This window comes from Pituophis catenifer, unplaced genomic scaffold, assembly GCF_029215685.1.
Source record: "Pituophis catenifer annectens isolate HBS135680 unplaced genomic scaffold, rPitCat1.0.hap2 SCAF_17, whole genome shotgun sequence".
Classification (NCBI taxonomy): Eukaryota; Metazoa; Chordata; class Lepidosauria; order Squamata; family Colubridae; genus Pituophis; species Pituophis catenifer.
Window position 1 is genome coordinate 3,063,788 of NW_027256897.1, and position 70,693 is coordinate 3,134,480.

The 70,693-nt window shown below is 46.7% G+C and overlaps 2 protein-coding genes across 4 annotated transcripts in view; both read right to left on the minus strand.

The window, feature by feature from the left end:
- Window positions 1–15,094: 15,094 nt before the first annotated feature.
- Window positions 15,095–45,801, minus strand: NSMF (NMDA receptor synaptonuclear signaling and neuronal migration factor). The gene is made up of 14 exons (XM_070955533.1): window positions 45,642–45,801; window positions 38,499–38,560; window positions 36,559–37,146; window positions 34,021–34,096; window positions 23,932–23,984; window positions 22,882–22,971; window positions 22,277–22,398; window positions 22,018–22,101; window positions 20,992–21,025; window positions 19,441–19,511; window positions 18,582–18,661; window positions 18,386–18,488; window positions 17,236–17,311; window positions 15,095–16,118 (listed from the first exon to the last, which is right to left on the minus strand). Exons 1-14 carry the CDS (start codon window positions 45,710–45,712, stop codon window positions 16,021–16,023), a joined length of 1,608 nt encoding a protein of 535 aa, XP_070811634.1. The 5' UTR covers window positions 45,713–45,801; the 3' UTR covers window positions 15,095–16,020.
- A 7,622-nt stretch (window positions 45,802–53,423) lies between these two features.
- PNPLA7 (patatin like phospholipase domain containing 7) overlaps window positions 53,424–70,693 on the minus strand; it is a 69,621-nt gene continuing 52,351 nt past the window's right edge. For 2 of the 3 annotated variants that reach the window (XM_070955467.1, XM_070955469.1), the window contains exons 27-35: window positions 70,136–70,252; window positions 67,548–67,617; window positions 65,051–65,167; window positions 61,588–61,736; window positions 60,712–60,864; window positions 59,204–59,314; window positions 57,196–57,280; window positions 55,660–55,763; window positions 53,424–54,318 (exon numbers count right to left, since the gene is read on the minus strand). In XM_070955467.1, coding sequence (XP_070811568.1) covers window positions 54,250–54,318; window positions 55,660–55,763; window positions 57,196–57,280; window positions 59,204–59,314; window positions 60,712–60,864; window positions 61,588–61,736; window positions 65,051–65,167; window positions 67,548–67,617; window positions 70,136–70,252 — 975 coding nt within the window. In that variant the 3' untranslated portion in view covers window positions 53,424–54,249. The remainder of the gene's footprint in view (window positions 54,319–55,659; window positions 55,764–57,195; window positions 57,281–59,203; window positions 59,315–60,711; window positions 60,865–61,587; window positions 61,737–65,050; window positions 65,168–67,547; window positions 67,618–70,135; window positions 70,253–70,693) is intronic. The other variant, XM_070955468.1, reaches the window with a different exon arrangement.

The window sequence follows — 70,693 nt, forward strand, 5'->3', positions numbered from 1 at the left end:
TTCGTCCTCGTCCTCACTTTCGTCGCTAGCGTCAGCATCCGCGGCTTGCGAAGACGGAACATCGGGTTGAGAAGAATCAGTGGAATCTTGATCATCAATCTGCGTAGCATCAGCAGTATCATCTCTAGGAAAATAAACTCCAGGATCATTGGAATGAATCCTGGACCAGTCAATATCTTCTTCAAAATTAGCAGATTGGGAAATCACAATTACATGTTTAGAGTCAATAAATTTGCTCCACTTTGAGTTATCATCAATACCCATAAATCTCAGTCTCTTTGCTGCTGGACCTCCTTTTCTTCTTTGAGCTAAGGGAATGTTCACCATAGCATATGAACCAAAAATATGAATGTTTTTAAGATTGGGCTTGTAGCCATACAACATGAAGAAAGGAGTCTGATTTGTTACACTGCTCCAAGTACGGTTGACAATATAATTTGCATACTTGATAGCTTCACCCCAGTATATCATATCAAGGTTGGCATCTTCTAGGAGACAACGCATCATGGTTTGCAGTACCTCTCCGTTGTGAACCGGTGTGTCAGGGGGTGAAGTCTGATGAATAATTCCATTCTTACGCATCCAGTCCTGGAAACGCTGAGACATGAACTCGGCACCACGATCACTCTGGATTCTGGCGATGCGAACTTGGTGTTGGGTAGAAACAAGGGTTGCAAAGTCTTTAAAGATCTGAAAGGTCTCTGATTTTTCTTTCATAGGATATACATATCCATATCTAGAGTAATTATCAACAATTGTTAGAAAATATTTTCTACCACCAAATGATGGCGGGAATGGACCAACTATGTCAATGTGAACCAAATCAAAAATGCGTGTTGACAGGCGTGTAGCATGTTTGGGAATGGCTGCTGCTTTGGATTTGGCTTTTTTGCATACAGCACAATCCAAAAACACCTTACACCCCTTTAGATCCAAACCTTTTGCGAACTCCGGCATCTTCCTAAGAACACGGAAACTGGCATGCCCCAATCTTCTGTGCCATTTGTGGATACACCTGGAATGCAAAGGTTTACCTGTTAGTGAATTCTCAACATTAACATTTTTATGCGGAACCTCAGGCTTGCTCTGAGCAACCTGTTTACCAATTCTATTTTTGTTGGCTTTAGGAGCCTTAGGGGTAGCAACAGGATCTCTCACTGGAGCATCTCTCTCTGGGCCTGTGCTCTGCCTTTTTGGAGTTTGCATACTTGCCTGTGTTTGTGGTTTAGGCTTTGGCTTTAAGTAATAAACACCACCAATTAATATGGTTTCAGCAACAATATCTCCATCTTTAACTATGTAACTTGCTTTTTCAAGGTGGTGAACCTGGAACTTTAACATTCTAGACAAGTGACACTGACTAAGCAAATTACTGGTTGCTGTTGGTATGTAATAAACATCAGGAATGAATGCATCGAGCTCTTCAACATAAACAGTTCCTTTTCCTTTGACCTGACAAGGATGATTTGAAAAAGAATAAAGTTCACATAGCTCTGGTTCAGGCTCGTGCATCTCTGTGAAAAGTTCCTTTCTGTAGGTAACATGCAATGCTGCACCACTGTCCAAAGTCCACAGGAGTCGTCTGTCGTACTCTGGTTGAGGTTGTGGATCATTGGTTAAAGCTAGTGTGGCGAGTGGAGTTTGTGGATCACGCCAGGGACCATGACGACCTTGTCTACCGCCTCTGCCTCTGCCTCTGGAGTCTGTTCCTCTGGGCTGGTATGTGACAGGAGCTGGAACTCGTTGGGGACAATCCCGGGTGGCATGTCCCACACGATCGCAGGTGTTGCATCTTGGCATCCTTGGAACGTAGGTCCTTCCTCGGAAGGGGCGCCTAGCTGGAGCTTTTGATGCAGGTGGTCCTCTCAAATGTGGCGTGGCCAACATGAATGCCTCTTCTTCAATTAAAAGTCTACAGACATTGTCCACTGTGCGTTGAGCAATAGGGACTTGGTTAATTTTTGTAACAGCATCTTTCCATTCATAATTCAAAGAGTTAATAATGATGCTGATCATTTGAATATCTTCAATGTTGTGGCCTCTTTCTCTCAATTCTGTTCTCAGACCTTTCAGTTTGGTCAAATGTCCTCCAATTTGTTCACCAGGTTTCAATCTCGAACCGTGGAGTTCAGACATGAGTAAACATGAAGATTCAATTGAGATAGGCCTGTAGCAATTTTCCAATTCAGCCCAAATTTGTCGGGCTGTTGTATTTGGTGGAAAAGTGACCTGCAATTCAGTATCCATGGACATCAATAATGTTGTGCGGGCCCTTATCTCTAAATCTCTTATTGCAAAGTCCCATGGTTGAGCAGGTGGGTTAAATACCATACAATGACTGCCTTCTCTAAGAAGCAATAGTGTAATCTCACTGACCCAGGCTTTGTAATTGTGTCCTGACATTTTTAGTTTTGACTCACCAGTTAGTGGAGAGACAGAAAATGCCTGGTGAGGAGCCTGCACTTGGTATGCTGGCTGTGCTGGCAGGAATGCCTGTGGTATTTGCTGTGCCTGTTGTGGACCTAAAAATGGTCTTGGTTGTGCCATTGGAGGTGGGCCAGGAGGTGGCCCTATTTGCACTTGTGGCTGGGGCACATATGCAGGCATTTGTAGCTGCTGTGGCTGATGCACTGGAATCTGCTGTATTCCAGTTGCCATTTGTGCTTGAGCTGCAATATTGGCATGACCTGCTGGAGATGCAGTCATTTGCCTTTGCTTCATTAAGTTTAATTGTGTTCCATCTAAAAAGACACAACACCACCAGGGGGTGTTTGAGTTTGGGCCTGTGGAAACACTTGTGGCATTTCAGCTTCTTGTAGTAAATTACTTTTGCCAGCAGATGGTGCTGCACCTTTGGGCAGCTTTGCATACGTGGCATTGTATGCTTTAGAGTAGGAGTGGTTATGTAAGACATGTGTAACTTGATCAGGGAGACTTTCATGTGACGTATGCAGTGCTCTTTGCCTTAATTGGCCTGACACAGAATCCACCAGGGGGAGTGTCTTTGGCTCTGAGCAAGAAGACAATATGGCGCTTTTTGAAAAATTTAAGTTATCTCCCATATCTTGCTCAAGCATAGATATAGCCATTTTTGCCTGGGATAGCTGCTATTCATAGAGTTTTATACGGTCACGATAGGCTTTCATAGCTATCTCACGCTGGGTGAGCTCAGGGCTTTGAGAAGAGTAATGAATTGTTTCTCTCTCTGCGTGGGAGTAATTTTGCTCAGCAGTGCTTGCACCGAGCGTTACAAATTCAGAAGGTTCTGGGGAGACTTTTTCAGAGCTTGGAAGATCAGAAGAAAATGTTACTGACCTCAGTCGTAAATCATCACCTTCAAAAACAGCTTCTGTCTTATCTGTCTCCATTTCTGTTCCCACGGCTTCTTCTCGTTCCAGGCGTGTGGCTGTAGTAAGGGGCTGGAAATCTGGAAACCTCCTGTCTGCCACCTCTTCGTTGGAAAGATCAATCAAATCATTTACGAAGAGTGGTCTTGGTTTCACTTTGCCTTTTTTTCTTCTGTTTCGGCATCTCAGCAATATAATTAGCGTACCTCAGTAGCTAAAAACTAATTGCCTATGCGCTCTTATCAGAAGTAACAAAAACAAGGAAAAAGCCATAAATCAGACCATCCTCTGCTACCAGAATGTCAGGGCATTTATTAATCCCATGTTTGGCTCTGGGACTAATTACCCTGGTTTAGAGTAGATGAATCGAGGCTTATTCCTTGTTGTAATATTTTGAAAAGAAACGCGAAGGAAGGCTTCTAATAAAACTCATTTATTTGTTATAAAGAAAATAAAACATCTCACTAACTAAGAAAAGTTAATTGTTACATTTTTGAAGGTAATTCGGGCCGGCTATCTTTCAGCCGGACCTTGCTGGAAAGAGAACAAAGGAAGAGTGTGTGAAGCAAGGAATGTGGGTGGATACGGAAACACGTAGCTTACTGATAAGAAGTTGGCAAAGCTACGGAGAGTCTGACAGTCCAGAAATAATGAGCTCAGCTGGTAAATAAAATAACGCAGTGACATTAAAAAGTTGTAGCAACACCATTTTTAGACATGGAATTTCATCAGGAAACTCATCCTGGTGTCCGTTTTTGCATTTGGTTTCAAAAAAAAAAATTGGCTTCAAAAAACATTTTGGTTCCTGGGCAGGATTTTTCCTGACCGTGGAGTAAAGCCTTTTCTTCTCCTGGCACCAAAAAGGCTTGATTTTTAAAAAGTTGAAGCAACACCATTTTTAGACATGGAATTTCATCCTGAAACTCATCCTGGTGTCCGTTTTTGAGCCTGGTGAGATTCGAACCTGCAGTAATTGCAAGCAGCAGATGTTAATAACAGTGTGCTTTAGTCCACTGTACTACCAAGGCTCCTTGCTTCGTCAAACAATAAAATTAGGGACGGTTCTTACAAACCTTTCTTGGAGCTTTGGAAGGATGTTCTCACCTGACAGGTACCTGAATTATCTAGATGGAAATGATAAAGTCTGTCTGAGGGTTTGAAAACATCATTCCTTTCCTGGTAAAATCTGTTTGGATGGCGATTTAATCCAATTCTCAGAGGTGCCTTTGATGATAAATCATAATCATCATAAGTTTATTTGTCAAGCATATATAAGATAACAGGTAAAAGTATAAACATAATTTGAAGACGTGAAAAGAGTAAGTAAAAAGGAATATTAGGACAGGGACGGTAGGCACGCTGGTGTACTTATGCACGCTCCTTACGGACCTCTTAGTAATGGGGTGAGGTCAACAGTAGAGAGTTTAAGGTTAAAATTTTGGGGGTTTGGGGAATGAAACCACAGAGTCAGGTAATGCATTCCAGGCATTGACCACTCTGTTACTGAAGTCGTATTTTCTGCAATCGAGTTTGGAGCGGTTTACCTTGAGTTTGTATCTTATTATTTGCTCGTGTATTGTTGTGGTTGAAGCTGAAGTAGTCGTTGACAGGAAGGACATTGTGGCTAGAGATAATTGGTCCCCTCAATCGTTCAACCTAAGCTGTTGAATTTGGCCAAGGAAAGAGAATAAACCAGAAAAGTTAATGAACTGTGAGTGTGCTTGATTACACAAAGCAGATGGGGGGGAATCAATGGAAGTTCTGTTCTGAACCTGTTAAGCAGGTGCTGCATCTCTCATATGTGTGGGGTCGGTGGTCTCTGAGATTGTTGGTTTTTTTTTTACAGACGTTTCTTCACCCAGCTAGGTTACATCATTAGTGCTAGAAGGGAGTGGGGTTTGTGGAATGGAGGAGAAAGAGAAGAGCAAGAGGAGGAGGGAGAGGAGGAGAGGAGGAGGAGGAAGAAAAGGCGAGAAGGAGGACAATGACTGTGGGGTTCCTGGTAGTCTCTGAGCTTGATGCTTTTCTTACAAACATTTCTTCACCCAACTAGATAGCATCATCAGTGCTAGAAGGGAGTGGAATTTCTGGAGAGGAGGAGGAAGAAGAGAAGGAGGAGGACTGCGGGGTCCTTAGTGCTTTCTGAGCTTGGTTGTTTTCTGGCAGACGTTTCATTATCCAACTAGGTAACATCATCAGCGTTAGTGAGTGTGGGAATTGCTTACTGTTTAGATAAGCGGGGATTTGCACCAGGCAAAGCATCAAGGAGAAAACAACACCCTAATCAAACAACTGCAAAGTGGGGGGCGGGAGGAAACCACACTCCAATCACCCAAACAAGAAGCAAACCCCACTCCCGCTAACACTGATGATGTTCCCTAGCTGGGGAATGAAACGTCTGCGGGGGGAAAAATTACGCACCCTTTGAACTTCCCCTGGGTGGGTGGGCGGGTGTAATAATTCCAGGATGCGTTTTATTTCTTGCCTTGATGGACAACCATCTCGAAGCGTCCATCTCACCCATTCCCACGGGCACCCCGATCACGTGGCACGCAAGGAATGTTGGCTTGGTAGGGACACACACACACACACACACACACAAAAAGGCATTTTCCAAAACTCCAGCTTCGTCGGACAGGTTGCCTTTATGCCACGTCATCCTGCCAACGACATTTGCGGGATTCTTTTTTTTTTTTTGAAACTTGGCACCCGGGGAACTCCTGTCGCTTCAGTGAATTCAAATAAAAGGTGTCGAGAGTTGCCCGATAAGAGGACGGAGAAGAAAATGACTTCTGTCTGACTTTTCCTGATAGCCCGATAAGAGGGTGGAGGTGGAATTAAAAAGAAAGCCATGTCTGATTCTTCCTGATAGCCAAAGAAGCTGGAGAACGAAACTGCTGGTGTCCTTCCCTGATAGTCTCTGTTCACTTGCTTGCGTTTGTATTTTTTATTATTATTTTTTTTGCAAGCTTCCTCGTTGTCGTTTCAGAAAGCATGCCTGACTCTCTCAGGAAACGGAATCTTGTACAGGTAGTCCCTCGGCTGACAATGCGACACTGAGTGACCGTTCGAAAGTGACAACGGCACTGGGAAAAAAAGGGGGACGGAGAACAGTTTTCACACTTAATGACCGTCGCAAGAGCCCTGGTTGGTTACGGGCCAATGTTCAGACACTTGGGGAAATGGTTCATATTTATGACGGTTGCAGTAATCATGCGATTTCCCCCTTTTGCGACGTTCTGACGACGAGGAAGCCCGGATTGGCTTCACAACCTTGCGACTGACTTAACAACTGCAGTGGTTCACTTAACAACAGTGGCAAGAAAGGTCGTAACAGGAGCCCAAACTCACTTAACAAATGTCTTGCTTAACAATATAAATATACTGTATGTTGGAGGTGCAAGAAAGGTCGGAACATATAAACACATGTGGTGGGATTGTGATAGTGCACGAAAGATATGGGACATGGGGTTTAGAGAAATTAAAGCACTTTTAGAATAGAATAGAATAACAGAGTTGGAAGGGACCTTGGAGGTCTTCTAGTCCAACCCCCTGCCCAGGCAGGAAACCCTACACCACTTCAGACAAATGGTTATCCAACATCTTCTTAAAAATTTCCTGTGTTGGAGCATCCACAACTTCTGCAGGCAAGTTGTTCCACTTATTAATTGTTCTAACTGTCAGGAAATTTCTCCTTAGTTCTAAATTGCTTCTGTCCTTGATGAGTTTCCACCCATTGCTTCTTGTTCTACCCTCAGGTGCTTTGAAGAATAGTTTGACTCCCTCTTCTTTGGGGCAACCCCTGAGATATTGGAAGACTGCTATCATGTCTCCCCTAGTCCTTCTTTTCATTAAACTAGACATACCCAGTTCCTGCAACCGTTCTTCATATGTTTTACCCTCCAGTCCCCTAAACTGGAGCTTAAAGATGACTCCGGAGTTGACATTCAGTTCTTCAATTCTTGGATGAGAAGCGAAACGTTTTCAAAGAAAAGAAAAGTTGCCTTTTGGAAATTTACCTTGGAGACATTTCATGTCACATTCTAGCTGTCCCACTTGCCCATCCTTAACATTCCCTGAGAAAAACCACCATATGGTAAAGTTTCCGGGGGGTGAGTGGGTGGAAAATATCAGGATAGGAGATAAGGAAGGAATTCAAAGAGAAGATAAAAACACCATGTGGTAAAGCTTCCAGGGGAATAGACAGATTAGATAGATAGATAGATAGATAGATAGATAGATAGATAGATGGATGGATGGATGGATGGATGGATGGATGGATGGATGGATGGACGGACAGACAGACAGATAGAAGATAGATAGATAGATAGATAGATAGATAGATAGATAGATAGACAGACAGACAGACAGATAGATAGGAGACAAGGAAGGAGTTCAGAGAGAGAAAAAGGACAAGGCTATCGTCATCATCAAGGTTTCTTTTTATTAAATCACATCTTAAAAGGCTAGAAACTTCCAACTTGGTTCTTAGGAAACCACCTTAAGAGAGAAGCAACCTAGCTTGAACAGGGCAGGCCCAAAAATGTTTGCCTGGCCACGAACCCGAGAGAGAGAGAGAGAGAGAGAGTGTGTGTGTGTGAGAGAGAGAGAGAGAGAGGTCACTCTTCATTAAGGACACTAAAGGACGAAGGTTGAGCAAGTTTAAGAACTATGATGCTGGACCTCACCAAGGATGGAGACATCGAGAGGGCTCCTTAGAACAAGACCTACGAGAAGTCACGAGACGCGACGCACGGATCCGGTGGCCCCTTGGTTGTTATTCAGCAAAATATTTCTTCAGTTCGTAGACTTCCTGCCGTATCCAAGGTCAGTGGTGGCTCTTTGAAGAAGAGGATTGAGTGGGGGAATCACACCTCTGGCTGGGTTTGTACCGGGGAAGAGGCGAGCCTCTTCTCCAGCGGACAGCTGGTCTCTTCGGAAGCCTAAATGGCATTTTTTCAAGCAGGTGGAATTTCCAGGGCATGCGAGAATTGGTTCCTTTGCATGTCCATCTTTGCTGGGACACGTTTCCCACCATAAGTGTCTTCCGAACACGCCAGGATGTGGTTATCCGAGCCCCCGGTCCATGCCGTTCCGAAAACTTCTCAAAACTGACCAGGATGGATACGAGAAAGTCTTTCTTTTTTTTTTTGAAAAAAAAAATCTGTACAGTCTTTTATTTCCCCAAATCAAATGACAGTTTAGTTCTTCTCCTTCCGTCCCGAAGGCAAAGAACTCGCGGCTCTTTCCATACTCTGCGCCCTTTCATCCTCACAACAACCCTGTGAGGTAGGTAGATAGGTAGGTAGGTAGGTAGGCTGAGGGAGAGTGACTAACCTAAGGTCACCCCGTGATTTTCATGGCTGTGTGAGGATTCAAACCTGGGTTTTTCTGTGAACATACAAGCACCCTGTTCATTACCACCACACACGTATTCTCTAGAAGTGGAAAGGATAGTCCTCTTAGGGCATTATTAACCCAAACATGGCTAGGAAATGCTTGTTTTCCACCCCAATGTATTCCTTGAACCCATGTCCTTCATTGTGATTCAACCCTGATCATACGGAGTTAATCCAGCCTTTCCATTATCCAGACATCTGGATTATCCAGACATATATATATATATACATCAGCCTTCTCCACCTGGCACCATCTTGGTGGATTGTGACTACAAATCCCAGATTCATTCCTTTGGGCTGGGAATCATGGGTCCTAACACCTCTAGGTAGACTGGGAAAATGTTACTTTATTTAACTTTATTTACCTATAATGGAGTAAGTCCTGGGGCTTACTCCATTATCCATATGGATAAAATGCTAAGATAGCAACCATCTAATTCAATCTTCTACCGTTTTATTGAAAGGGTAAGACAGATTAGGGTGCCAAAGTTAACCTTGTTTCTGCCCTGACTTCAAATTTATGCCCAAACCGCACATTATAATGGCGCCCGGTCTATATGTAGTCCGTATCTCAGAAAGGGCTGCCTCAGAATCAGAACTGCAAGACGCCAAACTCTTTGTTACAAAACGAACTTGGCCCCCGGGGACCAAATGACTATGGAGAAACAGATCATTGACTTCATAAATTCCCCAATGTTTATTGCTATAGACTAGGATTCGTAAGCTCCTGTGATGCCTTCTTCATACAAGATCGCAATATTAGCAGTCCGCCGTGAGAAGATTTGGTGTACGTCTCGCCTCTTCCTATCCTCCGTGGTTTACACATAATAGAGTGACCCTACACACCGTTGGAAGGTTCAACACTCAACGTACAGCAAGGGTCTGGATGGGAGGGATTTAACAAGGGGTCTCTCCCACCAGCGTTAAGAGCCGGATGGCGCCTGCAAATTCCAGATGGTACCATACATTTAGTGCATTAATTTATGCCGCAATTGTACGTTGCAAAGTAATAGTGCAAGGAAGGACCGCAATCCTGATGTATCAAGGCTGCCTTTTGAATCCCTGGTCTCTAATAACATGACGATCACCTTTCCTTGTGGGAGAACTAGGGAAGCCGAACTAGGGAGAGGGAGTTAAGTGTGTCAGCAGTTTAGAGTCATTATGTTCATCTAGCACCAATTTAGTGCTTGACTGGATTCATGTCAGGAACCCAAGAATCAAGAATCCTCCGCTAGGTTGCAGCATAGAAGATTTATTCAAGCCTACACACAAGAATCTAGTCAAGCGAAGTTCAACGCTAAATCGGCGCCAGATGAGGCTCAACGGAATTCAAGAGGGGTTGGACTGCTTGTTGCAATGTTAACGACTCTCAGCTGATGACATGCTTGACTCTGCCCTCCTAGCTTTGCCTGCTGAACTCTGACAGCCCAGGATTTCTTACGGAGCTCATGAAATTCTGCACCAAAAAAGGCCAGTGGTCTAACTGAGTTGAAGAAGCTTTTTTACTAGAAGATCTTTGCTCAGGACCAGAAGTGGAGAACGGTGGCTTCGTTCCCACCTCAGCTAGTGGGTTGCTTCTAAAGGCAACTATGTCAGATTTAAAAAAAAAAACTGACTGTCCATGCCATGGAAGAGGCTGGACCAAGTAGCTGAAGTTCTCCCTGAAAATCAGACTTTTGCTCATGGAGAGGGTGAACTCCACAGGAGTTTGCTGGCTGCGCCAAGTTCACACCATAGCTTTAACGGAGCAACCAGGTTTACAGGGGTTCTTGGGACCCGCTGGGAAGAGGTGTCCTCGCTCCCTTGACCTACAACCTTGAAACTTCTCATCCAAGTAGGACCAAGAGCTGAGATCGAGCATGTCTGGCTAGGTGCTACCACTTGGAAGATGGTGCTGGGGTGAAGAGACCCAAATACATCTCTGCTCAGGATTAAGTCTTCTGGGCTGTCAGATCCTGGACAACATGTTGATGATGTCGTCACGCACCAGGAGATAAAGCATGCCCTTAAACAACCCTACTTAGAAGACGACACATTTGAAAACACTCCTGCCCGCTCCTGTAGCTTTCTCTAGCTGAAAATAAGAGAATGTAAGCGAAGATTTGATTATCCAGAAGGGATTCTAATTCACACGGGATAGACTTTTGTTTCCGTCGCACACTTAGGAGCTCCTAAAATCTTGTTCCGGACATATATGAAGGATTTGTTTCCCTTTTATCAAGTTGGAAACCTCATACACACAGTTGCTTTCTAGAAAAGCCCTTAGATTTCACCATCAGGCCATGCCTGAATTAAAAAAATAAATAAAATAAAATTAAGGATCAGTTCAAACATACCAGAAAGGTTTTACACATCAGGCAGAGGGAAAGACTTAAAAAGAGAGAAACTGTTCTGTTGTAGCTTTTCCTCAGCCCACACAGTTAATGGCCTTGGAACTAAGGAAATAAAAATATATATTCTGCCCAGACACAAAACAATGAACGGATCACATCTTTTTTCCGTTGACTGATTAGTTTCACATCCGGGTGGTTAGCCCACGTTAGACAGAAGGGATCAAAAGAAGGATGCCACACCTTTTGCATAAATCAGCTACGCTCTCAATTTTTTTCCAGTGTCACTAAACCACCCCTCCTAGTTCGAACCGGCCGAACTAATGGTTCGGCCGGTTCGCCCGAACCATTAGTAAAAAATGCTACCAGTTCGCCTGAACTGGTAGTAAAAAAAAAAATGCTTTAAAAATGTTCTTAAAAGGTTCCGGTGATCGCACAACACAACTGATTGTAACAGCTGATCAACAAAAGCTTGTTTTAAAGAACTTTTTTAAAGCAATTTTACTACCTATTCGCCCGAACCGGTAGTAAAAAAAATGCTTTTAAAAAGTTTTTTTTTAAAAAGTTGGCCACGCTCACCCAATCACATGAACCCCCCCCCACCAAGCCATGCCCACAAAACCAGTAGGGGAAATTTTTGAATTTTTGAATGAAGCTGGAACGAAGGAGAATTTTTCTGATAATGAGGATAATTAATCAACGGGAATAGCTGTTGTGGGTGCTCGGTTGTCGGAGGTCTGCAAAAACAGGATGAAAAGCCATTTGACTGAGATGGGGACAAATCTCCTGCCTTGAACAGGGGGGGTGGACTAGAAGACCTCCAAAGTCCCTGACAGCGATTGATTTTATCTTCTTTTAAGCCATATAGACCAAACTCTTCTCTTTCAAATGAGGACAAAAAAAGGGGGGGAATTAAAATATGTTTTTGAGGGGTAGACGTGCACACCGGTGTAAACGATTATTTGATATAAATCTGAATTACTCATTCCTGCCAAACTTCCACCAAAAGACAGAAGAGGACCGCAAAGGAGAATCTAAGGGAGAGAAACTTTCTCCCTCTCAATCTTTTTATGCCCCTTGGGAAGACAGAGGAACATTAAAAAAATAAATCTCCGCAGAGGGGCTCATACCCCCCCACCCGCAAAGACACGCCTCAGCGGCTCCGAATTACTTTTGGCTCAAAAGGTAAGGAAAATCTTGCTAGCAGCAGCTTCTAAGCGGAATAAGGGGGAAGAAAATCAATCCGCTTTTTTTTTTCTTTTTTACTTTTCTCAAGGCTGATGATTTAAGGTGGGGGGGAAAAGTGGCAATTATGTTTTATTTCTTTTCTCTGGTTTAAGCTCCCGGGGAGAATCGATGATGTGTCGCCATGTCAGAAGAGGTTGCAAAAAAGCTCTGTAAATAATAAGATTTTAAAATTTGGGGAGAAAGTGGCCGGGTGGGGAAGATATTGATAGACTTGGGGCCTGGGTGAAGAAATATGGATTGATGGTTCCTGGGGGGGGGGGGAAGCGGGGGGGATATCGATAATCCTGGGGTGGGGGGGCAGGTAAGAGATTGATAAATTTAGTGTCGGAGGGATGGGATTGTCAGTGGCTGGGATGGAGAAAAATGTAGGTAGTCCTCGACTTACAACAGCTCGTTTAGTGACCCTCCAAAGTTACAACAGCACTGAAAAACAAGTGTCTTGCAACCATTTTTCACACTTGCGGTTGTCAAAATTCAGACACTTGGTAACTGGTTCCTATTTACGACGGTCACAGTTTCCCAAGGTTGTGCCATTCCCCTTTTGCAACTTTTTTGGCAAGCGGAGTTCATGGGGAAGCCAGATTCACTTAACCACCGGGTTACCAACTGAACCACTGCAGAGTGATTCACTTAATGACCAGGACAAGGAAGCTCATAAAATAGGGGTGGGGGAGGGAGAAATTCACTTAACAACTTGTCTCGCTTAGCCACAGACATTTTAGCTTCAATTGCGGTCGTACGCTGAGGACTCCCTGAAATGGATAGACTTTGGTGCCTGGAATGGAGCCTCCTTGTTCAAGAGCAGTTTAGGGGAGACATCCTCACAGAATGTAAGGAATGGCTGCATCAACAGATCTTTTGGGTGAGCTGCTGTGATGATTTCGGACACGCGTTAAGGATGGCACTTTGGTTTATTCTGCCCTAGATACGTAGATCGGACTGCCATCCTGCATATTGGCTGACTAATCTACCAAAATCATAGCTTGGCCCAAAGGTCCATCATACTGCCCATTGGAGCAGGTGTATACATATCGTATTTCCCCGAAAATAAGACCTAGCTGGAAAATAAACCCTAGCATGATTTTTCAGGATGCTCGTAATATAAGCCCTACCCCAAAAATAAGCCCCAGTTAAGATTGTCAGCCAGATGGATGCATTTAGTACCGTATTTGCCCCCCAAATAAGACCTAACCAGAAAATAAGCCCTAATACGTCTTTTGGAGCAAAAATTAATCTAAAACCCGGTCTTATTTTCGGGGAAACACGGTCTATATGGAGCAGGTGCGTACATAATAAAAAAACCGCAGCATGCAAAACAAAAAATATAAATAAATAAAAATAAGGTAGGACGTGATTCGTCACGGATAAATTGCTGCAGCGCTTTTGAACCGTGGGGGGGGGAAAAGTGTGATAGGCACACAAAGAGAGAGGCACACCTGTGGACAAACAAAACACAACCCCATAACACAAAAAGAAGGTCAAGAAATCACATTGTACGCATTTTTTCCCTCTCCTGATTTCACAATTAGCAAAAACCAAGGAAGCGAGAGCAAGGAATAATTGTTAAATTGTCCAACGGAGAAACAGTTGGTTCTGTTAAAAGGTTGCCTTGTTCATTTTATTTCCGGGTGGCACCAATTCCATATTTAGATCGATCCATCAGGAATGAGGAATTATTGCTCGTTTCTCTGCATCTGGGGCACGTCTTTCCGAATTAAAAACCGGAAAACTCAGAATTTAAAAGGAAGGGGGGGGAAGGCTGGGGTTGAATTTTAACCCTGTTTTCTTGCAACGTCACCTGTGCTGTCTAATTAAATCGCTTTTTAACTGTTGTTGGAGAATGGTGATGTAGATCTCAATGCCAGCCACCAAAACAGGATAAATAGAGGGGGGAAATAGCGTTGAATGCTTTGTCTATGAAGATCCTCAGTCCTCAGGAGGTGCTTTTCCAAGAGGCAACTGGAGTTTGAAGACGTTTCCCTTCTTCATTATCCGAGAAGCTTCTTCGGTTGCGACTTCTTCGGTCAGAACTGAAGAAGCTTCTCGGATGAAGAAGCGAAACGTCTTCAAGAAAGAAAGAAAGAAAAAAAAGAAACCAAGTCCAGTTGTCTCTTAAAAAAAAAGAGCATCTTCAATGAATGCTTTCGTTCAACGAGCCAAAAAGATCATTTAGAAAATACTCTTGCATTCCTTTTCTTCGGAGCTCCAGACGAATGGAGACGATTCAACAATTAATCCCTGCTGGAGACCCCAAAATACAACTCTGGGGTGAGAGGAGAAAATCACCGCCTCTCCACCCCATTTCTTAACTCCTCAAATGCCCCCCCACTCTTGCTCTGTCCCATGTAATAAAGCCAAATCGTTCCTTTCTCAGCCATTCCCAAACGTTTCTTCCCAAAGCGAAATCTGGATTATTTAAATGTACGGTCACTCACACAGAACGAAGAAAAACTACGATGAAGTTTTGGCCCAGGTTTTTTTTTTCCCTTTGGGACAAAGCAGAGTAGATCCCTGGGCTTTGAAAGATTCAATGCTACAGAAAAACCGAGTTAGTCTATCGTTCTCCATCCTCTGAAATCAAACTTGCTACACCAGCTCATCATGACAGCCCACGGGTCCAAAAAAACTAACCGACCCCCCCAAAAAAATGAACCGCAGTGAGCAAAATCTTTTAAACATGGCTATTGGTTTCTAATCTGCAAACGATTTATATTTATATCTATTTATATATCTATATATATAAACTAGCCGAGGTCCCACACCCCAGCCCTATCAGCAGATAACAGCTGGCAAAACTCTGCTTTTTGCCAAACTATATTAAGGAAGCTGCTCCTTAAATTGAAAAAAAAAAAATAAAAAATAAAAAACGAGGTTTGTCCTGAAGGGACTTTCTACAGTTGAAGTGTCGCTCGAGAATTTTGCTGGAATCCCAAGTCAAGGATTTTGCAGATTTGCAGCAGAAAGAATCTCTGGATGGTGGTTATCTCTAGCGACCCATAGATATAAATATAGATATGGAGAGACAGATATATATAGATATATATATATCTCAAGATATGTTACGATGTCAAATATATTCTCAAGCAGACTCAAAAAAAATATCTCATCTACCAGATATCGGTGTGCGTGGTACGGCAACAGCTGATTAAATATTTCCTCTTTTTTTTTTTTTGTAAGAAAAAGAAAGAAAGAAAGAAAATTGCACTTCTGTAGATGTGTATGGGTGTACAAGTGTGTGCGTGTGAGAGAATTCACACGTGTTCTTAAAATGGATGAGATTTTTTTTTCTTTTAAAGGCCTGACTTTCTTCAAACTCATCAAAGGGTTTGATCGATCCTCTCCAAGCGAGAAGGCCTCGGCCCTTCATGACAGCGAAGTAGAGATAAACAAGATGATTGGTTGAGTCTCTGTAGGAAACCTGAGCTTCAAATGTCTTCTGAGAAGAACCTGTCATGGCGTTGGGCGTCTTGCCGTCTAAAAACCATCTCGGGTCCCTGAAGACCTGCCCCCCTCGTCCGCAGTGCTCCATCCATCTTGTGCCTCAAGTTGCCGGGCGGACTTCTTGAAGGCCGTTAAGGGCTTCTTTGGCGCCTTCTCTGGGCCTCCTCGCAACCGTTGAAAAAGATCTCCCGCTCTGCGACGCCCGCCTGCTCAGGATACCCGTGGAAATTCCTCCTGGCCCCGTCCTGACGGCGCTCATAAAATGTCGTCGTAATCGAGCAGCTTGGAATGCTGGCGGGTTTTCCAGACTCGGTAGAGACGGAAGTCAAAATAAGTCTCAATCATTTCCTTTCCTGCAAGGGGAAAGTAGGGGAAGTCAAGTCAGAGGTCTGGAATTTAGACCTAGAACCTTGTTAGAAGAAGACACCAGCATTGTCTTCCTGGGATGGGCCACCTGAAGATCCCTGAATGTCTGTCTCCCATCCATCCATCCATCCATCCATCTACCTACCTACCTACCTACCTACCTACCCACCTACCATCTATCCATCCATCCATCTCTATCTCTATCATTATCTATCTATCTATCTATCTATCTATCTATCTATCTATCTATCTATCTATCCATCCATCCATCCATTCATCATCTCTATATCATCTATCTATCATCTATCTATCTATCTATCTATCTATCTATCTATCTATCTATCTATCTATCTATCTACCTACCTACCTACCTATCTACTCATCCATCCATCCATCCATCCATCCATCCATCATCTCTATATCATCCATCTATTTATCTACCTACCTACCTACTTACATCTATCTATCTATCTATCTATCTATCTATCTATCTATCTATCTATCTATCCATCCTCCAAAGTCCCTTCTAACTCTGTTATTCTGTTCCTATGTATCTGTCTGTCTGTCTGTCTATCATATATCTATCTACCATATCTATCTATCTATCTATCTATCTATCTATCTATCTATCTATCTACCTATCTATCTACCCATCCATCCATCCATCATCTCTATATCATCCATCTACCTACCTACCTACCTACCTACCTCTATCTATCTATCTATCTATCTATCTATCTATCTATCTATCTATCTATCTATCATGGGATCAAAATTTGATCCTTGGCAACCATGTGTTGATGATGATGGCAACGTCATGGGCTTACGTGATTGCCATTTGCAACCTTTTCAACTGGCTTTTGATGAGCAAAGTCAACGTGTGGAGCCCGATTCGCTTAACGACGGTGGCGAAAACCCCAAAAGGCTGTAAATCAGGTGTGATTTCCTTAACAACCCTAAGCAAGCCCACCTTGCTTAGCAATAAAAATTCTGGTTTTGATGGGGCTTATAAATTGAGGGCTACCTGTGCTTATTCTACCTGTGCCAATCAACAGTGGTGTATTTTCAAGGGCTTAGGAGAGGTGGATTAGTTGTCGCATTTACCTTGAGCTGAAAGTTCAAGAGGCGATTCAAAAGTCACACAACAAGGGCTCATAAGATTCTTTAGGTTTTGGAACAGCTGGAAAGCAAAGAAGTCCAAGGTGATTTGAAATGCCTCCTTAGATGTGCGACAAACGATTGGTTCCCTTTTTCCACATCCTACAGAACAGGGGTCTCCAACCTTGGCAACTTTAAGACTTGTGGACTTCAACTCCCAGAGTTCCTCAGCCAGCAAAGAACGCAGCACACACAAAATCTGTACAAACCTTCGTTTATTAAATTAAATCAGTCTTTTTCAAACAAAGGCTGTTAATTAACTTTCTTAACAGCCTACAAAGACTCCAAAGAATAAATAATCGTAATCTTACTATGGTTGGCAGAAAGCCCAGAAGCAATTTGCAGAGAACTAAGATCAAGACGCGAAGGAGAGTGGACGAAGTTGTTCCCTGCAAATTGCCTCAGTCGTCGTCCTTCCTTAAATAGGCTAAGGGAGTGGCCAATTAGCCCCAAGCCTTACTCTCGAGGAGACCTCCTCCTGAGGAGCCACTCCTGCCTTTTGGCAGCTCTGCGCGCCCGTGCATCGAGAAGAGACTCCTCCTCTTCTTCCTCTTCACTTATGGGAGCTTCTGGAGGTTCTGAAGGCCTCTGGCACCACATCTTCTCCAGCCTCCTCATTGTCTGACTCGAGTGCCAGCTGCACAGGCTGCTAGCGCAGCAGCACACCAGCCTCCTCGCTGTCGGAATCAGCTACTAGCTGCACAGGCCGCTGACGGGCCACAACAAGGTTGGAGACCCCTGCTATAGAAGACTACAGGGCTTGGCAGTTAATTGCAACATCATTATTGAGGCAACTTAACCATAAACTCTTAAACCTGTTGAGTATGAACCTACTCCACTTAACTTCCATTAAACAAGACATACCCAATTTCTGCAACCATAGGACTAGGGGTGACTGGATAGCACTGTTGCAATATTTTAGGGGCTGCCACAAAGAAGAGGGGGAGGGGTCAATTTATTCTACAAAGGACTAGAAGACCTCCAAGATCCCTTCCAACTTGGTTATTCTGTTAACATAGCCACAAAAGAGGTTTTCTTTGGTCATCCCCTCTCAAGGTTTTCTTCTACCCACTCACAAACTACTCACAGGACTTACCTTCTCACCATTGTGGTTCCCCAAGACGTAACATCCCATGATGTGGATGAGATTTGGAACTGGGTTCAGCTTGCTCATCAGATGGCCCAACCGCTTCCAGAAGCTGCAGAACGAGATGGAAGAACGTTTGAGAGAGATGGAAGCATTTTCCCCAAAGATCTCCAACTGCAAATCCCTCATGAGGTTCTCCACTCACTAGATCATGTCTTCCTCCTTCTCCACTTTGGCAAAAGTGGCGACTTTATTCTTCAAGAGGTATAAATAGCCCGGACCTCCCTGCAAGAAGAAAAGAGAAAAGGTCTTCCAGAATCAGCCTGGAGAACGTCAACAGTTCTTCTCAAATTGCCAGGGTGAAGAGAAGAGCTTCAGGAATATCTAGAGAGACATTGATTCGGGATAGGACACGCCAGTGGTGAAATCCAAATTTTTTTTACTACTGGTTCTGTGGGCATGGCTTGGTGGGCATGGCAGGGGAAGGATACTGCAAAATCCCCAGGGGAGGATGAGGACCAGGGGAGACATGATAGCCATTTTCCAATATTTGAGGGGCTCCCGTAGAGAAGAGGAAGCTATTTTCCAATGCACCCGAAGGCCAGACAAGGAACAATGGATGGAAACTGACCAAGGAGAGATTCAACCTGGAAATAAGGAGGAATTTCCTGACAGTGAGAACAATCAACCCATGGAGCAGAAGTTGCCTTCGGAAGTTGTGGGAGCTTCATCTCTGGAGGCTTCCAAGAAGAGACTGGACTGCCATCTGTCAGAATTGGTGTAGGGTCTCTTGGGAGTTGGATTAGATGACCTACAAGATCCTTTCCAACTCTGTTAATCTGTAAAGCTGGGATTCGGGGGCCGGCGGTTGCCAAGGAGATCACACACATTTTGGGGAGAGGGTGCGATGCAATTGTGTTGGAAGTAGATTCCTTGAATGAGTAGATTCCTTGAATGTCAATCCACAGTCCCTCGGGGAAGGTGGGTTTTTCGAAGTCAACCCTTGCCAGAGCTCGGGAACGTGGCAGTGGACACTTGGGAGGTTCAGGACGCCCTCAACTCACCTGGCAAAAAATCATCATTTTCCAAATTTTGCAGCCCTTCCGGTAGATGTTCAGTTTTTTTTCAATTTCCTCTGCGGACAAAAGGAAGGAATGAAGGATGATCAGGCGGGACGCTGAAGCGAGGAGGAGAGGGTGGCTTGAGGGGCACAACAAGGGATAGACAGGTAGTCCTCGTCTTACAACGGGTTTGTTTAGTGGCCGTTCGAAGGTCGAACGGCCATTGAAATAGGGACTTATTATGACCGTGTTTTCACACTTGCGGAAGATCAGGAGAAAGGTTGAGAAGATAGCCTCCAATTCTGGCCAGCCCCACCGAGAGGATGAGTGAATTTGTTATCGTTATTTGGAGACCCAGGAGCAGGGAATAGGCCCTGTGGAATCTTCCCTCTCAAGCTATGTTTCCCAACCGTGGCAACTCTTAAGATGCTCAGACTTCAACTCCCAGAATTCCCCCCGTCAGCCGTGCTCCATCCATCAACTCCATCAGTTATGGGAGAAGTTGGAAAGTGGAGGTACCCAATCTACTTATTTTCTGCACCAGGCACCCTCCTGGCTACTAAAGGTTTGCTCATCTTAGGGGGAGGTTGAAGGAGGTTACTAAAGGTTAGCTCATCTTGCTCCTCCTGTCTACTAAAGGTTTGCCCACATTGGGGGAGGTTGAAGGAGGTTACTAAAGGTTAGCTCATCCTCCTGGCTGCTAAATGTTTGCTCATCTTAGGGGTGGGGGGTTGAAGGAGGTTACTAAACGTTAGCTCATCTTGCTCCTCCTGGGTACTAAAGGTTTGCTCATCTTAGGGGGAGGTTGAAGGAGGTTACTAAACGTTAGCTCATCTTGCTCCTCCTGTCTACTAAAGGTTTGCTCACATTGGGGGAGGTTGAAGGAGGTTACTAAACGTTAGCTCATTCTCCTGGCTGCTAAAGGTTTGCTCATCTTAGGGGGGGGGTTGAAGGAGGTTACTAAACGTTAGCTCATCTTGCTCCTCCTGGGTACTAAAGGTTTGCTCACATTGGGGGAGGTTGAAGGAGGTTACTAAACGTTAGCTCATTCTCCTGGCTGCTAAAGGTTTGCTCATCTTAGGGGGGGTTGAAGGAGGTTACTAAACATTAGCTCATCTTGCTCCTCCTGGGTACTAAAGGTTTGCTCACCTTAGGGGAGGTTGAAGGAGGTTACTAAACGTTAGCTCATCCTCCTGACTACTAAAGGTTTGCTGATCTCATCATGAGCTCATCTTGCTCTTCCTGGCTACTAAAGGTTTGCTCACCTTGGGGGAGGTTGAAGGAAACCCTTCGGGGGAGGAAAAATGAAGGAGGGACAGAGATTCCCTCAACTTTAAGAGTGCAAAAAGTATATGGCACCCCTGTATCTGTTGGAGTGGACATTGGACTTTCTGCATCCTGAAGGATCTACTAACTAGAATCTCCCTTTCCATATATCCAGATTTCCACCCTATAACACTGGCCAGCAGGATCTTTGGCCAAGATACCAGACACACGTATAACACAACGTTCCTACCATAACTTCATTTGATTTGTGACCCAAAGTTGACGTACCCAGAATGTCATCAAATGTGGCATGTTCATGATCCTGAAAACAAACAAAAGAGGCAAAGATGAAAGGACATGGCCGCGGGGGTCCAGGGAGACCAACGGAGACGAGACAAATGGGGCAGAGAGAACAGTGGTGGGATTCAAAGGATGATCTGTAGTTCGAGGGGAGAGAGAAGGTCTGAAAAGGTAGGAAGGCAGAAATGATAGGAGAGAGGTAGGAGCAAAATGGAGAGAAGGCCTGAGAGAGCAGGAGAGAAAGCTGAGTAGGAAGTTGGATGAAGATAGATGATCGATCGATTAAGAGAGAGAGAGATCTGAATATTGATGGACAGACAGAGACAGAGAGATTAGACGGATGAGAGAGAGAGAGAAGATAGATAGATAGATAGATAGATAGATAGATAGATAGATAGATAGATAGATAGAGTAGATAGATAGACAGACAGACAGACAGACAGACATTGGGGAGAGAGAGGATAGATAGATAGATAGATAGATAGATAGATAGATAGATAGATAGATATAGATAGACAGACAGACAGACAGACAGACAGACAGACAGACAGACAGATAAGACAGATACTGTAGAGAAGGAGAGAGAGAAGATAGAGATAGAAGAGTGAGAGGATAGATAGACAGACAGACATATACTGGGGAGAGAGAGAGAGAGAAGATAGATAGATAGATAGATAGATAGATAGATAGATAGATAGATAAATAGATAGAGATAGATAGATAGATAGATAGATAGATAGATAGATAGACAGATAGAAAGAATTGGATGGATGGATGGATGGATAGGAAGTAGGGGATGAAAGGAAGAGTGGGTGATGGAGAGAGAGGGAGGGAGGGAGGGAGAGATGGACAGAAATGGGAAATGGAAGGATGGAAAGATGGAGAGAGCAAGAGATGAGAGTGGGGGATGTGTGGCTGGACAGGAGGCAGGGGATAAATGGGTGGGTGGACAAGGAGGAAGAGGTGTAGGAGGAGAGACGCAGGCAGGCAGAACAGCTCCCGTCCAAGACTTACGTAGAGAATGGGGATGATCGATGGGTCATCGCGACGGATAATTGTTGGAACATACTCAGCTTTGGGCACTTTGGAGGAAATGAGCTGGAATGAGAGAGAAGCAGGAGGAAGGGGGTGAAAAAAAAGACGACCAAAGAGAGAAGTGTAAGTGGCAGGAGTTTTCCTTCCAAAACTACGAAAGCTGGAGGGCAGGACAAGGACCGATTTTCCCCATCCCAGTAGGCCCCCAAATTGCTTGAGGTCCTCAACGATTGCCTACCATGATTTTGGGGGGAACGAAGTCCTCCCCACTGCAGGCGGCCGCTTCCAGTTCTTTCTCCGCCTCCCAGTTCAAGTCAATCCCTTTGTCAATGGCACAGCAGGAATCCTGAAATTCATGGCCTGCGGGAGAAAGAAAGCAAGAGCTCGGAGGTCCATCTCGGCCGATGCAGAAAGTCCCATGTGCTCCCAAGGATGACGGAGCCTACGTGGACCATGTCCTCCTTTCAAAACGGGTCCAAGGTGAAGCATAAGGAGATCCTGCCATGGCATGTCCAAAAATCCCTGCATTGCAGAGTCTGTCTGAATCCTTCCCGCAAGACTCTTGAGTAGCTCCTGTCTAGGAACAAGGCTGGAGTGGAAGGATCTGAAGCACTCCAGCAATTGTTCAACCATGACTACACACAGCTGGTGATGAGGAGGTTGGAAAAGTCAGTTGGGAGGTTTCCAAGGACCCCAAGATTTTATCTACCAGGTCAAGACAATCTTTGCTGTCTTTGCCCTCGGTGCACAAGCTTGCTTAGATTGGGATTTTGATGTCTTCTCCTCCCACCCTCCCTTGACCTATTTCCCGTCGAACGGGATGTTCAGGAAAGAGGAACGTACTTTCTCGGGAATCACTGAGGTTTTCAGGCTTAATGGGAGTTGGATCGCTCCAGGACCGGCTGAAACTTCTCTCACGCCGCTCGGCAAAAGCTGGAAGGAACAGAGGAAGAGGAGGAGGAGGAAAAAGAGGAGGAGGAGGAGGAGGAGGAGGAGGAGAACATAGACAATGAGGAAAAGAGAAGAAGAAAAAGGAGAAGGAGAAAATAGACCATAAGGAGGAGGAGGAGAAAGGAGAAGAAGATAGACAATTAGGAAAAGGAGAAGGAGAAAATATGCAATAAGGAGGAGGAGAAAGGAGAAAGGAGAAGAAGACAGACAATTAGGAAAAGGAGAAGGAGGAGGAGAAAATAGACAATAAGGAGGAGGAGGTGAAAGGAGAAGAAGATAGACAATTAGGAAAAGGAGAAGGAGAAAGAGAAGGAGAAAATAGAAAATGAGGAGGAGGAGAAAGGAGAAAGGAGAAGAAGATAGACAATTAGGAAAAGAGAAGAAGGAAAAGGAGGAGAAGATAGACAATGAGGAGGAAGAGGGAGAGGAAGAGGAAGAGGAGAAGGAGAAATAGAAAATAGATAATAAGGAGGAGGAGAAAGGAGAAAGGAGAAGAAGATAGACAATTAGGAAAAGAGAAGAAGGAAAAGGAGGAGAAGATAGACAATGAGGAGGAAGAGGGAGAGGGAGAGGAGGAGGAGGAGGAGGAGGAGGAGGAGGAGGAGGAGGAGGTGGAGAAGGAATCTAATTATGACAAAATATTGCTAAAATCACACCCATCCCTGGCTCGCCATCTTTGCTATAAGTGCAGTGGATGCCACAAAAACATTTCCTTTTTTCCCTCCCTTCCTCCACAAAAAAAATTCCTTTCCCCAACCAGGATCATTCCTAATTTTTTGCACAAACACCCCATCATTTGGGGAAGCTTTAAGATAGCTTGTCTGAGACCACTGGGAGTCAGAAGGTCCAACCCTGGTTGTGGGAAGGAGAGATCTTGGGAGTCAGGAGAACGTGGCCCGGTGTAGAAGTCCCTCTCAATCCCGCTCAATCTTGCTCACTTACTTTGCGCCTTCATGCGGCGGCTCCCTACCATACGGAGGTGTTTCCGGAAGTTTCTGAAAGAAGAAGAAAAAAAAAACATGGAGGCCATCAGTCGTTGAGGGCCAAGAGGAAGAACACCATTTCTCCAGGGTGATCTGGCAAACCTCCTGGAGCTGCAGATAAAAAAAAACCAGACAAAGCCCATGGCAGGAGATCTTCGTCTTTACTTCCAAACCCCCGTCAGATACTTTCTCAACTACCTCAGAAAACCAACGCCGGAAATGTTCGCGAGAACGTTCATGCCGATGGAAGACGCATAATACAACCTCAAGACGCCTTGGAGAAATGTGGAGAAAGGGGTATGGAGAAAAACACACAGAAAGTACAAATTTTGGCTTAGGAGAGCAAAAATGCACAAGGCAAGTCAACGCAAGAAGGAACATCCTCAGGTTTGGGTAGAGAGCGTCATTGATCTGGAGGAAGCAGAACCTGATTTTTGAGTTGGAAGGCTCCCATCTTAACTCTTCCAACCCTCTCTCTCTCTCTCTGTGAAAGGACCCCATTTTTTTTTTGAGTTCCCCCTTTCCGTGGGACAAAACCAGCTGGTGAGTCACAGAATTCTAATGTTATTTCCACCAGGCACCACTAGGGGGCGCCAGTTCTCCATCTCTGGTTGGACTCTGGTTTAGAAAAGAGGGCCCTGTCAACTCAAGTTTTACTTTAAATCATTCATGGGTTTGTTTGTTTTTTTTGAACAAGTCTGAGATGAAGGTAATTATGGATGTTCTCCACCCACATGAGTTGGTCGGTAGATGTTTTTCAGCTTCCCAAGATAGGACGGCAGGTCCTAAGATATCTAGCTGACTTCCTTGCCCAACGAAAAACCAGAACTTGGATTTTTAGACTCCTTGTCCAGCATCTCTCAGTAGTTCACAATTTAAGGTCATTTTTCATTTCATCAAAGCATTTCTAAAGTCTTCAACAGAGTTAGAGTTATCTATCTACAGTATCTATCTATCTATCCATCCATCCATCCATCCATCCATCCATCCATCCATCTCATCTATCCATCCATCCATCCATCCATCCATCCATCCATCCATCTCTATATCATCTATCATCTGTCTCTCCCACTCTCATCTATCCATCTATCTATCATCTATCTATCTATCTATCTATCTATCTATCTATCTATCTATCTATCTTCTATCTATCATCTATCTATATTATCTATCATCTCTCTCTCCCTCTCTCTCATCTATCTATGTATCTATCTATGTATCTATGTATCTATGTATCTATCTATCTATCTATCTATCTATCTATCTATCTATCTATCTATCATCTCTCTCTCATCTATCTATCTATCTATCATCTATCTATATTATCTATCATCTCTCTCTCCCTCTCTCTCATCTATCTATCTATGTATCTGTCTGTCTATCTATCTATCTATCTATCTATCTATCTATCTATCTATCTATCTATCTATCTCTATATTATCTATCATCTCTCTCTCATCTATCTATCTATCTATCTATCTATCTATCTATCATCTATCTATATTATCTATCATCTCTCTCTCCCTCTCTCTCATCTATCTATCTATGTATCTGTCTGTCTGTCTGTCTGTCTGTCTATCTATCTATCTATCTATCTATCTATCTATCTATCTATCTATCATCTATCTATCTATCTATCTATCTATCTATCTATCTATCTATCATCTATCTACAGTATCTATGCATCCATCCATCCATGTATCTCTCTCTCTCTCTCTCTCTCTCTCTCTCTCTATCTATCTATCTATCTATCTTTTTTTTTTTTTTTTAATTTGATTTATATGCCGCCCTTCTCCGGAGACTCAGGGCGGCTTACAATGTGCTCAGCAATAGCCTTCATACTTTTGTATATTTTATACAAAGTCAGCTTATTGCCCCCACAAACTGGGTCCTCATTTAACCTACCTTAGAAAGGATGGAAGGCTGAGTCAACCTTGAGCCTTGGAGAGATTCGAACCAGCAGTAAATTGCAGGCAGCTGTGTTAATAACAGGGTGCTTTAAACCACTGTAGTACCAAGGCTCTTTTCATCTTATCTATCTATCTATCTATCTATCTATCTATCTATCTATCTATCTATCTATCTATCTATCTCATCTATCATCTCTCTCCCTCCCTCCCTCCCTCTCTCTATATATCTATATCATCTATCCTCTCTCCCTCTCTCTCTCTCTCTCTCAGATATATTCACCTGATAGTTGTCTTCCAATATTTGAGGGGCAGTCACAGAGATGAGTGGTTTGACTTATTCTCCAAAGCACCTGAGTTGTCAGGTGCAAACAACCAGGAGCAATTTGTTGAGTTTAAACCCTGAATTGTTCATTATCGCTACCTATACACAAGAATACGGCTGATTAATGGTCAAAGCTAAACTGGTGCTAGATAAGAGTCACCTTAATTCACGGGGCCTGGACTTAGGTGTCACAAAGGTGCTTTGAAGACGTTCAAATCACAGCCGGTGAAAAACACCGGATCAGCCATCTCTCAAAACCGTCTTCACGCTGTTTGCACACGAGGGCGATCAGCTTTTTCAAAGCCTCGCGGCCCACGATTTGCAAATCCCTCACTTCCAACCCTGAAATGAAAGGTGTGAGGTTTTTTGGGGGGGGGGTTTCTTCCGGCAAAAGGCATTTCCAATTTTTTTTACGGCAACTTGATGCTTGAATGCATGAGACCTCGTCAATGAGGTGCTACGGTTTAGGAGCCGGCAAAGATCGATAGAACTTGAGGAGAAAAATTCAGAAAGCGAAATGAAAGAAAGAGTTTTAAGAGTCTAAAGGACTCACGTAGCTATCAGGGCTGCATAATTTGTACCAAAAGTCTGCAATCTTTAAAAAAAAAACTTGCATTTCGACTCCCGGCTAAAATCTTACGGGGAAATTGAAGAAGAGATCAAAAAGATGGCAGCATGGAAGCTTCCAAAGCTGACAAGAAAGGAACATCAGCTGGCGTTTTAATTCACCTTATGTTTGCTGAAAGCAATTGGTCAGGTTTTACCAACCTGTTTTTCCAAGACCTACAAGCCGTCCTCAATTTATGGCCAATATTGGGGCCAGAATTTCTGTTGCTAAGCGTGTCAGCTGCCAATTTAATGACCTTTTTTGGGTTTTTTGGAGCCAGGGTTGTTAAGCGAATCACTGCAGTTGTTGGGAATCATGTGGTCGTTAAATGAATCTGGACTTAACCTGGAATTAAGGAGAAACTTCCTGACAGTGAGTACAATGAATCAGTGGAATAACTTGCCTGCAGAAGTTGCGAATGCTCCAACACTGGAAGTTTTTAAGAAGAGGTTGGATAACCATTTGTCTGAAGTGGTGTAGGGTTTCCTGCCTAAGCAGGGGGTTGGACTAGAAGACCTCCAAGGTCCCTTCCAACTCTGTTAGTCTGTAATTCCCATGGCCACAAATACCCAATTAATCCGAATTATGAGTCACCCGTTCAATTGTTAATCTTGGATCCGGAGCGACCGTGAACAAAATTATGCCATAACTGAAAAAGCCCGATGCTAGCAGATCTTCCTGTCTTATTTTGCAAGGACAGATTCGTTTGGAAATCTCTTTCCAGGAACGTCAGAAATATTCTGATATTTGGGGATACTCTCGAGTGTGTCAGGCATTTTACACCTTGCATCCTTTACAGAGAATTATTTCGCCTTTTCCTCAAACCCAAAGTTGTGTGTTGTTGTTTTTTTTAACGTGACTCAAAACGACGAAGTCGAAGGCTGAAACAAAATACCCCGTTTCCCCGAAAATAAGACATCCCCTGATAATAAGCCCAATCGGGCTTTTGAAAGCATGCGCTAAAAAGAAGCCCACCCCCCTGAAAATAAGCCCTCCCCGAAAATATTTAAACGCATGTGCAGCCAGTCCCCGCCATTTCCTCTGGTTACTCCACGTGCCCCCAAATAATAAGACCTCCCCGAAAATAAGGCCAAGCACTTATTTTGGGGTTCAAAAAAAATATATAAGACAGGGTCTTATTTTCGGGGAAACACGGTATATATGTTAAAGGCCACTGGCTTTGCTTCCCATCGGATGAATTCTCCTTCATGGAGGGGCTCGGATTGCATCGGAATAGTGCCCTCTTGAGGACTAGCGACACGAGCGGCTTTTGGAATTCCTTCAAGAAAAAGCTACAAGCTACTCCGGCACCCTCAAGTAAACAGCCTTGTCATCTATCGAAGCCCAAGCCTTATATAGGAAATAATCGACCACCACCTATACATTTTATACCAAATAATCTCCCACCACTCAATTCCATAAAATTAGTAGGATGCTTGGGAAAGCAAAGCCTCTTTAGAGAAGAGGAGAAGGCAGGCTGGGTTAGTTTTTCCCTCCAGCGGCTCTTGTTCTTTTCAAACATGCGAGTTGGATTCTGAGCCGGGAAAGTAAGCAGAGGCGCGAGAGGCAAGATGAGGAATGCAGGTAGTCCTTGACTTACGACTGCCCCACTTTTCCGCTGCCGAACAAAACACTTGCTGAGGGAATTTTGCCCTGTTTTACGACCCTTCTTTGCCACCGTGCTTACCGTATTTTTTTGGACTATTTGATGAGAAAAAGAAGAAACAGAAATCTGCCTCTGCCTCCCAGCAATTTTGCCTCCTTGCAGCAAACAGCAAATAGCCTGCTTTACTTTCATTTTCGTTTTCAGCAGAGCTTGATTAGCCCAAGAAAGAAAAAAAAAATCTGCCTCCCAGCAATTTACCTCCTTGCAGCAAGCAGCAGAGGCCCACGCACAGCAATAGGCAACGGCCATCCCTGCAGCCTGAAGCAGCTGAGCGTCGGGAGGCCGATCCAACCGACAATCAGCTGCTTGTGCTAATCAGGCTGTGCTGAAACTAAAATGGGCTGTTTCTTCTTGCTGCAAGGTGGTAAATTGCTGGGAGGCAGAGGTCAAAGGGTGAGGGCCAGTGGGTGGGCAGGGCTACATTCAGTGTATAAGATGCACCCAAATTTTCACCCCCTTTTAGGGGGGGAAAATGTGCATCTTATACTCCGAAAAATACGGTAAGTTAGTCGCACGGTTCTTAAAGCGAATCCAGCTTCCCCGTGGACTTGGCTCATACCAGAAGGTCGCAAAAAGGGGATTGTGTGACCCCGGGACGCTGCAAATCGTCATAAGTACGAATCGTCGGAAGTTTGATCGACAGACTGTGGGGTTGCAGCAACAGTTGGAAGCAGTGAAAAGCTTTCCTAGGTCACGTTTTCCAGTGCCGTTGTTGAAACTTTGACCGGTCACTAAATGAACTGTTGTAAGTCGAGGACTACCTGTGTAAGGTAGCACGGCAGTGCAGATTCTTGCCAAGGAGGAAGCAGAAACCGCCAATCTATTTGTAGCACCAAGGAGCCCCTCGTTTCAACCCCGGGCTACAAATTTTCTCCTTTAGTGGAAGAGACACATGGTCTTCGTTGCCCCCTTTTGCGGTTTGGCACATGGGTTTTGTGACGAGATCCTGCTGCACCCCTTGTAAACCATCTGGCCTGAAGCTCTTGCCGAGTTTGATTTTTGGAAAAAAAGACGGTTCCCATTATAAAGGAAACAAACCATTCCTTTGCTCAATGAGCCACGGTGGCGCAGTGGTCAGAGTGCAGTACTGCAGGCTACCTCTGCCGACTGCAATTTGGCAGTTCGATTCTCACCAGGCTCAAGGTTTCGAGTCAGGCTTCTATCCTTCTGAGGGGGGGTCAAATGAGGACCCAGATTGTTGGGGGCGATAGGCTGACTCTGTTAAACCGCTTAGAGAGGGCTGTCAAAGCACCGTGAAGCGGTATATAAGTCTAAAGGCTATTGCGAATTGCTTTCTCTGCAAATCAGCCCAGCAAACAGAGCGGTGGGGATCTTGCAACTATTTCGTTCCTTTCATCCAGGAAAAAAAAAAGAAAAAGAAAAGAAAAAAAAACAAGGAATCTCAGCCCCCCGTTTGCAGCCGGCGCAACACAACCAGGCAAAAATTTGAACCTGTGCAAGGGAAATATCCCCGTCCATACCTCTGGATCAAAACCGCCGAATCGTTCTCCCGTTTTCGACGTTTCCTCTCGGCGTAGCCCCTGAACGCCCTGGAGAACCAGGTTTAAGGCATTAAAAGCGAGCCAACAGAAGCTTCGAAACGGAGCGATGGCATGGAAAGAACGGGGTGGGGTGGGGTGGGAGGACAAGGAGGAGATGAGACGGACACGGGGTACCAAATCTTGGAATCGGGGAGGAGGAGGAGGAGGAGAAGACGCAAGGGACGAAAACAAGGAATCACGTCACAAGACGGCAAGGAAACCAGGCCAGGCCGGTGCCCGATGCACGGGCATAAAGAATCTGGGCGAGGAGACAGCTTGTGGGAGAAAGGAAATCTCTACCACCCCCACCCCCAAATGATGCCCAACATGTTGAGTCAACCCTACACTGCAACATTTTTGGAAGTTGTTGTGTCCTTGCCTCCTCCTCCTCAGGGCTGGGAACTGACCCAAAGTCACCCAGAAGGCTTCGTGTCTAAGGTAGGACTAGAACTCAGGGTCTCCAACCTCTAAGCCCATGCCTTTAACCCCTGCACCAAACTGGTCCTGCCAGATCCGTCTTCCTACGACAGAGGGAGAGAAAAAAGAGGGACTGGCCCAAAAGTCATCCGGATGGCTTTATGCCTAAGGCAGAACTAGAACTCGGGACCTCCAGCTTCTAATCCCATGTCCTTAATCCTTACAACCACACTCTTCCTCTAGTGGACTTCCAGTTCCTAGGGGGATAGAGATAGAGATGATAGAGATAGAGATAGAGATAGAGATAGAGATAGAGATAGAGATAGAGATAGAGATAGAGATAGAGATAGAGGCGGGGTGGATGTTTGGGTGGGGGGTGGGAGGTAGATGGATAGCGAGAGACAGACAGACATAGACACAGAGAGACAGACAGACAGACAGACAGACAGACAGAGACAGAGAGAGATGGGTGGATGTTTGGGTGAGGGTGGGTGGGAGGTGGATGAATAGAGAGAGAGAGACAGACAGACAGACAGAGAGAGAGAGAGACAGAGGGAGAGAGAGACAGAGAGAGAGAGAGAGATGGATGGGTAAATGGGTGGATGTTTGGGTGGGGGGTGGACGGATAGAGAGAGAGAGAGAGACAGAGAAAGAGAGATTAGAGAGAGAGAGACAGCGAAAAAAACACACACACATAGACAGAGACAGACAGAGAGGGAGAGAGAGAGATGCTAGAGACAGATAGAGATAGAGATAGAGATAGAGATAGAGATAGAGATAGAGATAGAGATAGAGATAGAGATAGAGATAGAGATAGAGATAGAGATAGAGATAGAGATAGAGATGAGTGGGCGGATGGGTGGATGTTTGGATGGGAGGCGGATGGAGAGAGACAGAGAGATTAGAGATAGACAGAGACAGAGACAGAGAGACAGAGATGCCCAAAGTCACACAGCCGGCTCCTTGCCTAAGGCAGGACTAGAACTCACAACCTCCTGGTTCCTAACTCAGCACTTCCAGCACCAGACCAACCTGTCAGAATCTGCAGTGTAAAACAGTGGCTTCTTGCCATTTCGTAAGAAGGAAGGCACACAGAGACGATCAAATGAAACCAACCCCCGTTTGTTCTGAAGGTTAAGAGGAGCTTCTTCTAAAATGGAAACACTTTCCAGCAAGAGGGTGCAAAACCAGCCAGGCAGGGCAACATATTGGGACCAAAAGAGAGATCTCCCAAAAGGCAGCCTTATAAAACTTGCTACCACCAATTGACTAGCCTGACTAGGTACTGCAAAATCCTCATTCCCTTCCCACTCCTGGGGGTCGGATATTGCAAAATATCCATTCCCACCCCACTCTGGGGCCAGCCAGAGGTGGTATTTGCTGGTTCTCCGAACTACTCAAAATTTCTGCTACCAGTTCTCCGAACTACTCAAAATTTCCGCTGCCGGTTCTCCGAACTGCTCAAAATTTCCGCTGTAGGTTCGTCAGAACCTGTCAGAACCTGCTGGATTTCACCCGTGTCCTTAAGGCAGATGTCAAATTCTGTTTTTCGCTTTAAGTGTGGGTGGCTACTCCCCCAATTATTCCAAACGCCATTGTTTCAGGGCACCAGAATTCAAACTTGCTCAACATTTCCACAAGGACAAAATACTGTCATACACCCACCTCCACGATTGCACAATTCCTTTCAGCCATCCGGGTGTTTACCTTCCACATCTTACATCCCCTCTAAGGATCTCCTCGTACGAAAAGACATTACGGATGGACAAAGGGCCACATGAGGCAACCGGGGAAGGATTTTACACAATGACCAACACCAAAGGGTTTACGGAGAGGTTTTTTTCTTCAAACGCTTGGAATTCCGGCCGCCCAACTCGGCCAGAAAGCAAAAGATGGAAGTTGCAAAGCAGCAGACGGGAAAATGGAAGTATGGACCACAACATCTTCACGCTTCCAAACGAAAATGATGGCAGAAGAAAGGATGGCTCAACTCTAGGTCTTTTTTTGGGGGGTGGGTGGGGAAATATCGACACGGGCACAACATACCGAAAGAAATGTAGAAGTTTTTGACCTAAGGATGCCCATACAAGCAAACGATAAAAGAATAGACAAGATTTATGGAGGAGGCGCGGTGGCAATTATACTTACGAAATGCTGGCGACCCCAAAAAGAATCCAGAAGCAGAAAGAGGAAAAACAGCAAGAAGAGACGTTAGCAGCAAACCCCTTTTTAATTGTTAACTATCCTTTGTTGTGCGAACGGTTCACAGATACAGACAGTCCTCAGCGGGTGACCGCAACGGAGCCCAATTTTTCTGTTGCTAAGCGAAGACCGTTGCTAAGGGAGTGTTGCCCCATTTTAACGACCTTTCTTGACACCGTCATTAAGTGAATTCCCACAGTTTTTAAATTAGTAATGCGTTGGTTCTGCGAATCTGGCTTTTGTTGTGGTCCGCCGGCAGCCTACCGCGTTGGCGGCAGAGTCAGACAGTGAGGAGGCTGGGGAGAAACATGGGCCAGTCCTGGAGTCTGGGGAAGGCTCGGACGAGGGCTCTGCATCAGAGGCAGAGATGGGGCCAGGGCCATCGGGGAGTTATGTGCTGACTCCGGAGCCTCCAGAGTCAAACATCAGCGAGTCAGAGGAACAGGGAGAGTCTGTTCCCAGTGTGTGAATGCGCAGAGCTGCCTGAAGGCAAGAACAGTTAAGACAAAAGGGGCGACTCAGGAGTAAGGCTTGGAGATGATTGGCCCCTTCCATAAGACCTAAAGGAGGAGCAAAGGCACATGAGCCTTTGCAGGAAGCAACTTTGTTTGTTCTGGTCGGTTTAAATTCTGAAGCTCCGTTCTGACTCTGTGCTCCGTGTGACCTTGCAAAGCTAATTGCCAATTAGGTCTTTGGCAGCGTGCCAAGGGAGATAAAGGTGGGTGCTTATCAGCCTTATCTGTGGCAGACCTCTGTCGGGCTCTTTACAAACTATCTGTGACTCATCACGGGCTGGGAATGAACAGAATTCAACAGCCATTGAAATAAAAAGAGCGTTTTGGGGACTAATCGTGTGCTTTTTACTGTCTCAGGAAGCCTAGGTCAGAACAGCTTCCCCTCGGGCTGGGCTTGTCAGAAGGTTGCAAAAGGGGATTGCATGAAACTCCAGACAGTGCGACTGTCGTAACTACGATCCAGTTGCCAAGCGTCACCTGAATTTTGAGGGAGGGAGGTTTGGCCCGAGATGGGCAGCAAAAAAAGAAATGTAATGACCAGAATAAAAAGCGCAAGGCGGTTGCCGAAGATCCAGATTGTGACTGCGGGGTCCCTTACGACAATCGCAACCTTAAGGAGATCGTGAAGTCCCTTTTCCAGATGCTTCCAAACAGGCCCTTAAACAAACGGTCGTAAACCGAGGACCTCCTGCTCGATCACATGAAGTTTGCGTTAAATAAAAGAGAAGGGCAGGGGAGTTTCTGGCGGTCGGATTGAAAAGAGCGCGCTCATTTTTTTATGCTCCTCCAACGAGGAGGACGCTCCCCCCCCACATCCCCACCCCATGCTCGCCATTCCCCCCCCCCCACTTTCTTTGGCCGAACTTACGCTTGCATAGTGGTTGTCGCTGTTTGGAAAGTGAAAAGATTCTCTTTGGGTAGCCAAGTCCTGATAGGAACATCATCTGCAATAAAGGAGGAAGAGGAGAAACAATTGGAGAAGACCGCCAAGCACAAAGGTCCGTAAGTAGAAGCAGAACGACTGGGGCAAAAGAAAGCCAAGATAGTACCAATAGGGCTTGTCGCTTTGTGTGGGGGCGGGGGGCATTCCAAAACATCTGGAGCACCACTTGAATGTTCAGTCCCCGTCTCACACACGCACACAAACAGATAGCCAGGGGTTAAATAAAACTGGCAGACAACAAATTCTTTCGATAAGAGGATTGGCAGGAACCCAGTAGCTGCTTGCCAAGAACTTTACTCATAGAGGGAGGGGTTGTTCCTCCGTCAGATAAACCCAAACAAGATACACACAGTTCAAGAATTGTCAAGTCCAGTCCGTATTAAATCCAAGGCAGATAACGTTGTTTCCAAAGATACAATGTGACTCGCTAGTAATTTAGTTTTGTCCGTCAACCACTACTGCTTGACATCCTCAAACTATCACATCTGCCTCTCTCGGGTTCTTGGGAAGGGCTCGATAGGTGGACAGAAATAACCAATCCGGTCCAAAAATGACCAATAATACTTGGACGGTTGGCAAAGAAGCCTCCCATCCACAGGCTGCCGAAAAGTACCGGAGGTCGCGGGAAAAGCTGCTGCTGTCACCGCCATATTCTTCGCACATGCACATCCCATCGGACTTGCAAGGCAATGGGATGCGCGTGTGAGAAGAACATGGCGGCAACGAACATGGCGGGTGGGATGAGCGAGCGGCGACCGGGGACCAGTTCAGGGGCATGGCCAGCCAGCCATTGCTACCAGTTCGGCGACCTTGGCCAAATTACCCCCAGCGGTTCGCACGAACCGGCTGAATACCACCTCTGTGACCAGCCCTAACACGACTTGCAACCTTGCCAGAATCAACTTATCTAGCTCCGCGTTTATTTATTGCTTTATTTATCACCCTTAGAAACCTACAAGACAGGTGGACTTCAACTCCCAGAATTCCCCAGCCATGTTTTCTTAAAACTGCCAAGTTTGAGAAATGCTGAGCTAGCCTATAAAGTTTGAGGGGGCGGGGGGGAAATAACTACGGATGAGAACGATTAACGAAAAGAAATCGCATCAACGTATCGCTAAAAAAAATGGTTTAAGGGGATGAAAACGCCAGTACGGCCTATGCAATATTTAAATAACGTCAAAATCAGATTCGCCAACATTTCGCTAGGAGATCCCCCTCAAAATCTAAAAATCATAATTTGCCGTTTGACTGGCATTAGGCATGGGTAGAGATTTTGGGATAGAAAAAATACGTTTTCTCTGTCCCAATACTTACACTTGTTGTAAAAGAGACAATAAACCTTGAATAAACTACAAAGCTACTATAGCAACTACAAAAGGATTTACTTCCAGCCAAGGGAAACTAACCTATGGAACTCAGTGCAGGAAGTCCTCGACTTACAACAGTTCATTTAGTGACCAAAAGTTACAACGGCACTGAAAAAAAGGACTTGTGACCGTTTTTCCACACTTAACGACCGTTGCAGCTCCCCCATGGCTACGCGATCAAAATTCAGACGCTTGACAACGGACAACCGTATTTATGACGGTTGCTGGATCCCGGGGATCACTTGATCCCTTTTGGAGATCTTCCGATAAGTAAAGTCAATACAAATTCACTTAACAACCAGGTTACTAACGTTATCGACAAGCAGTGATTCACGCAAGGTCGCGAAATGGGCCCAAACTCACTGACAAAGTGAGCCTCGCTTAGCAACGTAAATGCTGGGCTCACCAGTGGTCGTAAAGTCGAGGACTACCTGTACCACTGTTCTGCCCCATCTACGGAACCAAAGAACGCAGCACACACAAAGTCTGTACAAACCTTAGTTTACTAAATAAACCAATATTTTACAACAACGGCTGTTAATTAACTGCATTAACAGCCGCCAAGAATTCAAAGAATAATAACTGAAAGTTTACTATGGTTGGCAGAATGCCAAGAAGCAATTTGCAGGAAGCTGATTAGATAAGCAAGACAAGACGTGAAGGTATGTGAACGAAGTTGTTCCCTGCAAATTGCTTCAGTCGGCGTTCCTCCTTAAATAGGCTAAGGGAGTGGCCAATTAGCCCCAAGCCTTACTCTCGAGGAGACCTCCTCCTGAGGAGCCACTCCTGCCTTTTGGCAGCTCTGTGCGCTTGTGCATCGAGAAGAGGCTCCTCCTTTTCGTCCTCTTCACTTAAGGGAGCTTCTGGAGGTTCTGAAGGCCCTGGCTGAATCCCCGCCTCTAGCACCACATCTTCTCCAGCCTCCTCACTGTCCGACTCGAGTGCCAGCTGCACAGGCTGCTGGCGCAGCACCACCCCAGCCTCCTCACTGTCGGAATCAGCTACTAGCTGCACAGGCCACATACGGGCCACAACAACTACACCTTTGCAGCAAGAGATGGCCATGATTAAGCCAACCTAACAGGATTGCACCTACCGGAAACGCGGTCAATGCTGTACATTCTTTCCAGCTTCTTCCGGCGCCAGCCGGTCTCACCAGCTTCGTTCTGATGATGGTGCTGATGTTCTTGTTGGTGGTGTTGATGATGATGATGGTGGTGGTGGTGGTGGTGGTGGTGTGGGTGATGTTGATTGTGATGTTCTAGATCAAACGGATGCTGAGATGACGCCGTCAGCTGGTCACAACTGGGATACTCTTTCGAGCCTTGCTGGGGACTTGGCCAACTGCCCTTGCATTGTCGGCTGATGTTGTGAGAACTTCCGGCATTGTGGAGAGGCTGACCTAAGGACCGTTCCCCGTCCACCTCTTCTTCTTCCTCTGTCCCTTTGAGGACTACCAGCTCCATGCTCTCGCTCTGGTGCTGCGAGAGCATGGGCCTCTCGCTGGAAATGGTGTAGACGCGGGGCTTGGGGCCTTCGCCGGCCAGCTTCTCACCAGCTTCCTCGGGGAAGGTGGGCTGAAACTTCCCGTCAGAAATGAGAGACAGGCGACGCTTGTTCTGAACACCCACGTGGATCTCTGGGGAGTCTTCTTGACCGACGTAGGACTCTGCCAACAAGTGATCTGAAAACAGGATGAGAAAGACAAGATTTGAGGGACTTTCTCCCTATCTGGGTGAGGACCATCTTGGTTGACTCAACCCAACATGGGTTGAGTCTTCTTGACGACATATGACTCTGCCAACAAGTGATCTGAAAACAGGATGAGAAAGACAAGATTTGAGGGACTTTCTCCCTATCTGGGTAAGGACCATCCTTGGTTGACCCAACCCAACCTGGGTGGAGTCTTCTTGACGACATATGACTCTGCCAACAAGTGATCTGAAAACAGGATGAGAAACACACAAGATTTGAGGGACTTTCTCCCTATCTGGGTGAGGACCATCCTTGGTTGACCCAACCCAACCTGGGTTGAGTCTTCTTGACGACATATGACTCTGCCAACAAGAGATCTGAAAACAGGATGAGAAACGCACAAGATTTGAGGGACTTTCTCCCTATCTGGGTAAGGACCATCTTGGTTGACTCAACCCAACATGGGTTGAGTCTTCTTGACGACATATGACTCTGCCAACAAGCGATCTGAAAACAGGATGAGAAACGCACAAGATTTGAGGGACTTTCTCCCTATCTGGGTAAGGACCATCTTGGTTGACTCAACCCAACATGGGTTGAGTCTTCTTGACGACATATGACTCTGCCAACAAGAGATCTGAAAACAGGATGAGAAACGCACAAGATTTGAGGGACTTTCTCCCTATCTGGGTGAGGACCATCCTTGGTTGACCCAACCCAACCTGGGTTGAGTCTTCTTGACAACATATGACTCTGCCAACAAGTGATCTGAAAACAGGATGAGAAAGACAAGATTTGAGGGACTTTCTCCCTATCTGGGTGAGGACCATCTTGGTTGACTCAACCCAACATGGGTTGAGTCTTCTTGACGACATATGACTCTGCCAACAAGAGATCTGAAAACAGGATGAGAAACGCACAAGATTTGAGGGACTTTCTCCCTATCTGGGTAAGGACCATCCTTGGTTGACCCAACCCAACCTAGTGGCCCAAATGATTGCTGAGAAACTTCAGCAGTTGCTTGTCCCAGCTTCTGCCAGCCTAGCAGTTTGAAGGCACGTAAAAAAATGCAAGTAGAAAAATAGGGACCACCTTTGGTGGGAAGGTAAGAGCGTTCCGTGCGCCTTTGGAGTTGAGTCATGCCGGCCGCATGACCACGGAGACGTCTTCGGACAGCGCTGGCTCTTTGGCTTTGAAATGGAGACGAGTACCGCCCCCTAGAGTCAGGAACTCTAGTATGTGCGAGGGGAACCTTTACCTTTTAAGATTAATCTCCAGGTGCAGCGAAGGGGCCTGTAAAATCAATGCAGTAGGAATCTTGGGAAATGTTTGTGGTCTTACCTGCACCATTCTTGCCTTCAGGACGGTTTTGAGAAAGATAATCCCCAAAAGCCCTCGCCGCTCTTCAAAGAATCCAGTGTGGGGAAATGCAAACATCAAAAGGCCCAAAGGGAAAGAGAAGGAAGGAAAAAAAAAATTATTAATAATCCCGGCAGCAAAATTCAAGGCACTGCTTACCTGCCAATCCCATTGCCTTCCCCCCTCCCCTCTCCCAAACGGTAATTTTAATAAGAGATTGCAAAGAGATGCAAAGTGGCCCCGTAAAATAAAAATTGCCTGCATTTTTCATTCTTCCCCCCCCCCGCTTATACATTCTCTCCCCCCACCCCACTTTGTCTCTCCGGCATGCGTACTCAGCTGGTTCAATGTTGCTAATGCTGCTCTTGGCCTTACACCAGCAGAAAAATTGACAAGTGATATATATTCTGCTGAGAAATTAAAGATATTTTCTTGTGGGGAAGAGAGGGAGGGAGGGAGGGAGGGAGGGAGGGGGGGAGAGAGAAATTATTCAAATTGGGAAAACCAGGAAGGACCACAGGTTTCTCCAGAGCCGCCTGTTCCCACGGTCCGGCCGTATCTTTGGATTAACTATGTGCCATCAAATTAGGCTCAGCTTTTAGGGACCAGGTAGATGGAGCTTGTCTAGGATGGATTTGTAGGTAGGAAGGAAATGGGATCTGATAGACTCTGCTTTTGATCCTTAATAGAGGAGAGGAGAGGAGAGGAGAGGAGAAGAGGAGAGGAGAGGAGAGGAGAGGAGAGGAGAGGAGAGGAGAGGGGAGGAGAGGAGAGGAGAGGGAGAAAGGAGAAAGGAGAAAGGAGAAAGGAGAAAGGAGAAGAAGAAAGGAGAGAGGAGAGGAGAGGAGAGAGGGAGAGGGAAAAAGGAGAGAGGAGAAGAAGAAAGAAGAAAGAAGAGAGGAGGGGAGAGGAGGAGAGGAGAGGGAGAAAGGAGAAAGGAGAAAGGAGAAAAGAGAAAAGAGAAAAGAGAAAAGAGAAAAGAGAAAAGAGAAAAGAGAAAAGAGAAAAGAGAAAAGAAGAAGAAAGGAGAAAGGAGAGGAGAGGGGAAAGGAGGGGAGGGGAGGGAAGGACAGGACAGGACAGGACAGGACAGGACAGGAAAGGAAAGGAAAGGAAAGGAAAGGAAAGGAAAGGAAAGGAAAGGAAAGGAAAGGAAAGGAAAGGAAGAAAGAGGAAGGGAGGGGGGAGAAGAAGGGAAAGGGAAGGGGAGAGGAAGGAAGGATCTATCTATCTAACAAAAGGAAATTCAATGTAGAGAAAAGTAAAGTCTTACACTTAGATAAGAAAATCCAAAAGCACACATATAAACTGGGGGGAAACCAGGCTTAATAGCAGTGACTGTGAGAGGGATCTTGGACTCTTAGTGGACAACCAGCTAACTATGAGCCAGCAGTGTGCAGAGGCAGCTAAAAAAGCCAATGCAATCCTAAATGGGGTAGGGTCTCCTGCTTGAGCGGGGGGTTGGACTAGATGACCTATAAGGTCCCTTCCGACTCTGTTAATCTGTTAAAACCATACAATCCTGAACCTCAGGCGAGTCTCCACCTTTTTCGATCACACTTCGAAAGTCCACCTCGCCCTCGTTCCCTTCCAGCGTGACTCTCTGTCCCTTTTGGGAGGAGAAACATCTCCTGGTCTCTAAACTCGTCTTGCAAGTTCGGTTGTTTACCAAGAGCCGAAACAAGAAGAAGAAGACGAAGAAGGAGAAGAAAAATTCACAGAAGGTAATAAGCCATCGAGGGAAGTAATTGTTCAGGGGCGCTGGGAATCAAATTAAAGAGCTTGAGGAACCCCAAGAGATGCCAAATTGAACTTCTGAGAATCTCTTACTCTAGGGACTACGTAGAGTTCTCCAGGTTCGCCAACCCGCTTTGCTTTTTAACCCTAAAGAAAAGAGAAGCACCTGGGAATAACAGAATAACAGCTCTGGAAGGGACCTTGGAGGTCTTCTAGTCCATCCCCCAGTTCAAGCAGGAAAAACCTAGACGTTTCAGGCAAAAGGTTGTCCAGTCTCTTCTTGAAAGCCTCCAGTGATGGAGCTTCTGAAAGCAAGTCATTTCACTGGTTAATTGTTCTCACTTTTAGGAAATTCCTCCTTAGTTCTAAGTTGCTTCTCTCCTTAGTTAGTTTCCATCCGTTCCTTCTTGTCCTGCCTTCAGGTGCTTTGGAGAATAGCTTGACTGCCTCTTCTTTGGGGCAGCCCCTGAGATATTGGAAGACTGCTATCATGTCTCCCCTAGTCCTTCTTTCCATCAAACTAGACATACCCAGTTCCTGCAACCGTTCTTTGTATGTTTTAATCTCCAAGCCTTTAATAATCATCTTCGTTGCTCTTCTCTGAACTTTGTCCAAAGTCTTTTGGACCAAAACTGGATGCAGTATTTCGGGGAGGTTGGGTGTGTGTGTGGCCTCACTCAGGTTTTATAAAGCGGTAATAATGCATAAAATAATAATAAACTGACTTATGGCTGGCTCTCGCATTTATAACCGTCGCAGCGTCCTCATTGGCCATCTTCCTAGCTGGCTCTCGACAAGCCAAGCTGAACTGGGAGACGGGATTCGTTTAAAAACTGCCATTTAACAACCCATGGCAACAACAACAACAAAAATTGTCGTCAAATTGGCTGCAAACTCGTGTAACCATCTTGCTTAAGAACGGAAATTCTGCTCCCGATGGTCGTAAATCGAGAATTACATGCGTTCCAAAGTGAGAGGGAAACCTAAAATCCCAGCTAGGAAAGAAGGAAGGGGGTTCGACAGAGGTAGTCCTCGACTTTCAACCGTTCGTTTAGTGACCGTTCAAAGTTACAACCGCAATTTTAAAGAAGTGAATTAGGACTGTGTTTCACACTTACGACCGTAGCAGCCTCCCCCTGGTCACGCGATTCAAATTCGGACGCTTGGCAACTGCTTCGTATTTATGACGGTTGCAGTCTCCCGGGGGAAATCACACGATCCCCTTTTGCGCCACCAAGTCAAAGGGGAAGCTGGATTCGCTTAATGACAGTGTGACTCACTTAACAGCCGCAGTGACTCGCTTAACAACGGTCGGCCGGAAAGATTGCGAAGCGGGGCAAAATTCACCGAGCAAATGTTTCGCTTAGCAACAGAAACGAGCTCAATTGTGATTCGTAAGTCAGCGACTGTCGGTATATTTGGCTTGCATTAAATAATTTGCGGTCGAAGAAGCAGCAAGCGAATATACGGGATGACAAGAATCTGTTTTAGACTTATAGAAAAACAGCCGTACGTGCTTTTCTACAGATCCTCGGGTTTTGCAACTGGGGAGGGAAAAAGAAATCCCAAGAAATGCTATTTCCCAGCAAACTTTTATTGTTCGTGGCAGGACTAGAAACTGTTTTCAGCCGGTCAGCTTTTGATTTTCCTTCTAGAGATCCTCAGAGCCCCCAATCCCCCCCCCAGTTTTAGCAGTGCCCTGTTTTCAATGTTCATCAGAGTTGGAAGACGACTGAGAGAAAGGTCACTCCGTCTGCAGAATCCATCTCTTTTAGAAACCGAGTGGGTCCACTTGGATCTTCAAAACTATCCGGCTAAGGGGGTGGAAAGAGCCAGATAGAAATCAAAGAGAGCGAAGAGATTTTTTTTAAGGCGCAGATTCTAGCTGGGTGACCTTGGGCTAACATTTCCTTCCCACCAGACCAGTCCAAGCCGATAGATTCCTTGTCGCAGGAGTGGGGGAGAGGGAGGAAAAGCCAAAAAGGAGGCAGGGATATTTTGTGCGCCATCTGGAGTTGTCCGAATTTTGATGGGCAGCGGGACAGCTTCACAAAAGAGAACAAGGAAACATTGGAATAATTCTTGCCACCGTTCTTTTTCTGCTATATTAACAGACAAAAAGCACCTCTGTTTTTTTTTTTTGCAGGCTGTCAGCCCTGTCAAATCGAAGGAACGAGTCCATCAACACTTCAATGGCATCAAGACTTAAGGGGAGGCCCGGCTACAGCCGGAGGGAAGTGTCCTTACTAGTGCTGATCTCCAAATTATAGGAAATTAAGAGTGATTTCCGTCTCCTTCTTAAACTGGCAAAATTGCAGGATGGAGGCAAGCGGAAGCGTTCTGGGATTTCGTCTCCCGTTGAGGTGTTCTTTTTCTAAACGCTTCTGAAATTTAAGAAGAGCGTCTCGGAGGGAGGAATCACGGGAGACCGTTGGTGGTAGAAGAGGCACAAATGAAGGCGAATAGAGGTGTCCCAGGATAACGTTGCAGGATCCAATCTGGGTCGGTCGCCAATGCCAGAGGTTTTGCCTTCCGAGCTTTTCGGACTCGTTCTGGAAACCATCTTCAGGGAACTTCTCTCTACCAGAATATATATCATCTATCTATCTATCTATCTATCATCTATCTATCTATCTATCTATCTATCTATCTATCTATCTATCCATCCATCCATCCATCCATCCATCCATCCATCTGACATCTGGAGTTAAATCCTGACTGGCTCAAGGTTGATTCAGCCTTCCATCCTTCCAAGGTCAGTAAAATGAGGACTTGGATTGTTGAGGGCAAACCACTTAGATAGGGCTGCAAAGCATTGTGAAGAGGTATATAACTCTTATTACTATCTGTCTGTCTGTCTGTCTGTCTGTCTGTCTGTCTGTCTGTCTGTCTATCTATCTATCTATCTATCTATCCATCCTCCAAAGTCCCTTCTAACTCTGTTATTCTGTTCCTATGTGTCTGTCTGTCTGTCTGTCTGTCTGTCTATCATCTCTCTCTCTCTCTCTCTCTCTCTCTCTCTCTCTCTCTCTCTCTCTCTCTCTTCTATCATCAACCTATCCTTCTGAGCCATCTACGTATCTTATCTTATCTATCTATCTATCTATCTATCTATCTATCTATCTATCCATCCATCCATCCATCCATCCATCCTCCAGTCTCTTCTAACTCTGTTATTCTCTACATGGTCCCACAAAAGAAATCCAAGGCCAATTGCACACTCACTGAGCATGTAAAACACCAATTTGAATAACTTTCCCTTTTTTCCCACGCCTGGTGGTATTCCCCTGCTCCAATAATTCACTCCTAAAGATTTTCATGGACGCTCTTACCCGTCTGGCCTGGTTGGGGGGAGGGTCACCCTAAACAGGACCTTCCTCCCTTTTTCTCTGGACAAGCGGATCTATTCTCGGGGGACGATCTGAGGATTTTGGGGTGCATGCAGTTTGGAGGTCACGCCTCGCCCCCTTAAAGCCAGGGGTCAAGAAAGTGACAGGGAACTTCTTCTTCAGAAGGAGGAGGACCAAAGACCGCATAGGACAAGGCAGATTGAGGCCAACTCGAATGCCATGCTTGGACAGAGATGTCACAACTGCACAGCCAACGCTGCGGCTCCACACCAAGTTGGAAGTTCACAAGGAGTAAAGCAGGGGCTCCCTGGAGCTTTGCCACAAATGTTCCAACAGGAGCCGGGCAGCTTGCCAAGTGCTTCGCACCTCACGTCAGCTGCTATTTCGACCCAATGCGAAGCGACAGCCGGGCTGAAAATATAGAGCAGCGGCGGCTTCTGGGCTGGCCGGTATGGAAAAGTTTGGGGTTTGTTTGGGTTTTTTTTTTTTTTTAAGTCTCTCTTTCTTAAGATGTCTTGATGTCGTGCTCACAGGGCTGACATGTGCCTTTAGTAATCAAACTCCTTCCTTCCTTCCTCCTTTCCTTCCTCTTTCCTTCCCTCTTTCTCTTCCCTTCCCCCTCTCCCCCTCCCCTCCCTCCCCATTCCCTCCCGCTTCTCTTCCCTTCCTCTTTCTTCCTTTCCTTTCCTTCTTTCCTTTCCTTCCCTTCCCTTCCCTTTTTGCTCCTTCCCCTCCCCTCCCTTCCTTTCCTTTCCTTTCCACTTTCCTTTCTTTTCCTTCCCTTCCTTTTCTTTCCCTTTGCTTCCTTTCCTTTCCTTCCCTTCTCTTCCTTTCCTTTCCCTTCGCTTTCCCTTTCTTTCCTTTTTCCTTTCCTTTCCACTTTCCTTTCCTTTCCTTCCTTTTCTTTCCCTTCGCTTCCTTTCCTTCCCTTCCTTTCCTTTTTCCTTTTCTTTCCACTTTCCTTTCCTATCCTTCCCCTCCTTTCCTTTCCTTTCCTTTCCTTTCCTTTCCTTTCCACTTTCCTTTCCTTCCCTTCCCTTTCCTTCTCTCTCTCCCTCCCTCCCTCCCTCCCCCCCCTTCTCTCTCCAATCGGGGCTGGATCCTGAATCCAAGACTTCGCCTTCAACGGCACAGAGTTTTAGCAACCCGGGAAGACGCACGAGAAGGCTCCAGGACGAACGGATTCAGCAGAAGTCCGCAAAGCTCAGCAGAAACTCACAACACAAGGGCTCCCTTCAGCCTTCCCCAACTGAGCCCGGGGGTGCAGCTAGATCTGGGGGCGGGGGGGGGTTGGTTAAAAGGAAACAGCGGATAGTACCCCCTCTGCTAAAGGTTTGGGGTGCCCGCCCGGGTTAGCCAAGCGTGGTATATGTGTGAGCCCTACAACGGATTGGCGTCGCCGGCACAAATCCGCACCCAGCGCTTAACTGGAGCCTGAGAGATGTTGGGTTTGGGGTTTAGGCTGGGGGGCTTCCCACAACCCCACCAAGGCGAACCGCCTCCGACGCCCCCCGCCCACCCCACACCTCTCAAACATCCCCACCTTCCCTAGCTGCGGATTGCCAGCTCGACCCGAAGCGCAAAAGCACAAGTGCTGCACGTCGCTCCTTTCGCACGTCGCTCCTTTCCTCCTTTACTACCCCCGTAGCAACCGGGAGAACGCCCTCGCCCGCCGCGGGCTCCTTTTCCTACCGCCTCTGCGGGTCCTCCATCCCGGGGCTTCTGGTTTTGCAGCCCCCCACACTCCCCCCCCCTCCGAAGCCCCCAGCCCCGGTTTTTTCCCCTCCGATTCCCGGGCTCCGGCTTTTTCGCGTGTGCGGTTCCGTCGCCCCGTTCCGCAGCTGCGGCTCCTGCCGGCTTTTTTTTTTTTTTTTTTACGCGCAGCCTTTTTCCTTTTTTTTTACGCTTTTTTGCGCCCCCCGCCGGCTTCCTTTTGGGGGGCACCCCCCCTCATCCGTTCCCCGCACCCCGATCTCCCCCACCCACCCGCCCACCCACCCCCACTTTTCCCCCGCGGAGCAGAGAGCCGGTCGCTCACCTGACTTTGGCCGCCACCGATGCCACGGCCTCGTTGCGGAGCGAGCGGCGTTTGGAGACGGCGGTGCCCATGGTCCTCCTGGCTCATCGCCGCCGCGCTGCTCAGCCGCCGCCCATGCTGGTGGTGCCCTCCACCCCGCCGGGGCCGGGCTGCAGTCGCCGTTGCTGCCTCCGCCGACCGAGCCCCGGGTCCTCCTCCTTCTCCTCCTCCTCCTCCTCCCCTGCCGGGCGGATCTGCCGAGGAGCACTGGAGGAGGAGCCGCATCTAGTCGGCCGCCCCTCGGCGCGCACGGCGGCTGCTCATTGACTGCGGCTCCTCCGCCACCGGCGAGAAGCTGTGGGGGGGAGGAGGGGGGAGGAGGAGCTCAGGAAGGGCGTGCGCCGGCATGCCTATATTTGGGGGGAGACCGGACCGGAGGACCGGAGCGCAGCTGTCCTTTGCCTCCTTCTCCGTGCGCTCCGGAGCTTGGATGGAGCAAGCCAGCGATCCATCCGTTGCAAGTTTGAGGGGGCTGCCCACAGAGAGGTGGAATTGAGGGGGGGGGGGACAAGCTGCTTTCCAAAAGCCAGACAAGGAACAATCATGGATGGAAACGGATCAAGGAGAGCTTCAACCTGGAAATAAGGAGGAATTTCCCCCGAAGGTGAGAGCAATCGACCCCATGGAACAGAAGTTGCCTTCGGAAGTTGTGGGAGCTTCATCGCTGGAGGCTTTCAAGAAGAGATTGGACTGCCATTTGTCAGAAATGGTGCAGGGTCTCCAGTTTAGGGGGTTTTGGACTAGATGACCTACAAGGTCCCTTCAATCTGTTGAATTGCCTGCATCACTAAGGATGGGCAAGGGAGCCCCCATCACACCCAAATCCCAGACTGTATTGCTTTTGCCAACAGTCTTGACACAAGGTTGAAAGGTTGGAGAAGAAGACTCTCCATGCTGGAGATTCGGTACTGGGTGGGAGGAAAAGACCACGCGGGGGGCCACACCGAAAGAACGTGGTCCTGTGCCACCGACCACTAGCTTTCTCTTGGTGGGTCTCCGTCTTCTGTTTAGTAGTCGGACTGGCCTGGTTTTTGTCCTTGGAAAGGTGTTAATATAATGGGGGACAATCTTGTTTCAAAGATGGAACATCTCAAAAGTCTCAAAATCTTTGGTGCTGGAGAATGGATTGTCCACTCTCTGGGACGTTTTGTCCTTCCTGTGGCTGTACATTCTGCAACTGTCCTGAAACAGTTGCAGGTAATGCCAATCCAGAATTCATACTGTGGTTCTAACACCATCACAAGGTTGCTATGTATTCGCTACCCACCCACAACTTATATATATATATATATAGGCCTTACCCCTCAATTCACAACCAACTGGAAAAGGATAACATTGCCCTACATCAAAACCATCTGAGAGAGCGTAACCAGCAAAATAGAATAGCCTTCATACTTTTGTATATTTTATACGAAGTCAGCTTATTGCCCCTACAAACTGGGTCCTCGATTTACCTACCTTAGAAAGGATGGAAGGCTGAGTCAACCTTGAGCCTGGTGAGATTCGATCTTACTTTAATTGCAGACAGCTGGGGTTAAATTACAGTGCTCTGTCTGTTGAGCTATCCAGGCTCCTATTGAATTCAATCCTTCATATTGAATTGAAAATAAACCCAACAATGGAGAGGGAATGGAGAGAGGAGGAGTAGAGGGACAGATAGGAAGAAGAGGGGAGAAGAGAGGAAAGGAGAGAGATAAAAGGAAAAGGAGAGGAAGAAAGGGAGGGGAAATAAGAGTAGGAAGAGAGGAAGAGGGGAGGAGTGGGGGAAAGGAAGGGGAAGGAGAGGAGGAAAGAAAGCTGAAAAGGAGAGAAGGTGGAAGGGAAGGGAAAGAGGGGAGAAGGAGAGGAAAGGAGAGAGAGAGAGAGGAAGGGAAAAGGAGAGGAAGAAAGGGAGGGGAAATAAGAGTAGGAAGAGAGGAAGAGGGGAGGAGTGGGGGAAAGGAAGGAGAAGGAGAGGAGGAAAGAAACTGAAAAGGAGAGAAGGTGGAAGGGAAGGGAAAGAGGGGAGAAGGAGAGGAAAGGAGAGAGAGAGAGAGGAAGGGAAAAGGAGAGGAAGAAAGGGAGGGGAAATAAGAGTAGGAAGAGAGGAAGAGGGGAGGAGTGGGGGAAAGGAAGGAGAAGGAGAGGAGGAAAGAAACTGAAAAGGAGAGAAGGTGGAAGGGAAGGGAAAGAGGGGAGAAGGAGAGGAAAGGAGAGATAGAGAGGAGGAAGGGAAAAGGAGAGGAAGAAAGGGAGGGGAAATAAGAGTAGGAAGAGAGGAAGAGGGGAGGAGTGGGGGAAAGGAAGGGGAAGGAGAGGAGGAAAGAAGAAAGCTGAAAAGGAGAGAAGGTGGAAGTGAAGGGAAAGAGGGGAGAAGGAGAGGAAAGGAGAGAGAGGAGGAAGGGAAAGGAGAGGAAGAAAGGGAGGGGAAATAAGAGTAGGAAGAGAGGAAGAGGGGAGGAGTGGGGGAAAGGAAGGGGAAGGAGAGGAGGAAAGAAAGCTGAAAAGGAGAGAAGGTGGAAGGGAAGGGAAAGAGGGGAGAAGGAGAGGAAAGGAGAGAGAGAGAGAGGAGGAAGGGAAAAGGAGAGGAAGAAAGGGAGGGGAAATAAGAGTAGGAAGAGAGGAAGAGGGGAGGCGTGGGGAAAAGGAAGGGGAAGGAGAGGAGGAAAGAAGAAAGCTGAAAAGGAGAGATGAAGGGAGGGAAAGGAAAGAGGGGAGAAGGAGAGGAAGGGTTGTTGCGAAATAAGAGAGATACGGAATGGTAGAAGAGCAATCCCGAGTATACTTTTAAATCTTTAGGATGAAGAATGAATTCATATGAAAGTCAAAAGATAATATGTATGATTAATAATGGCTAAGAGGTTGTATGTTTGTGAGAAATAATAATAAAAAACATTTTATATTTTAAAAAAAACCATCTCAGAGAAACAACCAACTGTATACAGCTATACAGCCGTACACAAACTGATTGAAGCCTTCTCAAAACCTCTTAAGTCAATTGAAAAACCCTGTAGCCTAAGTAGAAATAAATCGGGACTCATCTGCAACATACAGTGTTAAGGACTTTCCATCCATTATTCCTTGTCTGGCCTTCGGGTGCTTTGGAAAATAGCTTGACCCCCCCCCTTCCTCCTCTCTGTGGCAGCCCCTCAAATATTGGAAGACTTGCTATCACGTCTCCCCTGGTCTTTCTCTTCACTAGACTGGCCATTTTACAGAACTGGAAACTGAGGCTGAAAAACCGACAGGGGAAAAGAGGGTTTAAAAATCCAGAGAGAGATGGATGCTCACCGCCGCTTTCTATTTCAAAGGTCGCTCCTTCTCTCGCTGTCTTTAAAAATCTCTTTGATGGCTCACCAATTTCGCATTGCACTTTGTTCCCGTTGAGCTATTGCTTGAAGGCAAGAATATTATCAGTCTGGTGGTTTTCTGCTCAGACGGGTCCCCCCCCCCCACACACACACACCCTATACAAGAATCCTGCCATCCATCTTTCCAGACTCCGTTTCCAATATTTTGCCCTTGGTTCTTTTTTTTTTTTCCAGCTTCCATGGATTCTTTCTGCTGTCTAAGGGGTGTGTGTGTGTGGGACAAAATAATTGTGATACCGTGCGCCTTTGAGACAGCATTGGCACCTGAGATGGCCTGGACAAGTCCTTGCGGTTTTCTAGGCAAGGATTTTCAGAAGCGGTTTGCCATTGTCTGCTTCCTAGGGCTGAGAGAGAGAGACCGGCTCAAGGTCATTTTGTTGGCTTCATGCCTAAGGCAGGACTAGAACTCACCGTCTCCTGGTGACTGGCTCAAAGACACCCAGCCAACTTTCATGTCAAAGGCAGGACTAGAACTCCCCGTCTCCTGGTGACTGGCTCAAAGACACCCAACCAACTTTCATGTCAAAGGCTGGACTAGAATTCACCGTCTCCTGGCGATTGGGCCAAAGTCACTCAGCTATCTTACATGTCAAAAGCAGGACTAGAACTCACTGTCTCCTGGTGACTGGCTCAAAGACACCCAGCCAACTTTCACATCAAAGGCAGGACTAGAACTCACCGTCTCCTGGTGATTCGGCCAAAGTCACCCAGCCAATTTTTAAACCTAAGGTGGGACTAGAACTCACCGTCTCCTGGTGACTGGCTCAAAGACACCAAGCAAACTTTCATGACAAAGGCGGGACTAGAACTCACCCTCTCCTGGTGATTGGCTCAAAGTTATCCAGCCAGCTTTCAAGCCTAAAGTGAGACTAGAATTCCCAGTCTCCTGGTTTTGAGCCTGATGCCTTAACTCAGTGGTCCCCAACCTTTTTATCGCCGTGGCCCGCTGAGCGCGCGCAGGGATGGGGGCATGGCCCAGGAGCTTTTGCGCACGGCCCATTGCGCACGGCCCAGGAGCCTTTGCGCTGCAGCATTTATGTCCCCCGGCCGCTGCGCGGCCCGGTGCCAGGTACTCCACGGCCCGGCACCGGTCCGCGGACCGGGGGTTGGGGACCACTGCCTTAACTGATACCCCAAACGGACTCTCCATTAAGAGACCTATTGGCAAAAGTTTCTTGCAGCAACCCCAGGAAACAGAAGAGAGGAGTGTGAGATGGGAGAGAAAGTATTTTTACCCACCGACAAACCAGGAAACGGGCAAAACCGAGTTCCTATAAAGATGGATGAGGTGGTTGAAGCCATTTTATAACTCTCTGGCCTTAAAGGAGAAACTACGCTGCTTGGATGGCGTTGCCTTTTCACTTAAGTGAAACCTCCAGGTTCAAGAGCAGTCTACCTCTGCCTCCCAAAGCAACAGATCTGTGGGGGGGCAGGAGGAAAGGGAGCCAGCAGGAAACCTTTCCACAAACATCAGTTGTCCGCTGTAACACACAGGATGCTAGCTTAAAACAATCCCCAAATTCAGCCTTTCCTATTTTTAGCAGCTATCCCTTCGCGTTTCATTTATCAAAATTTGGAGGCGAGGCAAGATGCGTTGAGTAGCCAAAATAAGCACAAAAAGCCCACAAGAGAGTGGGGATGAGGGGGAAAAGGAGATGGACCTGGCTGTTGTGTGTTGAAACTGTTTAGCCCTTCGACTCGATCTTTATAATAAAAGCATCTCGTTTGTTATGATTCATGTGGACTAGAAACACGCCCCAAGATTTTTTATTATTATTATTTTATTTTTACCTTGGATTCTCGGCCCAACGCAGAACCTTTTGCCTTAAAAAAAAAAAGACTGGATTGGCTTCTGCAGAACGACCAACTCGTCCTCTCTTAACAACCGATTTGAATGGAGGTTAGAAAAGGTTTTTTTTTCAAATGTTGGAAGTGTAGATGTCACTGAGGTACCTTCTTTCACATGTGGTGGTCCTGTCCCAAAGCAATGAGGTATTGGAGAAAAATTCAGAATGGGCTACAGGAAATCAACCAATGAAAAAAATCAAATTGATACCTGAAACATTTCTCCTGGGAATACTAAAGACGAAACATCAGGGGGGAAAAAAGAGATATCTAATCATACATATACTCACTGCAGCAAGAATAGCCTAGGCCCAATATTGGAAAGGAAAGGATACACCATCAGAGGAACATATTATTCAGAAGGTTCTAGAATGTGCCGAAATGAACAAATTAACGTTAGAATTAAACGAGAAAGAAGACTCCGAATATTATACGGGGGTGGGATGATTGGTACAGGTGGATCGATCATAGAATAAAGAATAGATAAAAGTTAATCTAAATCTTAAGATGCGTATGTAAATTACGTTATATGACGATGAAAAGTAAAAGAAGAATCAATCTAACCTGTGTAGAAAAAATAACACTGTCTGACTGATTGTACTGTATTGTGTTATAATAAATTTCAATATTTTTTTTTTAAAGAAAAGAAAGAAAAGGGTTTTTGTTTGCCTGCGCTTTCCGAGAAGTGCAATTCAAGACATGAGCAGACTTATTTATATATTTCCCAGCCTTCGCGTGAGGGGCTATTCTCAATCCTCAAACTGATCCATCTGTTTCTCGGAGGAAGGAAAAAAAATAATAATAATGCCGCATTCGAATTGCATCTCTAGGAACGGGTTGCCTACACAGTACTGGGTTGTTGGGTGTTGTTGTGGGTTTTTTTTTTTTTTTCTCTCAGCACTCCCCCTTGTGCAAATATCCACCACATGTTGTTTCCAGCCTGTTCATGACGTCAGATTGAAAGTCCGGTTTTAGCAGGCTGGATCCTCGGTTAGACTTTGCATGATCTCAAAAGAGGCAGAAAAATCGAGATAATGAATTGGTTGACCATTGGTTGACGGGCGGTCAGAAGGATGGAAGAGGACCCCCCCTTCCTTTTACAACAGGGAACTCCGCCCCAGTTTCAACGGAGAAGCCATAGAGATAGGAACAGCAAAAGCACTTAAGACTTATATACTGCTTCCCAGGGTTTTACAGCCCTCTCTAAGCGGTTTATAGAGTCAGCCTATTGCCCCCGCAAATATTTAGGTCCTCATTTTTCCGACCTCGGAAGGACGGAAGGCTGAGTCAACCTGAGCGGGTGAGAATCGAACTCTTGGCAGTGGGTAGAGTCAGCCTGCAATGCTGCATTCTAACCTCCGTGCCACCATGGCTGATAGATAGATAGATAGATAGATAGATAGATAGATAGATAGATAGATAGATAGATAGATAGATAGATATGGATGGATAGATGATAGATGATAGATAGATAGATAGATGATAGAGAGATAGATGATAGATGATAGATTAGATAGATAGATAGATAGATAGATAGATAGATAGATGGATAGATGATAGAGAGCTAGATGATAGATAGATGATAGATAGATGAGAGATAGATGAGAGATGAGAGATAGATGAGATAGATAGATAGATAGATGATAGAGAGATAGACAGATAGATGATAGAGATAGATGATAGATAGATGAGATAGATAGATAGATAGATAGATAGATAGATAGATAGATGGATAGATGATAGAGAGCTAGATGAGATAGATGAGATAGATGAGAGATAGATGATAGATGAGAGATAGATGAGATAGATAGATAGATAGATAGATAGATGATAGATAGATAGATAGATGATAGAGATAGATGATAGATGGATGGATGGATAGATGGATGGATGGATGGGATGGATGGGACGGATGGACGGAGAGACAGAGAGAGCAATTATCTATCGCTTCACAGTGCTTTTACATCCGTCTCTAAGCGGTTTATAGTCAGCCTATTGCCCCCACAACAATTTAGTCCTTGACCTACAACAGTCCGTTTAAAAGCCAGCCTTCAAAAGCTACGGCACTGAAAATAGCGACTTAGGACTGGGGGGGGGGCGTTTCCCCCCACACTTAATAACCGTTGCAGTGTCCCCGCAGTCACGTGAGCAAACTTCAAATGCTTGGCAACTGACTCGTATTTATGACGGTTGAAGGGGTCACACGCAATCCCCATTTTGCGACCTTCCGCCGAACAAAGTCAACGGGGGAGGGGGAGACAGATTCACTTCCAAACCGTATGGCTAACTTAACAACTGCAGCGACTGCGGCGAGCGAGGTCGTAAAACGGGAGGATGGGGAAAACGCACACACAGGAACCCTCTCGCTTAGCAACAGCAATTCTGGGCTCCATTGTGGCCGTAAGTCGAGGACTTCCGGTATCTCGATTAGTACCTTCCCCCCTCCCCCGCTCCTCAAATACCATCCCTTCCTCCGGATCGATTTGCAAAACGCAGAATGCCCCCACGGATGCCTTTGACCCACAGTGGACGCCAGGATGCGGTTTCCAGCTTTTTTTTATTATTATTATTATTATTCTCTTTTAAGAACCCCTGAGGAGAGGAGAAGGAGGGGAAAAAAAAAAGAGAGAGAGAGATTTGGCAGTATAATAACACAGCTCCGTTTTTGGGGCAGAGAGGCGAGCATGAACTGAAAGGGACGCCGGTATAAATAAGTTGAAGGTTTTCCGGTGAAGTTTTTTTAAAAAAAAAAAACACACACACACACACACAAAAACCAGCCTCTTGCAGGAACCCAAGAAAGCGCGTTCCGCAGCCTCAGCAGCGTCGCTCGAACGGATGTTTGTGTGAAAGTCACTGCTGCTGTCATCACGACTCCCCACACACCCCCACCCCTTGGCAGATGGCTTCCATCTCCAACATTTGAGCTGTGGAGCAGAACTCGTCCCCTACGCTAGCTGCAAATTCCCCCCCGGGGAAACCTTTCGTTCCCCTTGGCAACGCCGGTGCCCGGGTCAAAGCCGGCGAGTGGGCTGAAGAATGAATGCCAAGAGTCCGGCCTCTGCTTCCCTCCTCGTCCTTCGAACCCAGATTCGTGCCAAAGGGGTTCCATATTCCTTCCGCCCCTTCCCCTCTCGGTTCGCGCAAGTCCCAGATCCCGAAGTCGCCAAGTTTCGGCAGATGCCGAGAGTTTTGCAAACGGTCCATCAGTGGATGCCAATCACTTTTTGGGGGGGACCTTGGTTTTCAGACCAAGAAATGGGAAGGGGAGGGGAGTGGAGAGGCGCCCACGGCTCCTCTGCTGAGGAAGTTGGCAACGAGGAGGGGAGGAGAAATCCAGGTGGGCCAAGATGGGTTTTTAAGAGTCGGTCTTGTTATGCTGTTAGTTGGCTGTCTTCGGAGTCGCCGCGGGTAGGTTTTCGCAGCCGGATTTCTTGATCCTGCTGGAGATAAAAGAGGAAATTTTTATTTGATTGGGCTTTGGAGGGTCCTCTCGCGGAGGCATTCTGAGATATTATGGTTTGGTGTCTCCGGCCCATACAAATCTGGTGACTGCCCAGCGTCATGTCGATCGATTGATTTGTATCCTGCCTTTTATTATTTTTACAAATAACTCAAGGCAGTGGATATGTCCAACACACCTTCCTTCCCCTGTTTTCCCCACAACGACAATCTTGTGAGGTGGGTTGGGCTGAGAGAGGCAGATTGGCCCAAAATCACCCAGCTGGCTTTCATGGTTAAGGTGGGACTAGAATTACCAATCTCTTGGTGATTGGCTCAAAGTCACCAGCCGACTTTTGTGACTAAGGCAGGACTAGAACTCACCGTCTCCTGGTGATTGGGCCAGAGTCACTCAGCTGGCTTTCATGGCTAAGGCAGGACTAGAACTCACCATCTCCTGGTGATTGGCCCAAAGTCACCCAACTGGTTTTCATGGCTAAGACGGGACTAGAACTCATCATCTCCTGGTAATTGGCCCAGAGTCATTCAGCCGGCTTTTGTGACTAAGGTGGGACTAGAACTCACCATCTCCTGGTGATGGGCCCAGAGTCACCCAGCTGGCTTTTGTGCCTAAGGCAGGACTTGAACTCATAATCTCCTGCTTTCTAGCCTGGTGTTTTTAGCCACTAAGCCAAACTAAAATCAGGACCGGTCATATGGTGCCTCAATTGACAATCGCACCAAATGAAACTTTGATTTTAGGTTTTACTGATTAGACTGATTCGTTGTTCTAGAAATGGCTAGTTAATACTGTCATGTAAAAGTAAATAAAATAAAAATAAAAATAAATTGAGGTTGGATGTTACTGCCTTATTCTACTGCACCAGAGGGAGTCTGGAAGTCATTTTTTTTTCATTTTTCATTTCCCCCTTCTTTTCTATCCTTCTCCCTTCCTCTATTTTTCCTACTATTTGCTTCCGTCCTTTTGTATTTTATATTGTAAACTAATAAAAACTGTAAACAAGAAGAAAAAGAAAAACTTAGTTTAGTATATGATTGTTAATTGTTATACCCTGTATTTTGTTCCGGGAAGTTCGGGGGGTGGGGGGGGAAGGGTAAGGAAGGGGGGGGGGGTATGGGGAAATATTTGTAAAAATTTTTGTAAAACTCTTTAATTAAAAAAGAAAAAGAAAAAAAAAGAAAAGGACTACGGCTCTTTGGCCTGCAAGAGATCAACTATTTAACCTTTCTTAAATCAAACCAGATGACTCCCACTGCCGGGGGTGAGAAATTGGGGGGGGGAGCTGACAGGGAGACCCCAAAAGTTATAGGGTTATATTTACGGAGTCGGAATATTCTTCCGTCTGGCTACTCAGGAAATTGACGTAGTCATCTTTTTGGATGTCAAAGATCTCCTCTTCGTATTCGGTCTGGTAGTCGGATTCGTCTGAACGGGAGAAAAGTCGGTTTGTTTTAAGCCAGGATCAAGAGAGGAAGGAGAACGCTAAACTGACATCCTCATACTGGATTGCCTGTAGAGCCACCGGCTTCTTCTAGCGAATGAAATAGGAGCAACTATCCAAAATATTAGCATCCTTGGATTGTTTGTTTTTTAAAGAATAATACAGGTAGCCCTTGACTTATCGCGGTTCGTTTAGTGACCGTTTTTTCACACTTACGACCACTGCAGCATCCCCCACGGTCACGTGGTCAACGTTCAGCGGCTTGGCTCTGAATTTATGACCGTTGTAGCGTCTCCCTTTTGCGACCACCTGAGAAGCCAAGTCAACGGGGAAGCCGGATTCACTTAACAACCCGGTCACTAACTTATCAACTGCCACAATGAATCCCTTAAACCAGTGGTCCCCAACCTTTTTATCGCCGCGGCCCGCTGAGCGCGCGCAGGGGTGGGGGCACGGCCCAGGAGCTTTTGCGCACGGCCCATTGCGCATGGCCCAGGAGCCTTTGCGCTGCAGCGTTCATGTCCCCCGGCCGCTGCGCGGCCCGGTGCCAGGTACTCCACGGCCCGGCACCGGTCCGCGGACCGGGGGTTGGGGACCACTGCCTTAAACAACGGTGGCGAGGAAAGTCATAAAATGGTCAGCAAAGCTCACTCGACAGAATGCCTCGCTTAACGACAGAAATGTTGGGCACAGTTGTGGTGGTAGGTCGAGGACTTACCCACATGAAATGAACTGATGTTCCAGGTGTGGAAATCTGTATGTCTAACACACAAGTCGATCCCGATCGTAATAGAGGACAGTGATGGCTAACCGTTTTGCCGTTGCGTGCCAAAAGCGTGGGGAGCATGGGAGGGTCTCTCTTGTGCGTACTCACACCCATAATTCAATGCGCCCTCCCCCCATGCATGCGCGTGCAACCCCCTCCCCGCGCTCCCCCCTGCTTTTGGCACGCGATGGCACAATGGGCCCAATAGGCCTGTTTTTTTCACCCTCCCCAGGCTCCAGGAGCTTTCTAGGAGCCTGGGGAGGGTTAAAACAGCCTTCCCCATCCCCCCAGAGGCCCTCTAGAGGCCGGAAACAGCCCATTTCCTGGCTTCCGATGGGTTCAAAAGGCCTGAAAATCAGCTGGCTGGTGCACGCATGCACACTGGAGCTGAGCTGGGGCAATGCTCGCGAGCCCACAGATATGGCTCAGTGCCATAGGTTCGACACTTAACCCCAGTGTCCACCACGAGGGGTGTCGTTTATACGTTTGGGTGGAGTTCTGGACCAGCGATGATGTTGTCCAGTTTGGGTCACAAAACGTCCTCAAGAAAACCAGAGTGCATTTCAACCCTGAGCTACAAATATTCTCCTTTACTGATAATGGCCTCCCTCCCTCCCTTCCCTCCCTCCCCTTCCCTCCGGTTTGCTCACCATCCACTATAATGGCCTTCACCGGTTCAATTCGGGAGACGATTTCGGCCAAATCCGTGAAAGAGGTTGTCGGGCATGTCACGTACTGAAAGAGGAGGAAAAGAAAAAAAAGGAAGAAAGAATGAGCACTGCTGGGTTATCTCAGGCGTGGTCTCAGGCCCAAGAAACAAACAAAGACATGCGGAGTTACTTCTGAGTCGTAGCTTTATTGTCATTCGCCCGCAGACAGAATCTTGCCAGGCTAAAGCAACAATCTGGATAACTGTGGATATATCTCTGAGAACTGCGAGGGAGGGACCAGTAAGAGCCTTGGTAGTACAGTGGTTTAAAGCACCCTGTTATTAACACAGCTGCCTGCAATTACTGCAGGTTCGAATCTTACCAGGCTCAAGGTTGACTCAGCCTTCCATCCTTTCTAAGGTAGGTAAATTGAGGACCCAGTTTGTGGGGGCAATAAGCTGACTTTGTATAAAATATACAAAAGGATGAAGGCTATTGCTGAGCACATTGTAAGCCGCCCTGAGTCTCCGGAGAAGGGCGGCATATAAATCAAATTAAAAAAAAATTAAAAAAATCTTTTCTCTCTTCCTGCCTACCGGACATTCCAAGCTCTGCTGCCTCTTTAGCCTCTGGGAAGCAGCCCTTCCCTCCTTCCCTCCTTCCCTCCCGCCTGAGAGCTATTTCCTCTCCTTGCTAACACTGATGACGTTAGCTAGTTGGTAATGAAATGTCTGCAAGAAAGCCATCAAGCTGAGAGCACCAAGGACCGTACAGTCCTCTTCCTCCTCCTTCCCTTCTCAAACCCCACTCCCCTCTAGCACTGATGACGTTACCTAGTTGGGTCACGAAACCTCTGCAAGAAAACCACCCAGCTTAGAGAGCACCAAGGACTCTGCACTTCAACCCTGAGCTCCAAATATTCTATTAGCGCCCCAAAAATCTCAAAAAGGGACAAAGGAGACTATGACACCCAACGGTTGAAAAGAGGTCCCTGTACTCCTCCTCCTTACGTGATGGCGGTTACAAGGCCAACCCTCGAAGTAGGAGAAGTAGGAGAGAGAGAGAGAGAAAACAATCCCAGCCGAAGGGCCCCCTCAATCTTTCAAGAGAGGGCAGAGAGACAATTCAGCTAGGCTGCAGAGAGCGATCGAACGAAACCGCAAGGGGCTTGGATCAATGTGCCACAGCGCGACCGCCAGCACAACTTTCCTTACTTTAATTGGATGCATTTACTCAAGATTACGGCCAAACATCCAAAAACAGCGATGACTCAGCTTAGCAATTGCTAAGATGTTCAGAGAGAGGCCAAAGACGGGGGAACGACCCGCGTTTTCAGTTGCGTAGGGCCCAACGAACAAAGGAGGAAGAAGAGAGGAAGGTCTCGTTCCAGGGTTTAAAGAATTCAACGGGAGGAGGGGGCACTTATGAGGGTTTGACCGCTGCAATTGTCCACTGGAAGCATTGTGTGTCGAGAGAGAGCATCCCTGTCCAAACTGAGTGGCTGCATTTCCATAGAATTAAAAATGAGCTGTTGCCCCTTCTGCAGGGGTGAAATCCAGCAGGTTCTGACAGGTTCTGACGAACCGGTAGCGGAAATTTTGAATAGTTCGGAGAACCCGGCAAATACCACCACTGGCTGGCCCCAGAGTGGGGTGGGAATGGCGATTTTGCAGTATCCTTCCCGTGGAGTGGGGGGGGAATGGCGATTTTGCAGTATCCTTCCCCTGGAGTGGGGTGGGAATGGAGATTTTGCAATAAGAAAATTAAACCGAAAGAAGGCACGGCATACTGTCAAACACGGAATCTTTGGGGGGGGGGAAAGGGGGTAGAGATTAAGAATGTAATCACTATTGTTAAATGAATTAAATACCCGGATAACACGATGTTTATTAAGCACTAAGAAATGTCATTAATAAAATAAATAAATAATTAAATTTAAAACGAAAAGGAGGTCTTGGTTCAGCTGGCTTCTCTCACACACACACACACAGTGCCAGGGTATACTCACGCACGATGGCTTAGACTGGCAACCTTCCTGCCGGTCCTTCAGCATTTTCTCCAGGACTCCGCTCCGGCACCAAACATTAAAAACCGTCTTCCCGTGCTGGTAGCCGACTTCCTGAAGGAGAAAGAAAGGAAAATGCCAGGGACCTGGCCTGCTGCTGGGGGTTGGAAATTAAGTTGCTGAAACTCATAGAAATGTGGGTGCATGGGTGAGCTAGGCCAGAGGCGTTCAGAAATAAGACAGGGCAATCATTGGACAGGGATGGTCTAAGGTCTCCTGCCTTGAGGCCCCTGCATCCTATGAGTCTATGATATATCATCCATCTGTCCACCGCTACTCAAAATGAAAGAGAGAAGAGAAAGGAGAAAGATCTATCTATCTATCTATCTATCTATCTATCTATCTATCTATCTATCTATCTATCTCTATCTACTCTATCTATCAGCCTATCTATCTGCCGATCTGCCTATCTATCTATCTATCAGCCTATCTACCAGCCTATCTGCCTATCTATCTATCTATCTATCTATCTATCTATCTATCTATCTATCTATCTCTATCTACTCTATCTATCTACTCTATCTATCAGCCTATCTATCTGCCGATCTGCCTATCTATCTATCTATCAGCCTATCTATCAGCCTATCTATCTGCCTATCTGCCTATCTATCTATCTCTCTCTCTATCTATCATCTATCTATCTATCTATCTATCTGTCTATCTATCTATCTCTATCTACTCTATCTACTCTATCTATCTATCTATCTCTATCTATCAGCCTATCTATCAGCCTATCTATCTGCCTATCTGCCTATCTATCTATCTATCTATCTCTCTCTCTATCTATCTATCTATCTATCTATCTATCTATCTATCTATCATCTATCTATCTATCTATCTATCTATCTGTCCTCTCTCTCTCTATCATCTATCATCAATCTATCTTTCTGTGCCATCTACCTATCTGATCTGATCTGATCTGATCTTATCTATCTACTCTATCTCTATCTACTCTATCTATCTATCTCTATCTATCTATCTATCTACTCTATCTCTATCTACTCTATCTATCTATCTATCTATCTATCTATCTATCTATCTATCTCAATTTTTTGTTCCTTTTTATTGTTTTAAATGTGGTTTTATATTCTGTAAGCTGCCTTGAGCCGCTATGGGCGAATAGGCAGCAATATAAATTCAATAAATAAATAATAATAAATATCTATCTATCAATCACCAGTGGCCATCCCAAACTGGATCTCTGATTCCCAACAAGCAGTGGGAAAGGACTCCATTCCCCCACCCTTCCAGCATATGCCCAAATAATCCCCTTTTAAGTATAAGTATAAGTTTCGGGGTAATCAGTCGCTTCTGACACTTGGCTTGTGTCAAGCAGTTGACACAGTTTTGAACCCGGGGCTGGTGCTTTGAATGCCACCTCCCTTCCCAGCCATGTATCTTCCCTCCGCAACTTCATTCCCTTTGCTGTCCCTCCCAGCCCCGCAACGCACACAGATTTCATCGAATTTCCCAAAGTCCAGCGTCCCGTAGCGATCGATGGGCGGGCGGATATATTCGCAATAGTCGCTGCTCTTGACCATCTCCAACTGCCGGACGCAACAGACATAGGCCAGCCGAGTCTGGATCTCGGCCATGTTCAGCACCTGCCCAAAAGAGAGAGAGAGAGAGAGAGAAAGAAAGAGAGAGAGAAAGAGAGAGGGAGAGAGGGAGAGGGAAAGAGAAAGAGAGAGAGAGGGAGAGGGAAAGAGAAAGAGAAAGAGAAAGAGAGAGAGAGAGAAAGAAAGAGAGAGAGGGAAAGGGAAAGAGAAAGAGAAAGAGAAAGAGAAAGAAGAGAAAGAGAAAGAGAGAGAGAGAGAGAGAGAGAGAGAGAGAGAGAAAAGAGAGATATCATTGCACTTTGTCCTCAACTTACGACAACAATGGGGAGCAGAATTTCCGTACCTAAGCAAAGACGGTTGTTAAGTGAGTTGCTCGGGAGGTTACAAGATGGGGGGTTTTTTTGGCCACAGTTGTTAAGCAAATCAGTGTGGTCGTTAAACGAAACACAAAGGTGTTAAGCAAACTCAGTTGGGATGGTAGCAAATGGAGACCATGCGACCCCGGGACGCTGCAGCCGTCATAAAATACAATCCGGTTGCCAAGCGCCTGAATTTTCACGTGATTCGCGGGGAATGTTGTAGCGGTCGTAAGTGCGAGGACTGGTCAGAGGTCACTTTTTCGGCGCTGTTGTAACTTTGAGCAGTCACTAAACGAAAGGGGTTGTAAGTAGAGGACCAGCTTAGTGCCAACGGGGGGAAGTCAACCTGCCTTCCCTTCACCAGCCACTGCAGCAAGTCCTCGACCTTACGGCCGTTTAACCACCTCACCTTCACTTTCTCCACTAAGGGGTTCCACCGTTTCCACAGCAGCCACCAGCCGGAGAGCGCGTCTCCGTAATTGGTGAGGTCCGTCTCATCTCGGCTGCCCACGTCGATGGCGATGACGATCTTGGCTCCCATGGATCTTGCAACGTCCGCTGTCAGGAGGAAGCAGAAGAAGGGAGTTGGAAGGGAACCTCGGAGGTCTTCTAGTCCAACCCCTTGCTCAGCCAGGAGACCCTACCCACACCGTGTCAGACAGGTGCCCGTCCTTGAAAACCTCCAGTGAATGGAGCACCCACAACTTCTAAAGGCAAGTTGTACCACTGATGAAAAGAATCGCAGAGTTGGGAGGAACAGTGGAGGTCTTCTAATCCAGGGGTCGGCAACCTTAAACACTCAAAGAGCCACAAAGGTCCTAACCGGAAGCCCCCCCGCTCAATTCTGGAGCCGATCGGAAGTCCGGTTCCCCCCACCATAGAGTCTCCTCCTAGCGCGGTGTCCTTTTTCCTCTACCTGTCCTAACCGAAAGCCCCATCAATCGTGGAGCCAACCGGCAACAGGGAGCCGCAGCAAAGGGATGAAAGAGCCACATGCGGCTCCAGAGCTGCGGGTTGCTGACCCCTGTTTTAGTCCAACCCCCTGCTCAAGCAAGAGACCCTATGCCAGTGTTGACGAACCTTTTCGGCACTGAGTGTGTGCGCGCATGGGGGGCACCGCATTTGCACACCAGAACCCGGAAGAGCAACGGGCAATGGCTGGTGTGCCCGGATAGATGGCTCTGTGTGCCACTTCCAGCACATGTGCCATAGGTTCACCATTCCGGCCCTATGCCATCCCAGAAAAGTGGCTGTCCAGTCTCTTCTTAAAAACCTCCAGTGACGGAGCAACCACAACTTCTGGTGGCAAGCTGTTCCACTGGTTAATTGTTCTCCCTGCCAGGAAACTTCTCTTTAGTTCTAGATTGCTTCTCTCCTTGGTTAGTCTCCGACTTTTTCTCCTGGTGTCTCAATCATTAGAGCAAGGTAAAAGGTAAAGGTTCCCCTTGCACGTATGTGCTAGTCGTTCCCGACTCTAGGGGGCGGTGCTCATCTCCGTTTCAAAGCCAGCGCTGTCCGAAGACGTCTCCGTGGTCATGTGGCCGGCATGACTCAACGCCAAAGGTGCACGGAACGTTGTTCCCTTCCCACCAAAGGTGGTCCCTATTTTTCTACTTGCATTTTTTACCTGCTTTCAAACTGCTAGGTTGACAGAAGCTGGGACAAGTCACGGGAGCTCACCCCGTTACGCGGCACTAGGGATTCGAACCGCTGAACTGCCGACCTTTTGATCAACAAGCTCAGTGTCTTAGCCATTGAGCCACCACGTCCCCCATTAGACCAAACTGGTTTAAAATTGAATTCCTCCAGACCAGATATTTCAAACAAGACTCTGGGCCGGCCAGGAAAAAGTTCCTTTCTCCAAACTCTCCCAATTTCTAGTCCTCCGAGCACAATTCAGGTACCAATTTATGAGGCCTCCACGTTCCTGCTGTTCCCCATTGAAACCCAGGCCTGAAAAGGAAGAAAAGGCTCTTTGTAAGGGAGAAGTGACTCAACGTCCCCCTCAGGGAGGCGAGGGTGAGAAGACAAGGGAAAGCGAGAAAGAAATTTGAAAGAGGCCCGGAGAACGCAGCCACGACAAAGTGCCATTTTAGTTCCCGGCTGGTTGACGGAGCGAGAGATTTAGCGGCTCGGTTTTCAAATCCGCTCTCCGCACAATGCCACTCCGTCTCAAAGAAACAACAATCGCGCTTCGGCTGGCTGGCGCCAACCGAGAGTTTTTGTTTGCTCCTCTTTTTTCAATAGAGGACGGTTGAACACGGTGGACGTCGAGAAAGTGCCGGGAGACCAAACTGACAAAAGCCGGATTCAAATCCGCTTCCAGCCGTGTGAGGGACTGGATGTCCTTGGATGAAGGATTTTCCCTTCTTGGCCTCGTCTATTTCGCAGTGGGGGAAGGGAGCAAGAAAAAGCGACAAGAAGTCCTTCACAAACACAGCGGGAAGTTGGGACAGAACACAAAACGAGAGAGAGAGTTGGAAGGGACCTTGAAGGTCTTCTAGTCCAACCTCCTGCTCAGGCAGGAGACCCCAGTACTAACACTTCACGTGATGTTGATGTTATCCCTGGGTTGATGCTCCCCAAACACGACAAATCCTCTGAAGTGAACTCAAGGATTTCTTTATTAGGTTCGCCGGCAGCCCCGGCAAAAAGTTTCTCTCTCACCGCAGGCTAACAAGTCCGTCCGGCCAGGAGATGAATAGTTGTCTGCCACATCTACTCATCTCCACCCCCTGCCTTTTATTCCCAGAGCTAGCAACGGTGGCTCTTTCGTCCCGAGGACCGGCCCGTAGATTTCCACTGCTCTCCTCTCCTCTGCTTTCTGCACATCCGTGCATCAGGTACTGGACCCAGCTGTTCCTCCTCCTCCTCATCAGCCACCTCCAGACCTGGGGGCTGTTGACTCTCCATCTGAGGGCTGACAAGCAGCCCAGGCTCTGCCTCCCTCCCTCCCTCTCTCTCTCTCTCTCTCTCTCTCGCTCTCCAGTTCCATTCCCTCTTCCCCCTCAGAGCTCTGAGATCTTTATCCCCAGAGCTAGGGTGGGGCTTCGCTAGCAGCAGTGGCTCTTTCGTCCCGAGGACCAGCCCATAGATTTCCACTGCTCTCCTCTCCTCTGCTTTCTGCACATCCATGCATCAGGTACTGGACCCAGCTGTTCCTCCTCCTCCTCATCAGCCACCTCCAGACCTGGGGGCTGTTGACTCTCCATCTGAGGGCTGACAAGCAGCCCAGGCTCTGCCTCCCTCCCTCCCTCTCTCTCTCTCTCTCTCTCTCTCTCTCTCCAGTTCCATTCCCTCTTCCCCCTCAGAGCTCTGAGATCTTTATCCCCAGAGCTAGGGTGGGGCTTCGCTAGCAGCAGTGGCTCTTTCGTCCCGAGGACCAGCCCATAGATTTCCACTGCTCTCCTCTCCTCTGCTTTCTGCACATCCTTGCATCAGGCACTGGACCCAGCTGTTCCTCCTCCTCCTCCTCATCAGCCACCTCCAGACTCTCCATCTGAGCGCTGACAGACAGCCCAGGCTCTGCCTCTCCTTCTCCCTCTCTCTCCCTCCCTCCCTCCCTCTCTCTCTCTTTGACAGCTCCATTCCCTCTTCCCCCTCGGAGCTCTCAGGTTGCCTTGATGCTGACCCTGACTCCCACTCCTCTTCCTCCTCCTCCTCCTCTGATTCGGTAGCTGGAGGGGCCGGCGGCCGACAGGCCACGACACTAGGACTCCAAGATCCCTCTTACAGCTGCTACTGTTGGTCCAGGTACCACTTATCCTATACCTGTCCATTTGGCTTTTCCTGGATGTGAAGGCCACCAACGCTGCAGGAATTCATGGACGGACAAGAATCCCATGTCAAAGGAACAGGAATCCCCCGAGTACCTGGGAGGTTGTTGATATAACCGCCGTCCATTAGGAGATGTCCGTCTTTGGGGTCGCAGAGAGGGGGCAAGTAACCGGAGAGAGACATGCTGGCCCTGATGTAACGCCACAGGCAACCTTTGAAGGGGAGAAGAACAGATCCGGAATAACAAATCTGTGGTAACTTCCCAGCTACCCTCGTTCCCAACATGGAGGGCTAGATCTCAGTCAGCCCATCACCTCCTCCTGTCATAATTCTTACGGGTCGCTCGTGGTACTTAAGGCCACAATTGAGCCTAAAATTCAAGTTGCTAAACGAGACGTTTGCTCAGTGAGTTTTCCCCCCATTTTACGACTTTCCTTGCCGTGGCTGTTAAGAGCATCCCTGCAGTTCTTCAGTTAGTAACGTGGTGGTTAAGTGAATCTGAACTTTGCCAGTCAAAAGGTCACAAAAGGGGGATCACGTGACACCGCCCCCCCGTGAGGACGCTGCAACCGTCATAGACGTGAGACATTTGCCAAGCGTCTGAATTTTTAATACCTGCAATGGTCGTCAGTGTGAAAAACAGTCCTAAGTCCACTTTTTTGGTGCTGTTGTAACTTCAAACGGTCATTTAAATAGAACAGAATAACAGAGTTGGAAGGGACCTTGGAGGTCTTCTAGTCCAACCCCCTGCTTAGTCAGGAAACCCTACACCACTTCAGACTGTTGAACTGTTGTAAGTCAAGGACCAGGGGTGGTATTCAGCAGGTTCTGACCAATTCTGGAGAAATTTTGGTAGCGGAAATTTTGAGTAGTTCGGAGAACCGGTAGTAAAAATTCTGACTGGCCCCGCCCCCATCTATTCTCTGCCTCCCAAGTCCTGGCTGATCGAGAGGGAATGGGGATTTTGTAGTAACCTTCCCCTGGAGTGGGGATTTTGCAGTAACCTTCCCCTGGAGTGGGGAGAGAATGGGGATTTTGCAGTAACCTTCCCCTGGAGTGGGGAGGGAATGGGGATTTTGCAGTATCCTTTCCCTGGAGTGGGGAGGGAATTGGGATTTTGCAGTAACCTTCCTCTGCCACGCCCACCAAGCCATGCCACGCCCATCAAGCCACGCCCACAGAACTGGTAGTAAAAAAATTTGAATCCCGCCACTGTCGAGGACTGCTGTAAATTATCTCACCAGGTTGCCCAATGACCTTGGGCCAAACTCTGGTGAGGGCAGAAGAAATAAATTTGCTTCGGTTGGGCTTCTCCCCAAGGTAGGTTTGGGGAGCAGACCAGAGAGTCCGAGAGGAAACTCATCCTGGGCAGCTGGATTCTGCCGAAAGATGCTCAGTCTTTCTGCCAAGCCGTGTGGCATGGAACGAATCTGCCGCTTTCTTAAATTGGGTCCATTCGTTCCCTTCGGCCCCGTAATGGGGAGATTTATCACCGTTAGAAGCCGAATTGTTTGAATCAGCAGAAAAGGCTTGGATTTGCTCCCGAGGAGGGTTGGGAAGGTGGAAAAATCCGAGCCTTCCCTAAGTCACGGCTCGGATGAACCAGCAGGGTGGAAGTTTGCGTTGTTGCTAAGAGTTCGGGGTTGTTTTCTTGAACCCCGAGAAAGGAAGCGAAACAGATCCTCAGAAGGGTGAAAGAATCCACCCACGGATCTGGGGACGCTCGGCGTGATTTTCAAGGCGGTCGTTTTGCGGTTGGGGAGGATTCGGAAATAAAGGCCGCCACGCCCGGCCAATATGCTGTCAAGTCAGTGGTTTATTGGCGGATGGGAACTAAAGTCAACGAAAAGTCCTTTAATTAGTTAATTACAATTCTAGGCCATTTAGCACTCGGAAGGCAGCATCAAGCCGGGAGTGGGGTGGGGGGGTGGGGGGCTTAGCGAGGTTCCTTCTCTTGCTTTCAGCTTGGTTCCTTCCAAGAGTCAATTAGAGAAATAAAGAAGAAAGAGAATTTATTACCCTGTTTCCCCCAAAATAAGACCTCCCCTGATAATAAGCCCAATCGGGCTTTTGAGCGCATGGCAATAAGGCCAAGCGCTTATTTCGGGGTTCAAAAAAATATATAAGACAGGGTCTTATTTTCGGGAAAAAACACGGTACTTATTTTTTTTTAGACGTGTGACGTAAGGGGGAGGAAACAGATTATTCTTTGATTTACAGCTAGTCCTCGGCTGGCAACAGTTCTCTTAGTGACCGGTTCAAAGTTACAAGGGCACTGGAAAAGGAGACTTGTGACCATTTTTCACACTTACGACCAGTAGCGGGTTCCTCTTAACTTCGCTACCGGTTCGGAACTGGGAGCGTGCGCTTGTGCGCTTCGCTCGCCGGGGCGAACTGATAGAAACCCACCACTGCTGACAATCGTTGCAAGCATCCCTATGGTCACCGGATGAAAATTCAGACGCTTGGCAACGGGTTCATATTTATGATGGCCGCAACGTCTTAAGGTCCCGGGATCCCCTTTTGCGGCCTGTGGTCTATAAAGAGCCTACCAGCCTTCCTTGCCCAAATCCCACCCACCCCCAGGCCTACCGTCCGTGTGGATCCTCATAGCCGAGGCGGTGATATCTGTGGTGATGATGAAGAAAGGAATCCAGAGATCCTACACACACGGAAAGAGCTCGTTAGAGAGACGGATCAACGAGATGCAGATCATCCAAAACCGGATCTGAACATCCCGAGGATGGATGGGTGCCCAGCTGCCTGCTGAGCCTGTAGACCTCACCTCTATGAGTGAGGGGTAGCACACTGGAAAAGCTGCTGGTGACCCTCGCGGCCCTCAGCCGTTGCTGGTGCTGAGAGGCAGCGTAAGAATGACTTGCCTGCCTTCCTTTTAATCTAATTCTTATAGAAGAAGCTTTTAGCAAGATAAGGACAGTAGAAATACTAGGGAAAAAAGGAGAGGAGAGGAAGAAGAGAGAGAAAGGGAAAGGGAGAGGAGAGGGAGAAGAGAGAGAAAGGGAGAGGGAGAAGAGAGGGAGAAGAGAGAGAGAGAGAGAGAGAGAAAGGGAAAGGGAAAGGAGAGGAAGGAGAAGAGAGAGAAAGGGAGAGGAGAGGAGAGGAAGGAGAAGAGAGAGAAAGAGAAAGGGAGAGGGAGAGGAGAGGAAGGAGAAGAGAAAGAAAGAGAAAGGGAGAGAGAGGAGAGGAGAGGAAGGAAAAAGGAAAGGGAAAGGGATAGGAGAGGAAGGAGAAGAGAGAGAGAAAGAGAAAGGGAGAGGGAGAGGGAGAGGAGAGGGAAAAGGAAAAGGGAAAGGAAAGGGAAAGGGAAAGGGAGAGGGAGAGGGAGAGGAGAGGAAGGAGAAGAGAGAGAAAGGGAGGGAGGGAGAGGGAGAAGAGAGGAGAGGAAGGAGAAGAGAGAGAAAGAGAAAGGGAGAGAGAGGAGGGAAGAGGAAAGAAAAAAGAAAGGGAAAGGGATAGGAGAGGAAGGAGAAGAGAGAGAGAAAGGGAGAGGGAGAGGGAGAGGAGAGGGAAAAGAGAAAGGAAAGGGAGAGGAGAGGAAGGAAAAGAGAGAGAAAGGGAAACGGAGAGAAGGAGAAGAAAGAGAAAGGGAGACGGAGAGGAGAAGAGAGGAGAAAAGAAAGGAGTGAGAAAAGGAGAAGAGAGGAAGAAAAAAGGAGCAAGGAGAAGAGAGAAGAGTGGGAAAAGGGAAGGGAGAAAGCTTCCCATCTTTTTTTTTTTTTTTTAATAAAATGGTTATAAACCCATTTATATTTCCCCCTTTGCCTGTAAGGTTATATCACTCTTTCCTTCTTTCCATAAACTACCCTACTCTTCCCTGGCGACCTAGTTCCCTGTGCAGATGTAGACCCTGGATTAACACCGTCCTTTAGTAAGGACTCCATGGTGCCGAAGGGTGGAAAAACGGAAAGAGGCCAGGCGCTCTCCCAGTGTGGTGTTGTGCCACTCAAGAGATAGTCTGTGTCTCTCTCTCTCATCTCAATTACGGGAGGGAATTACAAGCCTAACTTGCAACCTCATTTACAGTTTTTTTTGTACACTTCTTTCCATCGCTCTCTGACCTACACAGTTGCTAGACACTAATCACTGGGTTGTTGTTTTTTTAACACCTCCACTTGACAAGGTTGCTCGTGAGGATAACGGAGGATCAAATTTCATGTCTGTCAAACGGGGACTCTCGGCCTGGCCAAGGGCTAAATTTGTTTCCCCACCGTTGACCCTGAAGGAAACTGACAACTTTGAAAATGGATGCATTAAAAAAAAAACAGCTTCTGGTGGCAAGAATAGAATAGAGTAGAGTAGAGTAGAGTAGAGTAGAGTAGAGTAGAGTAGAGTAGAGTAGAGTAGAATAGAATAGAATAGAATAGAATAGAATAGAATAGAATAGAATAGAATAGAATAGAATAGAATAGAATAGAATAGAATAGAATAGAATAGAATAGAATAGAAATTAGGAGTGGAGTGGAGTGGAGTAGAATAGAATAGAAAAGAGTAGAGTAGAGTAGAATAGAATAGAATAGAATAGAATAGAATAGAATAGAATAGAATAGAATAGAATAGAATAGAAATTAGGAGTGGAGTGGAGTGGAGTGGAGTGGAGTGGAGTGGAGTGGAGTGGAGTGGAGTGGAGTAGAGTAGAGTAGAGTAGAGTAGAGTAGAGTAGAGTAGAGTAGAGTAGAGTAGAGTAGAGTAGAGTAGAATAGAATTCTTTATTGCCCAAGTGTGATTGGACATCTTTGGTGCATATGCTCTTAGTGTACATCAGGAGAATAAAATATATTCATCAAGAATCATAAGATACAACACTTAGTGATAAGTCAAGGTTACTAATAAGCTATCAAATCATACTAAGAAACAAATAAAAACAATATAAATTGAGAGATACAAGCAACATGGTTATAGTAATTAGTGGGAAGAGATAGGTACTAGTGAGGAAGAGAAGAAGAATAGTAATACAGTCTTAGTAAATAATTTGACAGTGTTGTGGGAATTAGTTGTTAAGCGGAGTGATGGCATTCGGGGAAAAAACTGTCCTTGTGTCTCGTTGTTCTGGTGTGCAGTGCCCTATGGCGTGAAACCCCAAGCTTAAATGATACACACCGTCCATCTGAAAGCTTTCCCCTCGCCCACCACACAAGTCAAAAACAGAAGAGTAAACATACCTCAATCTGTTTATCTCTAAAGATGGCGCTGACACCGTTATTAAACGAGGCTCCGGAGAACATGGACGTGATGGGGTAGGTCAAATCGAGAACCGTTTTGAACACCGAATTCATGTTCTGCAAAGGGAGCAAAACTGATGATTCCAGAAGCACGGGGGGGGGGAGGAGAGAGGGAGAGAACAGGACCCCCAAGATCGGATCCTGCAAAGCTAGATTAATTTAACGTGGACAGCGGAGCGGGGAAAGGAGAGCCTTCGAGGGCATTTGTGGGGGCGTCAATTCATCTGCTGAAGATTTGGGGTGCCGTATTTCAGGACAAAGGGACGCAGTGGCTCAGTGGCTAAGACGCTGAGCTTGTCGATCGAAAGGTTGGCAGTTCGGCGGTTCGAATCCCTAGCGCCGCGTAACGGGGCGAGCTCCCGTGACTTGTCCCAGCTTCTGCCAACCTAGCAGTTCAAAACCAGGTAAAAAAAAATGGAAGTAGAAAAATAGGGACCACCTTTGGTGGGAAGGGAACAGCGTTCCGTGCGCCTTTGGCATTGAGTCATGCCGGCCACA

Excerpts from the sequence above, each read along its gene's own strand:
- NSMF (XM_070955533.1), bottom strand. The coding sequence starts at position 45,712 with ATGGGCACCGCCGTCTCCAAACGCCGCTCGCTCCGCAACGAGGCCGTG. Across the intron at positions 38,561-45,641 it reads TCGGTGGCGGCCAAAGTCAG|AGCGGCGAGGGCTTTTGGGG; the intron begins GTGAGCGACCGG and ends GATTCTTTGAAG. Across the intron at positions 16,119-17,235 it reads TCTTGAACTTTCAGCTCAAG|GAAAGGAAATGATTGAGACT; the intron begins GTAAATGCGACA and ends TTCCCCTTGCAG.